The sequence below is a fragment of the Piliocolobus tephrosceles genome, chromosome 13, assembly GCF_002776525.5.
Source record: "Piliocolobus tephrosceles isolate RC106 chromosome 13, ASM277652v3, whole genome shotgun sequence".
Taxonomy (NCBI): Eukaryota; Metazoa; Chordata; class Mammalia; order Primates; family Cercopithecidae; genus Piliocolobus; species Piliocolobus tephrosceles.
The window spans coordinates 118,794,655-118,850,683 of record NC_045446.1 but is presented as its reverse complement, the minus strand read 5'-3'; the positions used below and the strand labels follow the sequence as shown (position 1 = coordinate 118,850,683).

General features: G+C 44.0%; 1 protein-coding gene across 1 annotated transcript; it reads right to left on the bottom strand.

The window, feature by feature from the left end:
- Window positions 1-3,989: 3,989 nt before the first annotated feature.
- On the bottom strand, window positions 3,990-45,942 carry TMEM45B (transmembrane protein 45B). Its single transcript, XM_023208638.2, has 6 exons — window positions 45,896-45,942; window positions 10,762-10,947; window positions 8,621-8,827; window positions 7,551-7,735; window positions 6,007-6,152; window positions 3,990-4,920 (listed from the first exon to the last, which is right to left on the bottom strand). The coding sequence occupies exons 2-6, from the start codon at window positions 10,937-10,939 to the stop codon at window positions 4,809-4,811; spliced, it is 828 nt and encodes a 275-aa protein (XP_023064406.2). The 5' UTR covers window positions 10,940-10,947; window positions 45,896-45,942; the 3' UTR covers window positions 3,990-4,808.
- Between the last annotated feature and the right edge of the window lie 10,087 nt (window positions 45,943-56,029).

Below are 56,029 nucleotides of genomic sequence, written 5' to 3'. Positions count from 1 at the left end.
TGGTGAAACCCTGTCTCTACTAAATTACAAAAAATTAGCCGGTCATGGTGGTGTGTGCATGTAGTTCAGCTACTCGGGAGGCTGAGGCAGGGGAATTGCTTGACCCCAGGAGGCGGGGGTTGCAGTGTGCCGAGATCATGCCACTGCACTCCAGCCTGCGAGACTCTGTCTCAAAAAAAAAAAAAAAAAGTTTTTTGACCCTTGCTCCAGAGTAGAGATGGTGGAGGACAGTGGGGGTACAAGGAACAGGGATCTGCCTCTGTCTGCCTGGCAGTACCAGCCCCAGAAGAAGCCAGTCTAGATTTGCAGGTCGTTTAATCCTGGCTGTTTCATGCTTCTCAGCCTCTGTCAGCTACAAGGAGAGTTCAGGACGATACTTTACAATGTGATTAATTCAAGCACTGGTTGTCAACAATGTATGTGTCTCTTGTTTTGGGGCAGCAGTGAGTGGTAAAGGCTTTCTGAGGTGATAGGGCTTCCATGACTCTCTTGAAAGTGCCCAAATTATTAAAAACGTATCTTTAATTTTTGGAGTGTATTGAAGCTCTTTTGTGGGTTCTGGGTGAAGAGGTGGAGCTGGAGGATGGGGGATGGAAGGAGCCTGGCTTAGCTGTTGGGTGGTTAGGCGGTTGCTGAGAAGTGGAGGAGGATCTGGGAGGCTGGCTGGCTCCACAGCTCTTCCACAGACATTTCGTTTAGAGCAATTCTGTAAAACCAGTGTCGTCATTCCTCTTTTAACCGTTGGAAGACAGGAGTCTGAGTTGAAGTTAAAGAGAAGCTTCTGATTCTAAGTCCAGTCTCTTTCTGTTGCCTTCCTCTGGGCAGGAGGGCTGTGATGTATCCTGGCGAGCCTGGGGGCGATCCAGTCTTAGGAGGTGGGAAGCCTGCATTGCAGAGAGCAGAAGTGAATGGGCCTCCCGGGTTGAGCTTGTGATGAGCAAGTAGACTGGCACGGGATGAGGTTGGCAGTTGGGGAGAGGTAGGAAGTAGTGCGGGGAAATGGGTCTTTCCACTTGAGAAAGGCGAGTGTGTCTGCGTTTGACAGTCCTTTGATATTTGCGTATCTTTGTTATTTTCAAGAATCACATTTCACCTGGAAGGCCATGTGGCAGTTTTTAAACAAGAAAAAAAAAAAAAGAAAGTAGAAATTCCAGAGATCCTGTCTTAGGTATTTACTGCCAGCTACAACAAACCCCTTCTGAATTCACTTAACAAGGAATTTCATAAAAGTAGCTCTGGCATTCAGCCACAGCCCTGCCTGCATTCCTGTTTGCTGAGGTCACCTGACTCTGCTTGTCGTGTTTTGCACATGTAGACGTGTGCATTCTGGAGAGCAGGGAGTGAGCATACAGTTCAGGTTGCTTCAGGATGCTGACTCGTCAGGACGTGTAACTTCGGCACTATCCAGCCTATGGGTGGAATAACAATAGCGTAGAATGGAAACGCCCTACTGGAGCTGTTTACGGTGACAGCCCAGGATTTGTGCCACACTAGCTTCCTTCATACGCTGGCTTCAGGTTTGTGATAGATGAACGGCGCAGCTATGGTGAGTGTTTTGTTTTTGTTTTTGAGATGGAGTCTCACTCTGTAGCCCAGGCTGGAGTGATGCAGCGAAATCTCAGCTCACTGCAACCTCTGCCTCCTGGGCTCAAGCTTTTCTCCTGCCTCAGCCTCCTGAGTAGTTGGGATCAGTCATAGGCATGCACCACCAAGCCCTGCTAATTTTTGTATTTTTGGTAGAGATGGGGTTTCACCATGTTGGCGAGGCTGGTCTCCAACTCCTCACCTTAGGTGATCTGCCTGCCCCAGCCTTCCAAAGTGCTGGGATTACAGGCGTCAGCCACTGCATCCGGCCATGGTGCGTGTTTTGTAGGGAATGATTCCAGAAGGACATCTGGTGGCAACGATTGAGCCTCTGGTTGACAGAGATTGGTAAAATTATTCAGAAAACACATCTAAGACAGGATGTGGAGAATAGTATTGTCATCAGTTTATACTTTAATACCACATCTAATAATGTTTATGATAGGGTTGATTACTTCCATGAAGGCATCACAAGCCTTGCTGTGTGAAGAGCATCTAAATACATTTTAATATATCTGTTCTTTACACCTCAGCCCCTCACTCTGGAGAAAATAGTACATTTTCTTAAAAAACTCATGTGGATCTTTTCTTTTTTTTTTGGAGACAGAGTCTCGCTCTATCGCCCAGGCTGGAGTGCAGTGGCCGGATCTCAGCTCACTGCAAGCTCCGCCTCCCGGGTTTACGCCATTCTCCTGCCGCAGCCTCCCAAGTAGCTGGGACTACAGGCGCCCGCCACCTCGCCTGGCTAATTTTTGGTATTTTTTAGTAGAGACGGGGTTTCACAGTGTTAGCCAGGGTGGTCTCGATCTCCTGACCTCATGATCCACCCGTCTCGGCCTCCCAAAGTGCTGGGATTACAGGCTTGAGCCACCGCGCCCAGCCGGATCTTTTCTTTGAAAGTAAAACTGAATAGGTCCTTCTGCCCACCTCCAGTCCCCAAGGAAAGAAGACATTTTATGTTGATTGCCAATAATAGGTCCTTTAGTATTTGTTGAAATGAAGAATGCTTGTGTTTCTCCACTGGCCAACCAAGGTGGCTCCTGAAAGTGGAATCCAGGGTTCTCTAATAACTAAATTAGTGCTTTTAGTAGCTCATTTTGAATCCCTAAGCAGTGACTTCAGCTCTGAAAGGCTGGCTAACCCCGGGAGGTTACCTTCATTGAGTGAAGTACAGCATTTCTTCCAAAGCGCGTGCAGTGCTGGATGTAAATTCTCTCTCCTGGGTTTGTGTGACGTAGCAGGGTGGAATGGTGAGAGAGGCCTGGTTTTGGAGTCATACTGAAGACTGGCTTTGCCACCTGGCATCTTTGTGGTCTTAGGCCAGCCAACTTTTCTTTCCTTTTTTTTTTTTTTGAGATGGAGTCTTGCTCTGTCGCCAAACTGGAGTGGAGTGGCACAATCTCAGCTCCCTGCAACGTCTGCCTCCCGGGTTCAAGTGATTCTCCTGCCTCAGCCTCCCAAGTAGCTGGGACTACCAGCACCCGCCACCACACCCAACTAATTTTTATATTTTTAGTAGAGACAGGGTTTCACCATGTTGGCCAGGATGGTGTCAATCTCTTGACCTCGTGATCCACCCGCCTCGGCCTCCCAAAGTGCTGGATTACGAGCCACTGTGCCCAGCTAGGACTGCCAGCTTTTCTGAAAGACCTCATGGTCTTACACATTACAAGCGGTTGTGAGAACCAGATGAGATCAGGCGTATCTCAGAATCTGAAAAATACTATGCACATGGAAAGTATTATTTGGTCTCTGAGGCCCATCAACTTGGTCCTAACCCACTTTTATCAGTTTGTAGAACTTAATCTTTTTAAGTTCTCCATATCTGTTATGCTTTCATTTTTTAATGTGCTGCTGTCTCAGCCTGGGATGGGTTCTCTACAGGGCAAGTTCTGTATTTCCCCTCCTCTCCTTTTTCTCATCGTGGCTTGTCCTTGTCTCTCATAGCACCCGTCACACTGGGTGTGACTACTGGCATGTCTCTCCTGTTTGACTATAAACTCCTTGCTGGACACCTGTCTCAGGAGTCCTTACAGCCATCTCAGTGCTGTGGCAAAGTAGATATTTAGTAAATACTTGTTGAAGGAAGTTTTTATTTTTTGAGACAGAGTCTTGCTCTGTCACCTGGGCTGGAGTGCAGTGGCGTGATCTCGGATCACTGCAAGCTCCCCTCCCAGGTTCACGCCATTCTCTTGCCTCAGCCTCCTGAGTAGCTGGGACTACAGGCACCTGCCACCATGACCAGCTAATATTTTGTATTTTCGGTAGAGATGGGGTTTCACCATGTTAGCCAGGATGGTCTCGATCTCCTGACCCTGTGCTCCGCCTGCCTCGGCCTCCCAAAGTGCTGGGATTACAGGTGCAGTGAAGGAAGTTTTTTAAAAAGAACAGATCCAGAAGCAAGATTAGGGTTTCAATACTTTACATTACTAATTCTGAATTCTTTATCCTTTGCTTTCAGCTATATTAAAATTAAAAGCCTTCCATACCTGGTATTTTTCTCTCTACCTCATTATACAGCTTTCCTGTCAGATCTTCTGTTAGGGTGACTTTGAGGAGTCAGAACATCAGGGCCCCAACTTTCAGTAGAGCCATTAACCAGCTTCCTGATTAAAAAAAAAAATCACCTTTGGCCTAATTTTGTCACTTACAAACAGTGGTTTAGTACCCTGGTATGATTAGTTATGATATGTTTAACAGTAGTTTAAAATACCAAAGCTTGTGAATTATTTTACTTTTAAAAATATGTCAGAGTTAGAACTCTAAAGGCACTGTCATTTGCTTACACATTCTAACGTATTTCTAATAAAAAAGTAACTGCTTAAGAGAAAAAGGGCTAAGTTACCAAAAGCAGCAAGTTCTCCTGCTGGGCTCACATCCTGGATTCATCCATGAGGCCACTTGCATTGTAAAGCTTCTAGCATCTCTTGATTTCTCTTTACACTGAGGCACAAAGGCCTGCTGCTTGGAGGCCTTACTTAATTTTTCCTTATGAGGGGTACTATACCAACACAGACTTTAGATCATGTTAAAAATCCCAACTGCAAGATACACAGGATGCTGTAGGCCTGACTTCCTGTTCTAGAACCTCTAGCCTTGTGTTGAATGAGGAGGTGCAAATATATAGACCCTTAAGATCAGACCATGGCAGGCATTCAGGTCGGGGGATGAACTCCATTCATTCCAGCTGTTCGGTGGGACATCTACGCCCTCCACATCTCGGCTCATTCCTCATCTGAGCCATTCAAGAGGGCGGTCTGGTAAGTGTCACCTGAATTCAGTTTCTGAATTCCAATGATTTCTCCCCTTCCGTGTCTCTTCATCCGAGTCAAAAGGCTTTAATAGAGAAACAGTAAGAGCCAATTAGCCAGAGATTCCCTTAATCCATTACCCAAGGATGTGAAGGCATCTACTGGTTCTTAAACTATTTTCTTTATATTTCTATCAAATACTGTGATTACATGTCTATAAACTAGACTTCTTAGGAAATACCAGTAGATAAAGGGGCATTGGTGGAAACTACTGAATGTCATAATTAAGGCCAAGGTCTCCTGCCTGTCTTGGTTTACTGTTTCAGTGGCTGGGCAGCAGAACTAGAAGAAACTGACTTGAGCTCCCTTCTCTTTGGTCCATCTGGAACTGTTTCTGGATGAAATAATGGCGAAAATCACAGTTACTTTTGCACCAACCTAATATTCTACTTGGGATCTAGAGAAATGACTTAGAAAGAAAGGTAGGGGCAGCCAAACAGCAGATAGAACTGGTAATACCATTTGCTAAAAGTCACCCTTGCACTGAGAGGCTCTGCCATTTATTAGTGGGGTGACCTTGGTCACGTTACTCAGCTTTTTGAAGCCTTTAACAGCGCATACTTCATAGAGCAATGAAGATTAAATGGGATAATAGAGTGTAGCTGCTTTCCGCTGGGCCTGGGGCGCAGCAAGTGCCTAGGAGTCCTTAGCTGTCATCTGTCTACCTCTAATGAGTGCTTCGGTGAGGGGTGGAGTGCAGTTTGTCTTAACGTTCTGCTCTGGTTTATTTTTTGATTGTCACGTCGTCTCTGGGAAGCAGGGAGGGCAGGTCCGGAAGTAAGATGATGGGTCCAGAATGAACCGTTACAGCGGGGACTACCCTCCAGTCCTGATTCCCATTTCAGTTTTCCCCACCACACCGCAGGCTTAAAATCTGGGAGGCCTGCATTTGAAACCTGGGTCCCTCAGGTTACTATGACCCAGACAGGTCATTTAATTTTGAAAAGCTTCATTCCCCTTGTTTGTAAATAAGGCTAGTGACACCTTCCCTGCATGAGAGTACCTTGCACAGAATTTGACGTGTAGTCGGCACTCATCAGATGGTGCGAGCTAATCACATCAGTCCTGCTTAGAGCTAGGAGGAAAAGCATCACTGAAGTCTCGGACATACCAGTAAACAAGAGAATAGCTGATGGCCACGATGCTGAGGGCAGCCAGGTAGTGCCAGCAGAAGCACATGGTGATGAACATGAGGTTGGCCTCATCCTTCTGGTCCCATTCGGGTGCTCCAAAAGGTGGGAACAGCACAAACCCAATCTAGGGGATTACACAGAGAAGTTGGTCTTAGGGTTGGTTGTCCTGAGAAGCAATCTAGCCATCCTCCTGTGGCCACCGAAGTGGCCCGTATGTTACCACCACCTCGTAGTTCCCACACTTGGTTAAGCATCGAAAGACCTTTTCACATAGAAAAATGGCTCTCGCCGGGTGCGGTGGCTCACGCCTGTAATACCAGCACTTTGGGAGGCTGAGGCAGGCGGATCATGAGGTTAGGAATTTCGAGACCAGCCTGGCCAACATTGTGAAACCCTGTCTCTACTAAAAATACAAAAAATGAGCTGGGCGTGGTGGTGGGCGCCTGTAATCCTAGCTAATTGGGAGGCTGAGGCAGGAGAACTGCTTGAGCCTGGGAGGTGGAGGTTGCAGTGAGCCGAGATTGTGACACCTACACACCAGCCTGGGCCACAGTGCAAGACTCCGTCTCAAAAAATAAAAAGGCCAGGCGCGGTGGCGCATGCCTGTAATCCCGGCACTTTGGGAGGCTGAGGTGGGCAGATCACGAGGTCAGGAGATTGAGACCATCCTGGCTAACACAATGAAACCGCATCTCTACTAAAAATACAAAAAATAGATGGGCGAGGTGGTGGGTGCCTGTAGTCCCAGCTACTTGGGAGGCTGAGGCAGGAGAATGGCGTGAACCTGGGAGGTGGAGCTTGCAGTGAGCCAAGATGCTACTGCACTCCAGCCTGGGTGACAGAGCAAGACTCCATCTCAAAAAAAAAAAAAAAAAAAATGGCTTCAGGTTAATTTTAAGGCTTGCTTAAAAACACAACAGGGTCAGGTGCAGTGGCTCATACCTATAATCCCAGCTCTTTGGGAGGCCGAGGCAGGCGGATCACGAGGTCAGGAGTTCAAAACCAACCTGGCCAACCTGCTGAAACCCTGTCTCTACTAAAAATACAAAAAAATGAGCCAGATGTGGTGGCAGGCACCTGTAACCTGAGCTACTCGGGATGGTGAGGCACGAGAATTGCTTGAACCTGGGAGATGGAAGTTGCAGTGAGCCAAGATTGCGCTATTGCACTCTAGCCTGGGTGACAGGGCGATTCTCTCAAAAGAAACAACAAAACAGAACTTCAGGGCCCACATTTCCAGTGGACAGTTTAGCAGGCAGAGCCTGTGAAAGGCATGAGCCCATCCTCTGGGGAGGACAGCTGAACCTCACTGTGCATGCTCTAAATTTTGGATTGCTGACGCATCCTCTGGATGTTAATGGATAAAACTAGAAGTCAGAGGGTAGGCATGGGGGCAAAAGGGTCATCTAAACCCCTTTGCATGACATGTTAGTGCTGCATTTTCAAACCCCATATAATCAGGGATACACTCGGTGGGGCTGCTCCATCCATACCAGTGAGGGGCCTGGGTGTGGAAAATCACCTGCCAGAACCAGGTTCCCTGAAGAATGACGAGACTGGTTCGGAAAAGTTCCAGCACGATGTGGTCCCGCAAGATCACTTCTAGGGAGATACTAACACACCCCACGAACAGAGCGTACAGCAGGAGCGAGTGGATGTGTTGGTCCAGCGGAGGCCGGTTGTGGACGTGGTAGTAGAAGAGAAAACCTGCCACAAACCAGATGGCAGCTGTCAGTGCCACGCTTGGCCTTCACCATCACCGGTGTTTCCTCCTACACCTGTCTCAGCTAGACTCTTCAGCATTTAGGAAGTTAGTTGACGTAACGTTACAGGCAGCAAACTGATGCGAGTAAGTGTATTTCGTATGTTAGGAGTATAAAGCAGCAGGGGATTGTATCTTAAAATCTCTCTGGAACCCATGGTGGGTCAGTATAGGGTGGGTCGGCTGAAGCATGTTGCTGACTTGTAACAGACTGTGTGTATACTTGAAATTCAGTTTTGCCCTCAACCTTTTTCGACTTGCCGAGGTACAGAAGTGAGGTTGTTAGATGACAAAATGTATTTTCATACCCCAGTCAGTGTGAGTCATACTGGGAGCACGCCCCTAGCAGCAGGGTGGGTCTCCTGAGACTTATGATGGGGGCAAGACGGTACCTCCCTGGGTGAAGGGTACAGTGTGGTTTCGCTTAACCAAAGGGATGTATCCCCCGCATGGGGGCATTCAACCAGCTGGGGCATGGTGTGTACACGCATGTGTATGTGCACGCATCCATCCACACTGAGGAGCATGCACGTGCGTGAGCAGGGACTGCTGGCGGCAGTGGGATGGCAAGGAGGACTCCTGCAGTGTTAACCAGGGGCTTTGGGAGCTGCCTGCAAGCCTCAACGCCTTCATGGGCTACTTTCAGGAATATGCCCCCTGGCCCATCCAGAGCAGAGCACTGGGTCCTATTCAGGTTTTGGCAGCCCAGAGACGTGGGTTTTCTGGGGAAGGTTATTATATTTGCAACATTTCTGGTCTTTTGTATTCTGATCCTTCATAAATATGGCTTGTCAGGCTATCCTTCCTCTCCATCCATTCCACAGAATTACCTTCCATGAATACTGCCACAGCCATAACCAGTCTGTCCACCCCCAAGGGAACGTGGCTGACCAGATAGGTGAGCATGTCAACAATTCCTGAGACTGCGAAGAATAGGTACATGGTGCTGTGCTGCCAATTCATTAACTTGATCCAGTGGTTCCCATGGTAGAGGTTCAGGTGGGGCCCATCCGGAACAAACTGCTCTGCCAGGATCCCTGCAGGGAAATGAGAATGGCTGTTTTAGAGGGAAGAGTAACTCCAAGACAAATAGCAGCAAGAAACAACCCAAAGGCGAGAATGAAGCAGAGATGGGGTGAGGTGAGGGCGGCCTGCAGGTTAGCAGACCTACTTTGCTGCCTCAGGTGCAGCTGCTTCAGTATAAAATAGGGTGTGTGCTGAGTAACCTGTGTAGACATCTTGCCATTGTTGTTCCTTTTAGGGGTTTGGGGTTGAGGGTAGAAGAATCAGCGAACGCAACCAGATCCCCAGGAGGTTTGTCCAGGAGCGGAGATGAGCAAGAATCATCACTGAGGTTGGAGTGTGGCTGATAGAATAATCCCTGGGCTTCCCTGCCAAGTGAGCAGTGAAAGAAATCCCAGACAGAAACAATTAGGTTGAAAGCAGAATCTGAGCAGAGACACACTGGTGATGAAGATACCTGTACGTGCCAAGGGAGGCAAGCGGCTCCCAGGTGCGTGTCTGCAGAGCTGACTTTGAGTGCGTGTCCTTCCTGGGCACAGAGCCAGCTCTGCAAGCCCTGTGCCCCTCCCAGCTCTGTGTTTTAAAACACTGGGTAAACAAGGCAGAGGCCCCATGATGTGGGCCAGAAAATGACAAAACTGCGCCACAGGATAGCTCTTCGTTCTTACCCCTTCTACTTTTATACCTAATTTACAAGGTAAAAGATTTGTTTTTATGTCTGGAACCCAAAATGTTCTTGGGGAAGCCTAGAAGAAATCCTCCATGATGACATTTTGGACTCTGTTCCCCAGATATTTGTTTCTCAAGCCAGATCCTTTTTGAATTCCCACACAAAGAGTCGAGGAGTTGTGGAAATGACCCAGGAAAAGTCCCAGTGACGCTAGAATGGAAGCCCTGTGACAGCAGAGACTGTGGTTCCCCAGTGTGTCTCCTATGCCTGGAACAGTGACTTCCTGGCATGTGGTAGGCGTGCCAGAGAGCTGTTGAATGAGTACCATTTTCACCCAGTCAAGGGACCAAATACTGTAATTGTCCTAGCTTTATTTAGGCAAAGGTTGACGCTGTCCTGACCCTTTAAGCCGCAGGTCCCTGTCACTTCTCACGGGAAGCCTCTCTGAAGCGTGAATGGTGAGTGGGGAAGTTCGGCAGGATGAGGCCAACAAAGCTCTGTAAAGCTTTGCTTCCTCCAAGAGAAGCCAGCGATGTTGCTTCACTCTCTCCAAGAAACCACAGGCCACTGATGACAAGTGGTGATTGTCAGTTGCAGATTAAGACCCCTCATTGCCCCCAGGTGGGGCTGGTCCTGAGGAAGGACACCTGTTACTGTCATCGCTGCTTGTTCTTGGAGGGCCCCAGTGGAGCGGAGTGGATGCAAAGGAAACAGTGGGAGTGGGTGGATCTTGTTGGAATGGGGCAGAGTGGAGGAAATTCCCTCTCCAACAGCCCTCTGCTGCTTTTTCTCTCCCACTGGCTAATTTATTAATCTGCATAAACTCTCTCTACGCGCTTGAGACTTGAGGATGAGGATGAGCCAATGGGTTGGGTGTCAACTACTGTAAGGATCTGGAGGGAGACGATTGAGGAAAAAGGTGATTTTTCTACTTTGTCACAGCTCAGGTACGTGAGCCCCATCTGTCTTGTGTTTTGCTCTTTGTATTTGCGTCAGATCTTTTTTATACAGTGGGTGTTTTGCTCCGACAACTTTCCATACCTGTGTCCTTGTTGATTTGATAGTTTTTCACAGTGTCCTATGATGTGAGAGCCGTCAACCGTTCGTATTATAAAGCTCTGTACGCAATGGATGTTATAATAAAATAGTGGCCATCTGGAAATTGTTGCCCTATTATCTCCGCCAGTGGAAACATCTATTTCACAGGGCTCAAAACATGAATTAAAGGTTCTGGGTATGAGGAGGAGATTCCCTGGACCAAATGGCCCCTGCTCTTACCGATGACAGAAAACAAAGTCCTGACTGCGGCTTCGATGATCTCCAGACGCCGATAGTAACGCAGTGGGCTGTTCTTCCGTGTGTGGCTAAAGTACTTCAGTGGGTACTTCACTGACCAGCATAGTCCAATGATCAGGAAGAAACTCCCAGGGAGCGCGTGGCCCTGGAAATTTGCCATCAGGACACCTAAAAAATTAGGGGAAGGCTGTTAGGTGGCTAATGAAGAAGGCAAACAAACGTATATTTTGGCAGGAAATACAATACGTGCCTGAGATTGCAAATCATAAGCCACGTTAAGAAGGATCAACACATTCTCATAAAACAAGCCTTTATGTTACGTCACTGAAGTCTCATCTGTAAAGTGAGTTACATGACCAACTGGACTCCACTGTCTGTAATGCTTTAAACATGTGGGCAAAATAAAAGGATGAGGGTGGGGAAAGAGGAGGATAGGTAAATATTTATTCATCTCAGGCAGAGAAACCTTCCAAGGCATAAACATAAAGGGGGGGAACTAGAAAAGAAAAATGTTCAGCTATATAAGCATCTTTTAATATCAGGGACATCAAAAGGTAGACAACAAATCAGAAACATGTTTGTAGCAGCTGTATGGTAAACAGCTATTACGTTAGAGTCTTTACAAATTAATAAGAAAAAGACCGTAGGAGAATAGGCAGAAGACATGAACGGATGATTCACGAAATAATACAAATTATAAATCTCCCGGAAATTAGAGATGTACAAACGAAAGCACAACATCATTTGTCACCTAATTGGAAAATAATTTTTAAAAGTTTTGGTGTGGTGGTCTAGTACAAATGAACATGGTCAATATGATTCACATTTTATAAAAATCAGCATAATGGTGGAAACATCACTTTATTCCAAAAATTTTCGGGCATGGTTTGCTTTTATCCCATTTACAGTAGCATGAGACTATAGCTAGGATTTATTCAGAAGTAGATTGATTATTTTCCTCACTGGCCTGGGTGGTTACCTAAAGAATATGTAGGGTGGGAGAAAAATGCCAGTTGTTGGTGATTGCTATGGTTTGAATGTGTCCCCTCCAAAATCCAGGTGTTGCATTAAGAGAAGGGGACTTTTTCTTTGAGACAGAGTTTCGCTCTGTTGCCCAGGCTGGAGTGCAATGGCGCCATCTCGGCTCACTGCAACCTCTGCCTCCCCAGTTCAAACGATTCTCCTGCTTCAGCCTCCCGAGTAGCTGGCATTACAGGCACCTGCCACCACACCCAGCTAATTTTTGTATTTTTAGTAGAGACAGGGTTTCACCTGTTGGCCAGGCTCTTCTCGAACTCCTGACCTCAGGTGATCTACCCGCCTCGGCCTCCCAAAGTGCTGGGATTATAGGTGTGAGCCACCACACCCCGCCGAGAAGAGGACTTTTAAGAAGGGACTAGGCCATGAAGTCCCCTCCCTCCTGAACTAGGAGTAGATGCCCTCATACAGGGGCTGGCTGGAGGGAGCCGGCACCCTGTTTGTCCTCCTGCATGTGAGGATGCAGCCCTCAGCAGACACCAGATGCTGGTGCCTTGATCTTGGACCTCCCAGCTTTCAGAACAGTGAGAAATAAATTTTTGTTCTTTATGAATTACCCAGTCTGTCATATTCTGTAATATCAGCACAATAGGGACTAAGAAACTGGTACCAGAGACGTTTATAACATTTATAACCAGGTGTTATAACAAATATGTAAAAATGTGGGGGTGGCTTTGGAACTTGATAATGAATAGAAGCTGGAACAGCTTTGAAGTGAGTGCTGAAAAAAAGCCTGGATTGCCATGAATGGAGCATTAAGGATGATTCTGTGAGGGCTCAGAAGAAGAGGAGAGCTGTAGGTGTGGGATATCAGCTGTGGGGAAAGCCTCGTTCTTCTTAGAGATGGCCTAAGTGGTCATGAACAGAATGTTGATAGAGATAACGGATGGTGAAGGGAATTCTGATGAGGTCTCAGACAGAAAGAACAAGGTATTGGAAACTGGAAGAAAGGTTATCCTTGTTATAAAGTGGCAAAGAACTTAGCTGAATTATGTCATGTTCTAGGACTTTATGGAGGGCAGAACTTAAGAATGATGACCTAGGATATTTGGCAGAAGAGACAGAAAGCAGCAAAGTGTTCAGGATGCTGTGTGGCTTCTCTTAACTGCTTATAGAAAAACCTGAGAGGCCGGGCGTGGCGACTCACACCTGTAAATCCCAGCACTTTGGGAGGGCGAGGCAGGCAGATCACCTGAGCTCAGGAGTCCAAAATAAGCCCGACAAACATGGTGAAACACTGTCTCTACCAAAAATACAAAAATTAGCCGGGTGTGGTGGCGAGAGCCTGTAATCCCAGCTACTCGGGAGGCTGAGGCAGGAGAATCACTTGAACCCGGGAAGGGGAGGTTGTAGTGAGCCAAGATCACGCCATTGCACTCCGGCCTGGGTGACAAGAGCAAAACTCCATCTCAAAAAAAAAAAAAAAAGAGAAAAACTTGAGAAAAGAGAAATGATTTGAAGGCAGAATTTATCATCAAAAGGAAAGCTGAACGTCAATATTTGAAAAATTCTCAGCCTAGCCATATACAAGATAAAAACGTATGTGTAGGAGAGAGAACCACGGGTATGGCCACGTGACCGATAAGGAGATTAGTATGTGTAGAAGGGAGCCAGGTGCTAGTTATCAAGACAATGGGAAAATGACCCCAAAGGCGTTTGGGGCTGCCTTGGTCTTTAGAGGCCCAGAGGGTTAGGGCCTTGGGGCAGAACAGTTTCAGGGGAAGGGCCCAGAGATCACTGCCCAGGACCACCTTGGTCTCTGCTTCCCACATTCCGGCAGAGCATTCCTCAGTCACCCTAGCTGTGGCTCAAGCAGGACCAGGTGTAGGCTGGGCCACTACTCCAGAGAGCATAAGTTATAAACCTTGGTGGCATCCTTGTGGTGCTAACTCTGTAGGTACATAAAGAGTATGTTTTCTCTACTGCATGTAAAACTGTATGAGCTGTGGGAGCGTGGCTGCCCCCACCTAGATGGAAAGGATTTCTTTGACCTCAGGGCCCAAGCAGAGATTTGTCACCGGGGTGGAGCCACTGCAGAGAGCCCCCCAGTAGGCCAATACTTAGGGAAGCCTTGGAGGTGGTATCACCTGGAACCCTGGGGGCCCAACACCCACCCCAGTGTGTCCAGAAGGTGAGATGTGGAGTCAGATAACATTATTCTCAAGCCTAAGATCGAATGTGGAGTTTTGGACTCACTTGAGACCTGTTGTTACTCTTTCTTCCTTCCTGTTTCTCCCTTTTGAACCAGAAACATCTGTCCTGTGCCTGCCACACCATTGTATTTGAATCAAGGTAGGCAAGTCATTGGAATTCACAGGCTCACAGCTAGAGAGAAGTTTGCCTCAGGATGAAATTTATCTCAAAGTGAATGAGTCTCTCTCATACCTGATTTAGATAAGATTTTGGACTTAGATTTTAAAGTCCCTGTTGGAATGATTTAAGTCTTTTGGGGGCAATTGTGATGGAATGAATGTATTTTGTATGTGAGAAGTACGTGAATTTTGGGGGACCAGGATTGGAATGCTATGGTTTGAAAGGGTCCCCTCCAAAATTCAGGTGTTGCCAACGTGATAGTATTAGATGTGGGGCCTTTAAGAGATGATAAAGACATAAAGGTTCCTCCCTTGTGGATGGGATGAAGCACCCTTAAAAAGGGCTGGATGGAGGGAGTTGGTTCCCTTTTTGGTCCTTTCTGCCATGTGAGGCTGCAAACTTCAACGATACCACAGGCCAGTGCCTTGATCTTGGACCTCCAAATCTTCAGAACTGCCAGAAATAAATTTGTTCCTTATAAATTACCCGGTCTGTGGTGTTTTGTTACAGCAGCACAAGCAGACTAAGACAGTGATCTAGAAAAGACCATCCTGGAATGTAAAGCATCTCCGGTCTGCACAGCATATTCCAACCTTGGACACAGGCCCGTCTCTCTGGCACCAGCTACATTGTCAGGGCTGTTTCACATCTTACACATTGACAAGAACTTTCACAAGCTTTAAAAAAAAATGTTTACAGTTTTCAAAAACTCAAATCGTATTAAAGGCTTATAGTGAAAAGCAACAGCCTCATGTTCTATTCCTCCTCACCCCCAGCAAAGCCACTTTCAACCCTTTCAGCTGTTTCCTCCAGTATTTACCTGCACCATTGTAGTTGTTGGGTTGGTGCAAACATAATGGCAAAAACCACAATTACTTTTGCACCAACCTAATACTTTGTGCATGCGGCCATTTGTTAATTCATCATTGTCAGGTATTACCTGTCAACTTCCTGGAGCTCTCTCACAGCCTCTCCCTCCTCCCCACCCTGCTATTTTCATAGCAGTTGCATTATACTCACTTATTGAAATCATTAGTTTCATTATCATGGCTCTGTAAATCCAAAGTCCTTACCAGGGCCATCTCTTTGATTTCTCCCGGCACTCATCCCTTGCCACAGTGGATCCTTTCCATTCCCTTAAACGGCTCAGAACACTCCATTCCTGCTTCAGGACATTGCACTGTCTGTGGCTTCTAGAACAGGGTTCCCACAGGGAGCCAACAGTTGTCTCCTTCACTTTACTCAGGTCTCTGTTCAAATGCCACTGTATTCCGTGACTACTGCATGTAAAATACGGGCCGGCCCCACTTTTCAATCTATATCAATTTGTAACTTTTCTGTAAAGTATGAATCACCATGTGATATTGCAGACTGATTTTTTTTTTAAGCCTCTGTCTTCATCCACTAAAATGTGGGCCTCTGGAAAGCAGAGATTTGATCTATTTGCTTACTGTGGTTAGTCCACAGCTTACTGCAGGGCCAGATACAGAGTGAGCACTCAGTAAATACTTGTGGAATGAATGAATGCGGATCCAAGTATTGTATTATGGGTGGTTATGTTTTCTCTAACACTGTTTTTTTTTTTTTTTTTTTTTTAGACAGAGTCTTGCTCTGTCGCCCAGGCTGGAGTGCAATGGCATGATCTTGGCTCACTGCAACCTCTACCTCCTGGGTTCAAGTGATTCTCCTGCCTCAGCCTCCCGAATAGCTGGGATTAAGGATGGTGCCAGCACACTCGGCTAATTTTTGTGTTTTTAGTAGAGATGAGGTTTCACCATGTTGGCCAGGAAGGTCTTGAACTCTTGACTTAAGGTGATCCACCTACCTCGACCTCCCAACATGCTGGGATTACAGGCATGAGCCACCGCGCCTGGCCTAACACTTTTGTTTTATTCTGGGGTTAATAATTGCTTTTTTTTTTTTTTCACATGTTTATCTTCCTGAATATCGATCACTATCTTTTTCCTCAAAAGAGCTAAAAGATCTGTCAAATGTTGACCAAATTAAATTCTAGACATTTTAACCTCAGATAACTTATTTCTGTTTTATTCCTAGAGACCTGTTTTGAGAATCTTCTCTTCGAAATTGAACTGGTTGTCTGTCCTGAAGCATTCTGCACCATCTTACAAATTCCCTTTGCCTTTTGCTTGTTTTCTGCCCACCCTGCCTTTTGCTGCAGCTTCCAAAAAAGCCTTTTCCTTGTTTTGGATCCCCTGTTTCTTGGATGCCATTTATTTTTCTTTCTTGGCTTACGTCCATTAATGTAAGTCTAGCATTCCCAAAACTATGCATAGAAGGGGGATTCCTTGAGAATCTGCATGGTTGACAATTTCTGCCTTTTTATTGGAATGGACTTATTTAGTCCATTCATATCAATGTAATTATTGGTGTGGTTATATTTACAGTTGTCATTTTGCTATTTGTTTTCTGTCACTCATGCATTTTTTTGTTCTTCCGTGCCTCATTTCCTGCTGTCATTTATGTCTAACAAGTAATTTTAGTATACCATTTTAATTACTTTTTTTCATATTTTAAGCTATATATATATTTTTCCTACTGCATGCTCTAGTCTAGGGATTACAGTATGCATCTTTAAGTTACTGTGGTCTATTTTAATAGTATTTTAATTCTGATAAAATATAGTGACTTTGTTCCAATATATAATAGCTCTAATTCCTACCCCTTCATGCATATATAATATATATACATACACTAAATGAGCCATTAATATGAATATATATGGACTAAATAAGTCACTCCAACAAAAAGGCAGAGATGTATGTGTGTGTGTGTGTGTGTGTGTATGTACACATATATGTACATATCATATTTATGTTTGGGCTTGTTATAAAGTTTTTAAGTTTAAGATTTAAGAATATATAAAGTCTAGGTTATAAACTAACAGTGTGGCAATTATTTCTTGAAGCAATTTTACGTTTTTCAAAGAATGAATATATATATTCTTTGATATTTAATCACATATTTACCATTTCCAGTGTTCATTTATTTCTGTCATTTTAATAACTCTAAAATCTCATTCTCTTTCAACATGAAGGATGGCCTTTAATATTTTTTCAGCTTTATTGAGGTATAATTGACAAATAAAAATTGTATATACTCAGGGTATATAGCATGATGATTTGATATATGTATACATTGTGAAATGACCGCTATGATCAAGCTAATTAACATAGTTATCACCTTACCTGGTTACCTTTTCCTTTCCTTTGTAATGAGAATCCTTCAGATCTACTCTCAGCAAATTTCAAGTATACAGTTTATTATCATTACTATTATTTTTAGAGACAGGGTCTCGCCCTGTCACCCAGGGTGGAGTGCAATGGCATAATCATAGTTCACTGCAGCCCTGAACTTCCTGGGCTCAAGTGATCCTCCGCCTCAGCCTCCTAAGTAGTTAGGACGACAGGTGTGGGCCACCACCCCTGGCCAATTAAACAATTTTTTTTGTAGAGAGTCTGACTATGTTGTCCAGGCTGGTCTTGAATTTTTGGGCTCAGGCTATTCTCTTGCCTCAATCTCCCAAAGTGCTGCGATTACAGACCTAAGACATTGTGCCTGGCCAGTATATTATTATTAATGATAGTCACCCTCCTGTCCATTAGGTGTCCTAAATTTACTCATAACTACAAGTTTGTACCCTTTGACCAACATCTCCCCATTTCCCCCCGCCGCTCCAGCCCCTGGTAACAGGCATTCTATTCTGTTTATGTCCAGTTTGTTATTTTAGATTCCACATATAAGTGAGATCACACAGTATTTGTCTTTCTGTGTCTGGCTTATTTTACTTAGTATAAGGTCTTCAAGGTTTATCCATGTTGTTGCAAACAGCAGGATTTTCTTCTTTTTTAAGGCTAAATAATATCCTATTCTATATATACACCACATTTTTTTTTTTTTTTTTTTTTTTGTCCATTCACCAATCAATGAACACTTAGATTGTTTCCATATCTTGGCTGTTGTGAACAAAGCTGCAGTGACCATGGGAGGGCAGATATCTTTTCAAGATAGGGAGTTTATTTCCTTTGGATATATACACAGAAGTGAAATTGCTGGATCATAGGGTAGTTCTATTTTTAATTTTCTGAGGAACCTCCACACTGTTTTCTATAATAGATGTACCAGTTCACATTCCCACCAACAGTATGTAAAGGTTACCTTTTTCCACATCCACACCAATCTTGTTTTGTTTTTTGTTTTGACTTTTTGGCAATAGCCATCCCGACAGGTGTAAGGTGATATCTGATTGTGACTTTGATTTGTATTTCCCTGATGATTAGTGATGTTGAGCATCTTTTCATAAACCAGTTGGCCATTGTGTGTCTTCTTTAGAGCAACATCTATTCGGGTCCTTTGCCCACTTTTTTTTTTTTTTTTTCTCAAAGCAGAAATTTATTGCCCACATTCTTTGACTACAATGCTGTAATAACAGAAATATTTTCTTTTACAAAAATCTCAATCACCTTAAAAATTTTTAAAGTCACTAAATAACTTTGCGTCAAAGAAGAAATCAAAACTGCAAATAAATAAAAGCAAATATTGGCAATGTATACAGTAGAACATATGAAATGGATTACAGTAAAAAATTCTTAAAACACAAAGAATCCAGGACGTGGAAAGCTGGGATGAGTATTACACCCTAACAGCAATGATAGCAGATAAACTAAAAAATCATAACTTTTCCTAAACTCATTAGATAACTGAGATCATAGGGCAATCAACAAGTCTAAAATGGGCTGGGCACCATGGCTCATGCCTGTAGTCCCAGCACTTTGGGAGGCCGAGGCGGGTGGATCACCTGAGGTCAGGAGTTCAAGACCAGCCTGGCCAACATGGCAAAACCCCGTCTACTAAAAACACAAAAAATCAGCCAGGTGTGGGTGGTGCATGCCTGTAGTCCCAGTCACTCGGGAGGCTGAGGCAGAAGAATCACTTGAACCTGAGAGGTGGAGGTTACAGTGAGCTGAGATTGCGCCACTGCACTCAGCCTGTTGCCTACTTTTTAATAGGGTTATTTGTTTTTTACTATTGAGTAGTAAGACTTTCTTGTATAGTTTGGATATGAGCTCCTTATCACATATATGGTTTGCAAATATTTTCTCCCAGTCTATGGGTATCTTTACTCTGTTGATGGTTTTCTTTGCTATGCAAAAGCTTTTTAGTTTGATGCAATCCTACTCCTTTATTTTTGCTTTTGTTGTCATATCAAAAAAGAAATCAACGCTAACACCAATGTCATGTACCTTTCCCTGCATGTTTTCTTCTAGGAGTTTTACCATTTTAAGTCTTACATTTAAATCTTTCATCCACTTTTAGTTGATTTTTGCATATGATGGAAGATAAAGATCCAATTTCTTTTTTATTTTTTTGCATGTGGATATCCACTTTTTTCAGCACCATTTATTGAAGATACTATTCTTTCCTCATTCTTGTTCTTGACACCTCTGTAGAAGATTAGTTAACCTTATATGAGTGGGTTTATTTCTGTGCTTTCAATTCTGTTCCATTGCTCTAAGTGTGTTTTTATGCCAGTACTGTACTGTTTTGATTGCTATAGCTTTATAATATAATTTGAACATAGGAAGTGTGATGTTTCTGGCTTTGTCTTTCCTGTGTGGTTCTCTTTGTGTTTTTTAAAAGTCAGTGTTGGTTGAACTTTTATTTTTTTTTTTTTAAATCTGCAATTCAATATTTTTCATCAAACCTGGGAAGCTTTCAGCCATTACTTCCTTATTTTTTTCTCTCTCCCTTTTTGGGGTTCCCATTACATGTATGTGGGGACATTTAACATCATCCCATGTGTGTCTGAAGGTCTGTTCATTTGTCTTCATTTTTTTCTCTCTGTTTTTCAAATTGGATCATTTCTGTTGGTCTATTTCATGTTCACTGGTTCTTCCACTATCTCACAATCTGCTGTTGAGCCCATCTAGGGAATTCTTAATTTTGGTAATTGTACCTTCCAACTCCAGAATTTCCATTTAATTCTTTTTATAGTTTGTATTTCTCTATTTAGATTCTCTATTTGTCGAGTCATTTAAATCATATTTTCTTTTAATTCCTTGAACAGTTTTCTTTAATTCTCTGAGGCCAGGCACAGTGGCTTTTGCCTGTAATCCCAGCACTTTGGGAGGTTGAGGCGGGCAGATCACTTGAGGTCAGGAGTTCAAGACTAGCCTGGCAAACATGGTGAAACCCTGTCTCTACTAAAAATACAAAAAATTAGCCGGGCATGGTAGTGGATGCCTGTAATCTCAGCAACTTGGGAGGCTGAGGCAGGAGAATCACTTGAACCGGGGAGGTGGAAGTTGCAGTAAGCTGAGATCGCTCCACTGCACTCCAGCCTGGGTGACAGAGGGAGACTCTGTTTCCAAAAAAAAAAAAAAAAATTCAAGCCCATTACACTTCCAGCCCCTGTCAGTGGATCTGGGTGGGGGCTGGAGAAGGCCAGTTTTCAAGTCTCCCTTGCCGTTCACTTTTTGCTGGGCTCTCTCAGGTCTTCTCCATATATGCGTAGTTTTTTCAGTCAGTCAGGGATGCGTGAAGAGCTCGCTTCAATACTTCTGTGATTCTCATTTCCAGAACCTCCCTGTTAAATTCCTGGTTGGCCTGCTGCTTGCCCCAACTGGGGCCGCAACCTCAAGCTAGCAAAGCTGTGGATTTTCCCTGCTCATTTCCAGGTGTTCATTCCCATGTGAAGCCAGCAAAGCCAAGGATTTTCAGCCCCCCAGCCACTGTTCTGAATTGAATGTTTGTGTGGCAGCAAAGCTACTAGTTTTCATGGCCAGCCCCAGCTTACTTAAAAGTCATTGGCTGAGCTTGGGGGTGACGGGAGCAGCCACAGGCAAAGAAAAGCCACAATCTCCTACTTGCCTGAAGATCTATAGTGTTTCAAGAATAAATGCTGCTCAATTTTTTGCCTGCATTTTGTCAATTTCCAGTTCTCTCTTGGTTTTGATAAACAATTTTGACTAGTTTTATGTATTTTTTGGTTGGTTGTTGCTTTTTTTTTTTATATACAGAAAGGAATTGCCTGTCTCTTTGTGCTGCCATAACTGGAAGGCCTTCTCCTCGTTATTATTATTATTATTATTATTATTATTATTTTTTTTTTTTTTTTTTTGAGAGACGGAGTCTTGCTCTGCCGCCCAGGCTGGAGTGCAGTGGCCGGATCTCAGCTCACTGCAAGCTCCGCCTCCCGGGTTCATGCCATTCTCCTGTCTCAGCCTCCCGAGTAGCTGGGACTACAGGCGCCCACCTCGTCGCCAGGCTAGTTTTTTGTATTTTCTATTAGAGACGGGGTTTCACCGTATTAGCCAGGATGGTCTCGATCTCCTGACCTCGTGATCCGCCCGTCTCGGCCTCCCAAAGTGCTGGGATTACAGGCTTGAGCCACCGCGCCCGGCTATTATTATTTTTTGAGATGGAGTTTCGCTCTTGTTGCCCAGGCTGGAGTGCAATGGTGCAATCTCGGCTCACTGCAACCTCTGCCTCCCAGATTCAAGCGATTCTCCTGCCTCAGCCTCCCAAGTAGCTGGGATTACAGGCATGTGCCACCACGCCCAGCTAATTTTTTTGTATTTTTAGTAGAGACAGGGTTTCACCATATTGGTCAGGCTGATCTCAAACTCCTGACCTCAAATGATCCACCTGCCTTGGCCTCCCAAAGTGCTGGGATTACAGGCATGAGCCACTGTGCCCGGCCTGCTTCCTTTTTAAACCCTCCTTTGAACATAAAAAATTTACATTTTTGTTTAATGTTTAACACAAGTCCCTTTCAATATCAAGTTTGTTATACTTCATTTTCCTAGGCAAAGGTGCAGAAAAACCAGCTTTGCAAATGTATGTCAAAACTGCCCACTGACTAACCGGCTTCCCTCCTTCCTGCCCTTCCTCATTTTTCTCAAAAGCAGTACCTGAAATAAGGCAGAGTCCTTGTCTGCCTCTATGTACTTGATACCGGCTTGTCAAGACCCACCCAGCATGTCTGTAGAAATTTCTTTAAACTTATGTATGATTCATAGAAGACTGAGTACTTTGATTTGATGGGGATGAGCTATATTTCTTCCATTAACAAATTAATGGATTAGTTCATTAGATTAGCTACATTATGGAACACGTGGAGGAGATGGAGGATGAGTCAGTTTTAGTTACAGGAGGAATAAGGTAAACTAACTTCAAGTAGAACAATAAAAATTTTGACTTCTATATAATTTAGATAACCCATTATCTAAATATAGGCTAAGCCCCTGCTGTGGTTTAGCATTAAAAAAATTTAAATAAAATAAATATTAAATTAAAAAAATTTAAGGAATGTGTTTTCTAATATACACAACTGGTGTGGGCAATATACAACAAAACCTTTCAATCTAAGGACTAACTTACAAATAGGAAAACAAATATCAGATAGTGCTTTTAGGCCAGGTGCAGTGGCTCACACCTGTAATCCCAGCACTTTGGAAGGCTGAGGCGGGAAGACTGCTTGAGCCCAGGAGTTCAAGATCAGCCTGGGCAACATAGTGAGACCCCTGTCTCTACTAAAAATAAATTAGCTGGGCATGGAGGAGCATGCCTGGAGTCCCAGCTACTTGGGAGGTGGGGGTAGGAGGATTGCTTGAGCCTGTGAGGTTGAGGCTGCCGTGAGCCGTGACCACACTGCTGTACTCCAGCCTGGGTGACAGAGTGAGACCCTGTCTCCAAGGGAAAAAAATAAGTGCTTTCACAAAGGCAAATTCCCCAACTTTCTTATTTCAATGTATTTCCTCTTTTTTTTTTTTTTTTTTTATTTCACATGAGATATGATGGGAGTGTGAGGGGAGGACTGAATGTTTTGGACAGGTAGTAACTTTGCCTTTCACTTTCTGCTGGGCTGTCTCAGGTCTTCCCCATAGATGCGTAGCTTTTTCAGTCGGCCAGGGATGTGTGAAGACCTCATCTCAACACTTCCATGACTCTATTTCCAGACTCTCCCTATTAAATCCCTGGCTGATCTGCTGCTATGGCCTAGCATTAAAAACAGCAACCAAGCTGGCAACCAAGAAGACTGGAGGTTTGGGCAACTATTCCTTTTTATTTCATATCTAGTGAGATCACTGGAAAAATAACACAATTTAAGTAAGAGATTTGACCTTATTTTCCTTGTACTTCTTGTGTTTAGACGATTTCCCCCTGTCTACATTCTATCCCCCTTTCTTCCCTCCCTCCCTCTCCTTCCTGGCAACAAGAGCGAACCTCTATCATAATACCACAACAGCAGGATCATCCGCGGATCTTATCAGACTTCCCGTTTCACTGCTACTCACATGAGTGTTAAGTTCCATCTATGTCATCGCTAGCGTAGTCCCGTCTCTAGCATCACAATCAACATTTTGAACAGCTCCAACACGAGGATGCCCAGGGCCTTCTGTAACCACAGCCACCTCCCTCCTGTCCCCCACCCCTTCAGCTCCACAATTGCTAATCCATCCTCTACTACTCACATGGTGTCATTTCAAAAATTATGTTATATAGGCCAAGTGTGGTGGCTCATGCCCGTAATCCCAGCACTTTGGGAGGCCAAGGTAGACAGATCACCTGAGGTCAGGAGGTCAAGACCAGCCTGACCAACATGGTGAAACCCTGTCTCTACTAAAAATACAAAAATTAGCTGGGTGTGGTGGCACATGCCTGTAATCTCAGCTACTCAGGAGGCTGAGGCAGGAGAATCGCTTGAACCTGGAAGGTGGAGGTTGCAGTGAGAGGAGATTGTGCTATTGTACTCCAGCCTGGGCAACAAGAGCGAAACTCTGTCTCAAAAAAAAAAAAAAAAAAAAAAATTCAAATAAAATAAAATTAGTGTAATTAAAATTCTTTGTATAATTAAAATTCAGGTAACTCGGGCTCTGTCACAGTACAAGGTTAAGCCTTTAGGTCATTCTCGAGTCCAGTGGCTCACAACGGGGACTGGTGGTGGCACTCTGGCTTCTCTGGGTCAAGACCAGGGACACTGCTGAACATCCTCCAAACCACAGGACAGCCCCACAGCCAAGACCCTTGTGGCCCAGAGTATCAGCAGTGTAGAGGCTGTGAGATTCTGCTCTTGCCTAGGCCTGCTTCCCAAAGCCCTTTAAGTCCTGAAGGGAGAAGACAGCAGGCTGCCTTCTTTCTGTTATTTAAATCCCACTTAACTCCCTCTTAGAGTCTGTTCTCCCTTTAAGACTAGCCTGGGGGCTGTGCGCGGTGGTTTATGCCTGTAATCCCAGCACTTTGGGAGGCTGAGCTGGGTGGATCACCCAAGGTCAGGAATTCAAGACCAGGCTGGCCAACATAGTGAAACCCCATCTCTACTAAAAATGCAAAAATTAGCTGGGCGTAGTGGCGGGCACCTGTAGTCCCAGCTAATGGGGAAGCTGAGGCATGAGAATAGCTTGAACCCAGGAGGTAGAGATTACAGTGAGCTGAGATTGAGCCACTGCACTCTGGCCTGGGCGATAAAGCAAGACTTTGTCTCAAAAAAAAAAAAAAACAAAAAAAAACCCACAAAAAACTTGCCTGGGTAACATGGTGAAACTCCGTTTCTACCACCAAAAAAAAAAAAACAAAAAACAAAAAGAAAAAAAATTAGCTGGGTATGGTGGTGCGTGCCTGTAGTCCCAGCTACTCGGGAGGTTGAGGCTGCAGTGAGCCATGATTATTTCACTGCATTCCAGCCTGGGCAACAGAGGTGACCCTGTCTAAAAAAAAAAAAAAAAACAGCCCAGCACAGTGGCTCATGCCTGTAATCCCAGCACTTTGGGAGGCCAAGGTGGGCAGATTGCCTGAGGTCAGGAGTTCAAGACCAACCTGGCCAACATAGTGAAACCCTGTCTCTTACTAAAAATACAAAAATTAGCCAGGCATGGTGGTGGGCACCTGTAATCCCAGTTACTCAGGAGGCTGAGGCAGGAGAATCTCTTGAACCCAGGAGGCAGAGGTTGCAGTGAGCTGAGATTGCGCCACTGCACTCCAACCTAGGAGACAGAACAAGACTCCGTCTCAAAAAAAAAAAAAAAAAAACCCTTACTCTCACCAATCTTCTCCTTCCCCAGCCCTAAAGGGAGAAGAGCATGCTCTAAGAGGGAGTCAGTGGGATTTCAATAACAAAGAAAGAAGGCAGCCTGTTCTCTTCTCCCTTCAGGAGTAAAGGGCTTTGGGAAGCAGGCCTGGGCAAGAGCAGGATCTCACAGCCTCAGCATTGCTGATACTCGGGGCCACAGGGGTCTTGGTTGTGGGGCTGTCCTGTGCATTGCAGGGTGTCCAGCAGGCAGTCACCAGTCAATTTTATATTTCTACAGGTTTGTCTTTCAATTCATAAATTGAATTATATAATACGTGGCCTTTTGTGACTGGCCCTTTCTGTTGGCACGATGTTTCCCAGGTTCCTCCATGTTGCAGCATGGATCACCGCTGACTCTTTTTGATGGCTGAATGGTATTTCATTGTGTGGGTAGACCACATATACTGGTTGCTAGGGCTGGTAACGCAGTACCACAGACTGGGCAGATTAAACAACCATTTAAATCTCAGTTCTGGAGGCCTGTCTCCTTGGCTTGGAGATGGCCATCTTCTGTCAGTGTCCTCACATGGTCATCCTCTTGTGTGCATCTGTGTTCTTATAAGGACATTACTCATATTGCATTTGGGCCCCACCCTAATGATCTCATTTTAATTTAATTACTTCTTTAAAGATCTTGTCTTGAAAGAGTCACATCCTGAGGTACTGGGAGATAAGACTTCAACATTTGAATTTGGAGAGAGCAAGGTTCAGTCCATAATACCCTGCCCTCTGCTCCCTGAAAATCCATGTCCTTCTCATGGGCAAAATACACTCACCCTCATCCCAACAGTGCCAAAAGTCTTAACCCAGACCAGCATCCACTGTAAGTCCAAAATCTCATGTAAGTATCATCTAAACCAGGTGTGGGTGCGATTTGAGGTATGGTTTATCATGAGGCAAAATTCATCTCCAGCTGTGAACCTTTACGACCAGACAAGAAAGTATATGCTCCCAAACAGGCGGAGCATAGACATTTGTAGTTTAAAAGGGAGACATCGGAAAGAAGAAAGTGGTCATGGATCTCCTGTCCTGGAACCTGGTAGGGCAAATTCCATTCAATTTTTTTTTTTTTTTTTTGAGATGGAGTTTCACCCTTGTCACCCAGGCTGGAGTGCAATGGCGCCATCTTGGCTCACTCCAACCTCTGCCTCTTGGGTTCAAGTGATTCTCCTGCCTCAGCCTCCCAAGTAGCTGGAATTATAGGCATGTGCCACCATGCACAGCTAATTTTTGTATTTTTAGTAGAGACAGGATTTCACCATGTTGTCCAGGCTGGTCTCCAACTCCTGATCTCAGGTGGTCCACCTGCCTCAGCCTCCCAAAGTGCTGGGATTACAGGTGTGAGCTGCCGCACCCAGCCCAATTCCAAGGCTTGAGAATAATCCTCTTTGGCTCAATGTTCTGTTGTCTGGGTCCACAGGGTGGCCCTGCCTTCCAGGGCCATCACCCTGATTCCTCTACCTTAAATGGTGGCCCCACCCCTTGGTCCTGGGCTGGGGCATCCTGGCCTGCTGAAACCAAGGAAATGACCCCAGTCCTGACCCTGAATCTGTGTGCCCTGGGCCCAAGGTGGCAGTGGCAGCCTGGCAGATCTTTGAACTGCCTTCAGGGTCATTCTTCCCTTTCCTTTAAGGATAACTCATGATCACAGTCATATCGCTGTACTGGCTGGTCCCACAGAATTCCAAAAGTCTGACAATCTTCCTTCATTTCTTCCTATTTCTGTCTCATTTGGTCCAAACTGGCAATGTCTGCTGGTATAAATTCTCAAAAACCTTGTTGGCCTCCTATGCAATCCACAGGGGGCGAGGCCATTTGACAAGAGGGCCCCCACAGATGTTCCTGGGCAAACCACATCTCCGTTCCCAGCTTGCTGAGTTGGTTGACTGTATCCATGCATCACATTGGCCATCTTTTCGGATGGGGGTTCAGCCACATCCTTGGTCTTTTCTCCAGAAAGTGCTTTCTCATTTTTTGTAGAATGGATAGACTGAGAATTTTCCAAATCTTCAAGTTTTGGTTCCTTTTTTTCTTAAAAATTCCTTTTTTAGTTTATCTCTAATATTTTACTATGAGCAGCAAGAAGAAACCAGGCCACCTTCAGTACTTTGCTTAGGAATCTCCTCAGCTAACTATCCAAGTTCATCATTTATAAGTTCTGCTTTCCATGAAACATGAGAATCCAATTCAACAAATTTCTTTGCCACTTTATAACAAGGTCCATCTTTCTTCTAGTTTCTAATACCATGTTCCTCATTTCTGTCCAAGATCTCACCAGAAGTACCTTTAACATTCATATTTCAACCAACGTGCTCTTCCTGATGATATATGTCTTCTCTAAGATGACAGATGCTTTCTCTCTCTCTCTCTCTTTTCTTTCTTTCTTTCTTTTTTTTTTTTTTTTTTTTTTTGTAGAGATGGAGTCTCTTTCTGTCACCCACACTGGAGTGCAGAGGCATGATCTTGGCTTACTGCAACCTCTGCCTTCCAGGCTCAAGCAATTTATCCTGCCTCAGCTCCCCGAGTAGCCAGGATTAGAGGTGCGTGCCACCACACCTGCCTAATTTTTGTATTTTAGTAGAGATGGGGTTTCACCATGTTGGCCAGGCTGGTCTTGAACTCCTGACCTCAGGTGATCCACCTGTCTCGGCCTCCCAAAGTGCTGGGATTACAGGCGTAAGCCACGGTGCCTGGCTGATAGATGCTTTCTCTACAACTCTCTTCTTTTATTTCCCAGTCCTCACTGGAATCACCTTCAATGTTCACATTTCTGTTTTGTTTTTTTCCTTTGAGACTGAGTCTCGCTCTGTTGCCCACGCTGGAGTGCGGTAGCGCAATCCCAGCTCACTGCAACCCCTGCCTCCCAGGTTCAAGCAATTCTCCTGCCTCAGCCTCCCCTGGGATTACAGGTGCCCACCACCACACCCGGCTAATTTTTGTATTTTTAGTAGAGACGGGATTTCACCATGTTGGCCAGGCTGGTCTCGAACTCCTGACCTCAAGTGATCTGCCCACCTCAGCCTCCCAAAGTGCTGGGATTACAGGCATGAACCACCTCGCCCGGCTAACGTCCACATTTCTTTTTTCTTTTTTTTTTTTTTTTTTGAGATGGAGTCTCGCTGTCGCCCAGGCTGGAGTGCAGTGGCCAGATCTCAGCTCACTGCAAGTTCCGCCTCCCGGGTTTAAGCCATTCTCCTGCCTCAGCCTCCCAAGTAGCTGGGACTACAGGCGCCGCCACCTCGCCCGGCTAGATTTTTTTGTATTTTTTAGTAGAGGCGGTTTCACCCTGTTAGCCAGGATGGTCTCGATCTGCTGACCTCATGATCCACCCGTCTTGGCCTCCCAAAGTGCTGGGATTACAGGCTTGAGCCACCGCGCCCGGCCACGTCCACATTTCTATCAACAATCTCTTTAAGGCAATTTAGGCTTTTTCCAACATGCACCTCCAAACTCTTCCAGCCCTTACTCACTGTTTAGTTCCAAAGCCACGTCTGCTCCCCAGCACCCTATTTCTTGGTATCAAAATCTGTACTCGTTGCCAGGTCTGCTGTAACAAAGTCAAGTTTTGATTCCTTTTTTTCTTAAAAAAAAGGACTAGGGGACTTAACAGCCATTTGTCTTCTAACAGTTCTGGAAGCTGGAAGTCTGAGACCAATGCATTGGCAGAATGGGTTTCTTCTGAGGCCTCTCTCCTGGGCTTGTAGATGACCACCTTCGCCCTGTGCCTTCAGATGGTCTTTTAGGTGTCTGTGTCTAAAGTTCCTTTCTTTTTTTTTTTTTTCAGAGAGGTTCGCTCTTGTTGCCCAGGCTGGAGTGCAGTAGCACAATCTCAGCTCACTGCAACCTCAGCCTCCTGGGCTCCAGTGATTTTCCCACCTCAGTCTCCTGAGTAGCTGGGATTACGGTGTTCGCCACCATGCCCAGCTAATTGTCTGTATTTTTAGTAGAGACGGGGTTTCACCATGTTGGCCAGGCTGGTCTGGAACTCCTGACCTCAGGTGATCCACCCGCCTCGGCCTCCCAAAGTGCTGGGATTACGGGTGTGGGTCACCGCACCCGGCCCTAAAGTGCCTCTTATAAGGATACCAGTCATATTGGATTACTGTCCTAATGACCTCATTTTAGCTTGATTACTTCTTTAAAGACCCTGGCTCCAAACACAGGCATATTCTGAGGCACTGGAGGTGAGGACTTCAACATATACACTTGGAGGTTGGGGGGGACACAATTCTGCCCAGAACGCCATGTTATTTATCCATTCATCAATTCACACTTACATTTCCTTTTATTTTTTATTTTTCTGTTAATTTTTGAGACAGAGTCTCCCTCTGTCTCCCAGGCTGGGGTGCAGTGGCGCAACCTCAACTCACCACAGTCTCCGCTTCTTGGGTTCAAGCAACTCTCCTGCCTCAGCCTCCCAAGATGCTGGGACTAAAGGTGCGCCACCACACCCGGGTCATTTTTGTATGTTTAGTAGAGATGGGGTTTCACCATGTTGGCCAGGCTGGTCTGGAACTCCTGACCTCAGGTGATCCACCTGCCTCGGCCTCCCAAAGTGCTGGGATTATGGGTGTGAGCCACCACCCCCGGCCAATTAACGCTTACATTTCCTTTTATAGATTTAATTACTAAATCACTATGAAAAATAACTCTCAGCTGTATAACAAAGAAGCTACAAAGATTTCAACAACCTTACTAAGTTTTTTAACTTTTTATTTCTGTGACAGTTTTTCCTGATGGCTCTGAAAGTCACCCTAAGATGGTTCTCTGTACTTTCTTGCCATTACTCTTCTACTTAAAAAAAATCCCACTCTTACTGACATGTAATTTACATACCATAAAATTCATCCTTTTAAGGTGTTCAATTTCATATTTTTTGGTTTACTAACAGTTATGCAACCACTATTGCTATCTAGTTTTAGATAAAATTACAACTATTCAATTTTAAAATGCTTTTACCAATCCCCAAAGAATTCCCATACACATTGGTAGTCATTCCCATTTCCTGCCAGTCCCCAAGTCCCTGGCAGTCACTAATATGCTTTCCGTCTCTGTGGATTTGCCTAATTTAGACAGTTTATATAAATTAAATCATACAAGATGCGGCCTCTTTCCCTCAGCATAATGTTTTCAAGATTCATCCATGATATAGCATGTATCAGCACTTCATTTATTCATTCATTTATTTATTTATCTGAGATGGAGTTTTGCTCTGTCGCCCAGGCTGGGCTGGAGTGCGGTGGCGCGATCTCTGCTCACTGCAAGCTCCGCCTCCCAGGTTTAGGCCATTCTCCTGCCTCAGCCTCCCGAGTAGCTGGGACTACAGGTGCCCGCCTCCACGCCTGGCTAATTTTTTGTATTTTTAGTAGAGATGGGGTTTCACTGTGTTAGCCAGGATGGTCTTGATCTCCTGACCTCATGATCTGCCCACCTCAGCCTCCCAAAGTGCCAGGTGTGAGCCACTGCGCCCGGCTTTTTTTTTCTTTTTCTTTTTCTTTTTTTTTTTTTGAGACAGATCGCTCTGTTGCCCAGGCTGGAGTGCAATGGCATGGTCTTGGCTCACTGCAACCTCCACCTCCTGGGTTCAAACAATTCTCCTACCTCAGCCTCTGGAGTAGCTGGGATTACAGGTGCCCACCACTAGGCCTTGCTAATTTTTGTATTTTTAGTAGAGATGGGATTTTACCATATTGTTCAGGCTGATCTCGAACTGGTGACCTCATGATCTGCCAGCCTCAGCCTCCCAAAGTGCTGGGATTACAGGCATGAGCCACCACGCCTGGCCACTTCATTCCTTTTTATGGTCAAATACTATTCCATTGTATGGATGTGTCACATTTTGTTTATTCACTTGTTAGTAGATGGATGTTTGAATTGTTATGAATAATGATGCTGTGAACAATCGCATGTTTCTGTGCGCATAGATGTTTTCATTTCTCTTGGATATGCACTAGTCTCCCCTTATCCATGGATCTGCTTTCTGCAGTCTCAGTTACCTGCAGTCAATTATGGTCCAAAGCCATTACATCGAAACTTTAAGAAACAAATAATTTAGAAATTTTAAATTGCAGACCATTCTGAGTAGCACAAGGAAATTTCATGCCTTCCCACCCTGGATATGAATCATCGCTTTCTCCAGCATAACCACACTGTACACACAGTCTGCCCATTAGTCACTTAGTAAGCTGTCTGGATTATCAGGTTGACTTTCATGGTATCGTAGTGCTTGTGTTCACGTAACCCTTATTTTACCTAATGGCTCCAAAATGAAAAAGGAGTGATGCTGGCAGTTCGAATATGCCAAAGAGAAGTTGTCAAGTGTTTTATTTAAGTGGAAAAATGAAAGTTCTTAATAAGGAAAGAAAAAAATAGTATGTTGAGGTTGCTAAGATCAACAGTAAAAATAAATCTTCATCCATGAAATTGTAAGCAGTATATTGTAATTGTTCTAGTACACATATAGTTCTAATATAGTCCTATTATTGTTAATCTCTCACTATACCTAATTTATATAAGCTTTATCATAAGTATATACATCTAGGAAAAAAAATAGTGTATGAAAGGTTTGGAACTATCTATCCATGGTTTTAGCATCCACTGGGGGTCTTGGAACATATCCCCTGCAGATAAAGGGTGATGACTGTATACCTAGGAGTGGAATACTTGGTCAGATGGTAGCTCTATGTTTAACATTTTGAGAAACTGTCAGACTTTTCAAAAGTGGCTAGAGCCTTTCACAATCTCACCAGCAATTTCTTCACATCTTTGCCAACACTTGTTATGTCTTTTTTCATTTAGCCATTCTAGTGGGTATGAAGTGGTATTTTGTTGTTTTGTTTCCTTAATGATTAGTGATGTTAAGCATCTTTTCATGTGCTTATTGGGCATTTGTAAATCTATGGAGAAATGCCTACTCAAATACATTGCCCATTTTAATTGGATTATTTGTCTATTATTGAGTTGTAATAGTTCTTTATTCTAGATACAGATTTCTTATCAGATATATTATTTGCAAATATTTTCTCCCATTCTGTGAGTTGTCTTTTCTTGATGCTGTCCTTGAAGCACAGAAGCTTGTAATTTTGGTGAAGTCCAATTTATCTTTTTTTTTCTTTTGTTTGTGCTTTTGATGTCATATCCAAGAAACCACTACTTAACCAAAGGTCAGAAAACTCACTTCTACGTTTTCTTCTAAGAACTGTATAGTTGTAGCTCTGTATTTATGTTTCTGATCTATTTATTTATTTTTTGAGACTGAATTTTGCTCTTGTCTCCCAGGCTGGAGTGCAATGGCACGATCTCGGCTCACTGCAACCTTCGCCTCCCAGGTTTAAGTGATTCTCCTGCCTCAGCCTCCTGAGTAGCTGGGATTACAGTCATGTGCCACCACACCTGGCTAATTTTGTATTTTTAATAGAGACAGGGTTTCACCATGTTGGCCAGGCTGGTCTAGAACTGCTGACCTCAGATGATCCAGCCTTGGCCTCCCAAAGTGCTGGGATTACAGGTGTGAATCACTGCACCTGACCTCTGATCTATTTTTACTTAATTTTTGTATATGGTGTGAGGTAGGGATCCAACTTTATTCTTTCACATGTGAATATCCAAGTGTCCTAGCCATTTGTTAGTAAGACTATTCTTTTCCCCTACTGAATTGTCTTGGCATTTTGTCTATCCTTCTACTCTTAAAAGCAAATTTCATCAACTCTTTACAGAAGGACCTTGCCTATAACCAGCTCAAACTGTGAATCAGAAAACTGATTAATTGAACTATTACGATTAATATAAAAATACTTTACTAGAGTATACAGAGAATAGTCATAACAATGAAAACAAAGGGAGGATTCCTATTCAGCCTGGAGGAGATAGGAGAAAGATTATAGAGGGTAGTGTCATGAAAGCTTCCTGGAAAAACACACAGGCATTAGTCAGGTAGTGTGGGTGGAGTTCTAGTCAGAGCAAATAACACATGCAAAGGCTGAGAGGCAGTTGCAGCCAATTGTCTATATGGTGGGAGTGAACTAGATAATGTCACTTACTCTCTTTACCCTATATCATTTCCACCTTTTTTAACAAGCAAAACCACATGTAATTATCTTGCATGGATAGAATGCATTAAATCTTAAAATTTTGTTATATTGGGACTGACCAAAAGAATATACTTAAAAGTAAAATCAAACAGACATTATGGTCCTATGTTCCCAACAGTCTCAGGGAAAGGATAGAAACTGACTCACACATGGGCCTGAGGGAGGCTGAGTTAGAAAAGACTTAAGTCACCTGTTATCTTAGTTTCAGTACATTCTATTTCCTACATCTTCCTAAAGGAAACTGAATTCCTAAATTTTCCTTTAAGGAGGAATATAGTCATATAATAGAATATGAACTATGTAGTGTCAGACCTAAGTTCAATCCTTGTTTTGCCACTTTTACTGGTAAGACCTTGGACAAGTTCCCTAATGTCTCTGAGTCTCAGTACTCCTCCTTCCAAAACAGGGACATTAATACCACCTTGGAGGGATCCTGTGAGGCTTACCAGAAAATGTCTAGCAGCTGACTAGAATACATGTTTAATAAGTGCTAGCTTCCTCTCTAGTCTGGTGCTTGTACACTATCCTGCAATAATGGGGGAGAGACTTGGGCTTCTCTCCTAGGAGAACATACTTTTGACCTAAAGTTGCTGTTCTTTGCTTTTGAGTAGCTGACCCTAAATGGGCAAAAGTACTGTCTAACATCACATAATCCTAGAGAGGGTAGTGGCTGACTGTAACTTTTTAATGGGAATGAGACGTGTGTTTGGTCAGTAAGGAAGTAGGTTATAGGGTGATCATAGAATATTATTTTCATCGTTTTTATACATTCTGAATCTGTCTTTGCCGGCAGGAACTCTCAGGTGGCTTCTGGTCTGGGTTTGCTTTGGAATACAGCCAAACCTACCTGACTCAGCTTTTTGTAACTCTGCAAATAACAAGGTTAATACCTCTTCGCATTCTATGAGCTGCTTAGTAACAGAATGCAGGGGAAGCAGAGGGTTCCGTGTTGAAAGTCCTCCATGGCTCACAGGTGGATGTGACTGTGGCCGTAGTCCTGAACTTCAGTTAAGTCACGTCCCTGCTCTGCAGTGGCCTCAGGGGTCTGAGGAAGTCCAGAGTCTGTCCCCATCTTTAGAATTTGACAGCTACTGCCATCATTGTTGTATCCTGTATGGGAGGTTCTTTGGAACAGCACGGTCAGAAGGAGTAAGACCAGAAAGAGTCTGAAGCTTGTGCTGGCACGATTTCACCATGATATGGAATATAATTATTATGAAAAAGAACTCTGTTATCTCCCAGCTCGTTTTGGTTCCTGAGCAGAAGATAGTCTCAGCCCTGCTGTCGCTCTCTTTCTAAAATTTTCCATATGAGCCAATTAAATACAGGATTCTTCTGGGTGCTAAGGAAATAATATAATGGATAATGATAAAATGAGTAGTTTTATCTGCATGGAGTTTATAATCTAGTAGACAGCTGTATACAGTCAGGTGCCACACAATGACATTTTGGTCAATGACAGCATGTATGATGGTGGCCCCATAAAATTATAATGCCTTTTTTTTTTTGACATAAGGTCTCACTTTGTAGCCCAGGTTGGAGTGCAGTGGCACGATCTCAACTCACTGCAACCTCTGCCCCCAGGGTTCAAGTGATTCTCCTACCTCAGCTTCCTGAATAGCTGGGAGCACAGGTGTGCACCACCATGCTCAGCTAATTATTTTATTTTATTTTATTTTTGAGGTGGAGTTTCGCTCTTGTTGCCCAGGCTAGAGTGCAATGGCACGATCTTGGCTCATGGCAACCTCCGCCTCCTTAGTTCAAGCTATTCTCCTGTCTCAGCCTCCCGAGTAGCTGGGATTACAGGCTTGCACCACCACGCCTGGCTAATTTTGTATTTTTAGTAGAGGCGGGGTTTCTCCATGTTGGTCAGGCTGGTCTTGAACTTCCCAACCTCAGGTGATCTGCCTGCCTCTGCCTCCTGAACTGCTGGGATTACAGGTGTGAGCCACTGAGCCTGGCCATAATACTGTATTTTGAATGCATGCCTTCCATGTTTAGATACACACATACTTACCACTGTGCTGTAACTGTCTACAGTGTGTGGTACAGTAACGTGCTGTACAGGTTTGAAGTCAATTCTTGGAAAAAGTGCTCACGCCTACAGACTCCTTTCAGCATCTGCTAACAGGGCGTATGCTCAGTACTGACAGTATACACCGCGTAGCCTAGATGTGTAGCAGGCTATGCCATCCGGGTTTGTGTAAGTACACTCTAGCATGTCTGCACAACAAAATCGCCTAACGACACCTTTCTCAGAACGTATCCCTGTCGTTAAGAGCCACATGATAATACTTGTGAAAGACTGATTGTCCTGGGACGTACTGGTAGCAGTCCTAGCACATAGCACACAAAGTGGGTAACTCTCACCTGAGAAACCGGGCGGGCCTCACAGAGGAGGTGGCATTTGATCTGGGCCTTTCTTCAAACTGTCATGAAAATTAGGCAGTTTTGCTGGATCCTGAATTCGAGATTGAAAAACAAATTGGACTAAATTCTATTTTCTCACTATGTAACAAGAACACTGGCCACTGAGTCAGAATACCTGGGTCCTAGCCTGAATGCTGCTAGGAATTCACTCTGCGACCTTGAGCAAGACACATAGCCTCTGAGGGTCGTCATTTCTTTATTTGTTAAATAGGGAGTTTGGAAGAGGGACTCTGCATGGCTCTTCCGAATTCTGAAGTCCCTTTACATCTTTGCTCCTTATTAATACATCACAAAAACAAAATGTAGAAGTTGGAGCAAGTTTCAGTCATGGAGAAGAGAGGATGAAACTAAGGCCATGGATATTACCTACAAAGAAGCAGTTACCAGTTGTCACCTCAGCATACATTAGAGTGAAAGAACATCTCTGGACTTCAAAGGTGGGCTTAGTTTTCAAACAACCAAAAAAAAAAAAAAAAAAAAAAACCCTTACATATATTTCAGTAATTAACACTATTCTTAGCCGTGTGAAAGAATACATTTCGTTCATAATTTTCTTTCTGGGTGCTCAAGGAAAATGATAATGGAAAGATCTCTCCAAAGTCATGGAGTCACATTTCCGAGATGCCAGGCCACTAAGGAACATTTCTTCAAGGCTTGAGCTCTCCGCCTTCTCCACCTCTTAGAAAAAGTGTTCAAGTTTACAGATAGTTTCCTTTCTTCCTTCCCTCAGCATCCACTGCTAGTGAGCTTGTTCAGCATTGACATTAGTGAAGAGGCAGAGGCTGGGATCTTCCACTTTACTCAACAGTCCTCCTTGCACAAGCCCTTCCACTTCCTCTTTCCCTTGCAAGAACTCTCACACACACCCATGGATTAATCACCACTTGTACACTGGTGACTCCCACAGCTTCATCTCCAGCTCTGACCTTGTCTCAGTCTCAGACTCCTAGATCCAACAACCTGCTGAATGGACAGACATGCACAGAAGCATATAGATGTTTCTTAGACATCTCAAATCAGTATGTCCAACACTGCATTCACCACCTTCTTTCCCCACCGAATCGGCTTCTCTTCTCATATCCCAAACTTGGGCAATGGCTTAAGGTCCAGTCATCCAGAAAGCCAGAATCCTGGGAGTCATTCCAGACTCTCTTCTCCCCTCATCGTTGCCACCAAAGACACCAAAATTCTGCTAAATTCACTTCCCCAAGTATCTTGGTATTTTCTCTTTCCCTTCTGTGCCTGCAGCAATGATCTCATTGGGGCTCTCATTGTCTTTTTCCTAAAGGACTGCGAGGCCTCTAGTCCTGCTGTCCATGAATCCTTCCACCCCGCAGCCAGTCTTCCACCTTCCGTGTACATGTGACTACACTACTAGAGAATGGAAAATGTTCCACTGGCTAACCAGCAGCCTGTGGAGGGGTCCACGTTCCCGTGCATTAGGTATACCTGGATGTGGCTCCTCTCCAGCATCACCTTCCAATTCTCCCTGCCGTGAACCTGACAGTGTCCCCTTTGCTCATGTTGTCTCTCTAAATTGCACATCCTTTTCATTCCTCTTACTTGTTTCTGTATTTAGGCCTTATCTCCTCCAGGAAGCCTCTGTAAATCTCCAGGCTGGGCTAAGTGCCCCACCTCTGTGTTTTCAAAGGACCTTATACATACCATGATTTTTATCACTTATCATGTTATATTAAAATTATATAGTGACATATGTCTTGGCCATTAGTCTACAGAATCTTCAAGAGCAGAGACCTTATTATCTCCATCATAAACTAGCACAAGCTTGATATTATATAATAATAGTTCTTGAACTGAACTGAACTGATGCAGCTTAGCCTTAATGTTGAATCAAGAGAACACTGTCTCCTAAATCTAGCCATTGGTAAAGTTGTTGGTACCATCACTATTTTCATGCAATTCTTAGCGCTAGATAAGTCCTTTGATTTCTACTACTGTGTCTCACAGACGGGCATATATGTGAATCCTCTCCCCCAAGATGATATCTGAAATCACGGGATGAACATAATACTTGAGTATCAATTTCACCTAAAGATTCTGGAAAAATGATTTTCATTTTAAAACAGATACAGACATATTTTGGGGTAGCATACATTTTTTAGTATTAAGAGAGACTGCACTTATGCCAGGCTGTTCTCAGCCAAGTCTCCAGGTCCTTGGGAGTTTAGATTCTGTCGTTAGCGCTGATGATTGAGAAACACTAATCTACAGACCACTGTTTTGCACTGTAGTTTAGTTACTGTTCTAGAACCTCCCATAGAGAAATAAACAGCCCCAGTGAGACCAAAGCAGGAGCTATCTCAGTAATGGCCAGAAGAGAGAGACTCTCATCGTGGGTCTGAGTTCGGTTTGAAAGATGTCTGTTTGATTGACAGGTAGGTATTCTGAAACTGGTGCAAAAATGTGCTTTGTATAATGTATAAAATATGCCAGATGGTAGATCGATGTAGGGGAGGAGGCAGAAAAATGACCATTAGAACAGATCAAAGAGAAGCTCTGGATCAAAGTGGAGGCCAATCAAAGACACTGGAAGGAAGGGAAGGGCACTACAGTCAAGGGATGGAACATGAGGAAAAAATAATCCAAACTGAACTGTGGCTCAGGAGGGACTCAATGCAGGTTGGTTGGTGATAACCTAAGAAATAATTAGATATTTAATAAGGTGATATGGGGAGTTTTCAATCCTGGAAATTCTACTTAGAGTCCTAGTAATTAGAGATCTTCCAAGTTTGTTTTCTTATAGCTATTCCATACCATCAGATTTGAGAATGAGGTAGCATCATCCAAGAGGTGGTGACATAAAAAGATGTAAGAGAAACAGAGGAAATAGCAAGGGGACAGGTAGGAAGGGCTAGTTTAAAACAGATAATAGGGTCAATTGAAGTCAACTAACATTTATCAAGTGCCTATTATGCATAAGGCACTGTTCTGGGCGATGGAGTTACAAAGGTGACAAGCCTGGGCCCCTGCTGTCAGGGAGTCTGCAGTCTTTTTTGAAGGCATCTAAGAAGGAAAAGCTAACAGCAAAAAATCCAGGGTCTAATGGGCAGGCTTTCCAAGAGAGAGGCCTAAGGAAGCTAAAGCAGGAACTATTCCTATCATACGTAGTACCTGTTCCCTTCACCTGATCTAAACCTTTCCCAGAAAAAAAAAAATAAAGATGAATCTGCTCCAAGTTTTGATGATCACTGTTGGGCTGCACAAGGGAAAAACTGCATGGATTTGGAGGGTAATCTTCAAGGACAGAAATGCTGTCCCAAATTCTAGAGGTTAGAAAAGTGTTTTCCCAACATAATCCAGCAAAGAAAAACACTGTGCCAACTGTGCCTTTCCATCGTAGCTAAGCCTTCCACCGACCCAACCCGGAAAGAAAAACACTGGCAAGACACGAGCATCTCCAGAGGCCCTAATTTGTTCTGGATTAGTGACTGTTTCCTTGTAGGTGGGTAATGAATATTTTGCAAATAGTTATCAAAAAGTAATTAGTTGTACATGTATTCAAAGAGTTTTCATTCCCGAATATCTCGGAGTTTTTTATTTTTATCTTTCAATAGAAAAGAAAACGTGGAGAACATCAGGAACTTCAAAGTGGAGGCAGAGTCAAGGACACGTTTCCCATTTTGAATCATAGACTTCCACGTATCCACCTTACAACAAGAACCTCTGCTATTAAGCAGATGACATAATAAATACATCTAAGTTATTATCTGACTTTTTTCAAACAGGAATAAATGCCTAGAAATGAGATCTTTCTACAGAGAAACCCATTATATGTACTAGAAAGCACTAGAGACAGACAATGATAAGCCATCACAAAGGCCTTCTCTGTCTAACCACCCTACAATGAAGCCCGCCAAACTACAAGCCACGCTCACAGACGACGCTGCCAGACTACAAGCCACGCTCACAGACGACGCACACCATCCCTAAACACGTACACGTGAATAAAGCTTCCAACGTGAAAGGCAGGCCAAAAGCAACATTAAAAGTCACTTTGAAAATAGACACAGACATTGTAGGTAGCTGAAGAAAACTTTTAAAATGTAGAAAAAGTACTGAATGAATATTCTCAGAGAAATAATAGAAGATACTGCATTCATGAAATGAGAACAGGATACTGTAAAAACCATTTAGAAGACCACACCTCTCACCAATAAAAGCTTCTGAGAATTAAAAATATAATGGTAGAATGTAAACATTTAATAGCAGTGTTGGAAGATTTATTAGAACTAAAAAACATGGGATTTTTTTTTTTTTTAATAAAAAAGGTGAACTTACAGGACGGATCCAAGAGATCCCATTTTCAGATTCAGTCTAAGTAATTGAAGCTTCAGAAAGAAAGAACAAGAAAATTATGTAACAGAAGAAAACCACTCAGAACTGAAGAATGTAATCTTTGGATTGAAAAGGCCTATAAAATACCTAAGACAGTGACCAATACGTCCCTGTTTCCCCTCCGCCAAAAAACCCCACCCCAACATTAAAGAACAACATCATGAAATATCAGAATATGAGCAATAAAGAAAACCCTACAAATGCCCAGAGATTAAAACGAAATACAAGGGATGAGGAATTAGAATGGCATCAGCTTCTCAACAGCACCATAAGAAAGTAGAGCGATGTTTTCAAAATTGGGACAGGAAATGATTTCTAATTAATGTCCCATACCCAGCCAAACCAGCAATCAAGTGTGAAGGAAGAAAAGTGACATCTTAAATGGGCACAAGCTCAAAAAGCAACCGCATCTTATGGGGCCTGAATCTTAGACACTTTTGGGAGCCTTCTTCAAGAAAAAGGCGTAAAATTACAAAAACTGTACATAATTGGGTATGAAAGTACATATGTATTCCACAAGAGATGGCCTAGATAGAAAAAAAAAAGTGTATATGTATTTAGAATGAGAAAATAAATCACAACAGACAGGGACCGTGGAGGTTCTAGACTCTTGCTTTTCAGATGTGCTTAGAAAATTTACCCCAAATGCTTCTTGATGGTGGCCTGGTTTTTCTTCCCCACTCAACAGCTCCATGCAATTAGCAGCACTCAGAGGGCCCCCATGAGTTTCCTTGGCTCCAGAAAATGTCTTCTTGGTGATGAGTTCTCAAACAACTAAACAACTAAAGAAAATGTAGCAATTCCTACACCCCGTTCCAGGGGGTGGGGGAAAAGACTGGTCAAGAACGGAAATGTAAAGATCATGGAGTATCACATGCCTTAGTTGGGAAAAATATATACATGGTCATGATAATGTAAACGCCAAACACTGACATATCAGAAATTTAGGATATAACCATATTGGGAACTTAAAAGAAAGGGATATAAAGGTGAGAGGGAGGGTGGGGGTGTAAAGGAGCTAAACCCTCATCCTTCCAGGTAGGATGTCAATAGATGTCATCCAGAACTGGAAAAGAGAAGAAGAAATGGCCAGTATTTGCATGCTATTTAGGATATGTCAATATCAGAAAAACACAACCCAAAGCATTGGAAGTAATTGCCGCTAGGGTTATATATTCGGTATAAACTCAATAAAAACCTTCTACAACGAGTGACTTCTAAGATTATACATTGATTTATGTTGACCAAAGTAGAAAATTAAAAAATAAAGTAATACTCCTCAAGAGGAGTGAGGCAAAAAGCTAACAGAAATAAAATGAAGGTGCTTCTGCTGAACCACCCGACATTCGGTGTTTCTCAAAATGTATTCCCGCAACCACCTGCCCTCAGATGACCTGGCGTGCCAGTCCGTAACGGAGATTTATAGACCCAGCCCAGACCTACATAATTAGCAGTTCTCAGAGTGGTCCTTGCACTCTACCATTTAAAAAAGTTCCCCTAGACCCACTGCAAAACAAACTGTAGTAAAACAAACAAAAAACCAAAACAAATAACAATCTATTTAGAGACAGGATCTATGACTCATAAAACACACTATGGCAGACACTGCTAGCTGCCTACCCAATGTTCATTCTCTCCCCTGCCTTATTAACAAAATTCCTATTTTGTTATTATTATTATTTTTTGAGACGGAGTTTTGCTCTTGTTGCCCAGGCTGGAGTGCAAGTGGCATGATCTCGGCTCACTGCAATCTCTGCCTCCTGGGTTCAAGCGATTCTCCTGCCTCAGCCTCCCGAGTAGCTGAGACTATAGGTGCCTGCCAGCACACCCGGCTGATTTTTTGTATTTTTAGTAGAGATGGGGTTTCACCAGGTTGGCCAGGCTGGTCTTGAACTCTTGACCTCAGGTGATCTACCTGCCTTGACCTCCCAAAGTGCTGGAATTACAGGTGTGAGCCACTGTGCCCGGCCCAAAATTCTTATTTTGATATATTGGCAACTTGTCCATCTAAAACACTAGATTCTCTCAATTTCCCTTACCGTTAACAGTGTGTATGTGACATGGTTCTGACCAATGACATGTAAGAAGTCTTTTGGGGTGGGCTACCAGAAAAGCTGTTATTATTATTATTTATTATAAAGAAGGACAGGCCAGGCGCGGTGGCTCACACCTGTAATCCCAGCACTTTGGCAGGCTGAGGGGGCAGATCACGAGGTCAAGAGTTCAAGACCAGCCTGACCAACATGGTGAAACCCCATCTCTACTAAAAATACAAAACTTAGCTGGGCATGGTGGCGCGCCCCTGTAATCCCAGCTACTCGGATGTTGAGGCAGAAGAATCACTTGAACCCGGGAAGCGGAGGTTTTAGTGAGCCGAGATCGTGCCATTGAGCGAGACTCCGTCTTGAAAGAAAGAGACAGAGACAGAGAGAGAGAGAGAGAGAGAGAGAGAGAGAAAGAGAGGCAGAAAGAAAAGAAAAGAAAACAGAACAGACAAGACAAGACAAGACAAGACAAGACTCTACTGGCACATGCCTCTGCCCATCTTTGTGCTGCAACTTGGGGAAGTGGAGGTGAAAGCCCCATGCTAAGGAGGGTGGTGCGGGAAGACAGAAGGAACCTGTCTCAGATGACGTTCACATCGGAACCCCTTTCCCCGCCCCAGCCTTCTCACCTCCAGACTTCTCGCTCTCGGAGAAAAACAAACTCCTTACTTGTTTAAGCCGCTGTAGCAGGATTTTCTGTTCTTGTAGCTGAATGAACTTCTAATAACATCTCACACTTTTTCAGATGTTTATCTGACATATTGACCACATTTTATGTGTGCCTGCTAAGGGCACCGTGCTAGGAATAAGACAAGTAAAGCTCTGTTTGTCATGGAACCAGGAGCACAGTTAGAACAGAAGTTAGAACTTCAGCCACTATAATAACGGCTACAGTTAGAAGGTCCACAGGCATTTGAGGGAGGCTATGTTTGCTGTCACAGACCTCAAACCAAAAAAGAACATCAAAGTCACTGGATTTATATATTTGGCAAATTCTCAAGGGACCGCATGACAGAAGGAGCAATAATCTGAACATTGTTTGTCGCTCCAGTTCTTCAATGAAGTAGATTTGGGGAAGCAACATGAGGTACTTGCTTTATTTTTCTTGAATCCAGTTTTCTTCTTTGAAAAACCACAAGATTGGACTTGACAATCTTTAAGATTATACCCAGCTCTAAGATATTTTTGTAATTATATGGAATAAAGCTGGGCATGAGATATAACAAACGGGAGAGTTTCTAAGTTTAGATTCTAACAGTTCAAGTCAGAAAACATATTAAGTGTTCAAGAAAAACAAATCACAATCTTCCATCACAAAATTCAACAAGAACAACAAAAACCACTCCAGAGGCAGCTGTGGTATTCTGGAAGGAATGCTGGTTTAAGTTCTGGCTCTGCCATTTAATTACCGACGAACCCTGGACCACATACACAATATCTCTGTTTCCATCTCCTTATTTTCAAAATACGGATTCTTATCTTCCCTGAACAGTGCTGTTTACAAACATCACCTTGTGCTCTGTAAAGCCCTATTATGATTTCAACAACCAGCAAGATAATGGCTTAGGATATCTAAGTCCTGGCGAGGAGAACGTGGGTGTGTACCGTGCTATATTCAGTTGAACTCTGCATCACATACAGGAGGCTGATACACCTTTTGACTTTCCTTTTTCCTCCAGTGATGTAGCTTGTGGCCATTTAATTTTTACACAAGAGAACAGAAAAGAGAGACAAAATTTGCTAAAATTCGAATAGACTCTTTGTGTTTGTTTCTAGCCTCAATGAAGGTTTCGAGGAGAGGGCTGGCTGGTTAAAAGGGTAGAAGCTTAAGGGTTCAAAGAAAGTGTGAGGAGCACAGCACTCACCTGTGGCCTCTAATTGTTCATATTCACTGTGGTCTCATACTGGGAATAATCTAGTGTTTGTCTTATGACCTGTCTATAGAAACAAATATGGAATGTGTCTATAAGTACCGATTAGTTGATGACACACTAGTGACTTCAATTTTATTACAATAAAAAGTTTTGCCATAGCAAGGACTTTGACTAGGGGAGTGACTCTATGTGTGGTGAAACTGTCCTCACCCATTTTACATTTGAGGAAAAGAGATAATCTTTCGATTACACCCAACACAGGTGACATCTGTACTTTGAACAGTTAAGTATGGCAGCCGATGTTTAACTGAAGGTAGGGGGGAGATGAGAAACAGAAATAACTGGTGCCAAATGTGAGATTCAATAGCTTCGCCTCGGCCATCACAACCTGTTAACACGGATCAGAAGGGTGCGGGAGGAACTCACGGACTCAATGGGAACAGGTGTGGCCTGAGGCTTAAGTAAGTTGAGACACTGTTTCCATCTTCATGAAGATGTGAGAGGAAATCAAAGCTCTCTAAAAAGGAGGAAATGGAATGCTTGGCTCCTGTAATATCATAACAAATAATGCACAGCCAGAGGTCAGGCCTCACCTTCTGCTTATCTCAGGCAGCTCCGCTTGTAAAATCAGTGGGCCATATGCAATAAAACCTTCCTATCAGTTCCATATCTTTTCCCTGAAACCCCAGGAACAGAGGGAGCCAATATCCTTACTAAATCAAGAAGCTCACAGTCACGGAGAGCTAAGTGTGACGCTACTGGGCCCCCACCTAACCATGTGTCCCGATTCTTTCCGTAACTTTCCACTGCACAACATCCAGGTTATACTGAAGATATTACACATCTGGTTAAAAACAGTACACGTTTCTCATGAACAATAAGCCATCCTTCCTATTAAAATGAGTGTAAAATTGCAGGTAAAATGCTGTTGGCAGGTCTGTTCGGAAGGCTATACGACCCTAGGAGACAAAAAGGCGCGGGAGGAGGAAAACGGCAGACACCGCAGAAAGCGGTCGAAGAGAACGTGAAAGAAGTGGCCATTTCTGCAACTTTCAGGAGAGCTACCTGCCCTCAAATTTTGAAGGGGTTTCTATTTCTTAAAGTGCTAGGTTTCCCTGGCTGAAACTCACATCTTTCTTCCCTCTAGGACTGGATCAAAGTTTCCGAAGTTGTTTCTCTGGCCCTAGACAGGGCCACCCCAGCAAATTTCTCCCCCACGGCGCCTGACATCCGCTTCTATCCATGGTTCCATTAGCGGAAGCTAAGCACTGGCTCGAGGGACTCTAGCCACCGCCGTGCTATTAGATTCCAGGCTTCCTGGCCTCAGGAAAGGATCTGGCTCGTGTATTTGCGTATCGCAGCTAACAGGGAAAGGCAGTCGGGGTATGAGTGCCCAGAACTGTGTGAGCTGTGACTGGACACAGCCCAGGGGCCAGATGGCATCCGCAGGGGCGCGCGTCCCCGGACGCACGGGGCGCACGGAGGTCGGGGGCTTCACAGCTTCCCTTCACCCGGCAACGCAGCAGACCTGACTCACGGGGGACTGAGGAATATTCATTCCAGCGCCGCGGCCAGGCGGACAGAGGCACCTGGGGGCGGTGGGAGCAGTGTGCGCACCGGTTCCCAAGCCCGGAGGGGGCCCCAGGTGGGCTTCCGCGACACCAGGGCCCTCCAACCCCTCCCTTCCTCCCCTAGCGGAGCCTCCAACCCTGTCCCAGAGCCCCTCCCAGTCCGTAGCCCCTCCCTGTCCGCGTCCCCTCCCCCGCAGGTCCCCTGCGAGTCGGAACCCCCTCTCCATCACAGCCCCGCTCCTTGGCGGGGCCCTCTCTCGCTTCGAGCCCTCCTCCAGGTTCGAGCCCCCTGCGGGTACGGACGTCTGACCTGTGCCCAGCGCCTCGCAGCCGTCTGCAGCCCGCGCCGCACGCCAAGTGCGTCCGCCCAGAAGCAGGTGCAGCTCCAGGCCCGCCCCGCCCCGCTGCGCCCCGCCCCGCTCCACTATGCCAGGCCTGGCAGCAGCCAGCCCCTTTCTACCCTTGACCGCCCTTCCCGGTCCCGGCCAGCGTGCGGGGCCTCTGTCGTCAGGTCCGCACTTCCTCCAGGTCCTTGACTTTCTCTTGGAGATGTCTCTGGCCCCGGGAACTCCCTAAGCTGTGTGCTTCAGGAGGGGCTGGTTCCTGAGTCACCCAGGAGGACTGCAACCACCCGTGACCTCCTGGGATGCAAAGAGATCGCAGGACCTGGGAGGCGGCGAGGTTCCCGAGCAGAAGCTGTGTCTCCGAAGAGTGTTTGTTACCAAGCCAGGCAACTACTACAAACACACCGGAGAAACAGCCACAGATCACCATCCAGCAAAGGAAGAAGGCGCCAACCGTCCATCAGGGTCCACAACCCAATTTTTCTAGTTTAAGTTTGGTGGCTAACTTTGAGTGTCACTTCATTCATTCATTCATTCTTTCATTCGTTCAGCAAATCCGCCATGTTCCCATCTGATAACAGATCTGACAGGTGGGCACAGTTCTAGGTACTAAGAAGGATGCAAAGTCCCTGTCCCAGAGAACGGGGCTTCCTGCTGAGGAGGCATGACTTTCTTTGTGGTATTGTTCTGTCGCAGCAGCATCCTCTTCTATAAGCTACTGAGAGGTGAAGCTGGCTGGGCTTCTGGGTGGGATGGGGACTTGGAGGACTTTTCTGTTTAGCTAAAGGATTGTAAACACACCAATCAGCACTCTGTATCTAGCTAAAGGTTTGTAAACACACCAATCAGCACGCTGTAAAAATGCACTAATCAGTGCTCTGTATCTAGCTAGAGGTTTGTAAACACACCAATGAGCACTCTGTAAAAATGGACCAATCAGCACTCTGTAAAATGGACCAATCAGTGCTCTGTAAAATAGACCACCAGGATGTGGGCGGGGCCAAATAAGGAAATAAAAGCCGGGCGCCCACGGCAGCAGCTGCAAGCCGGTTGGGTCTTGTTCCGTGCAGTGGCGGCGTTGTTTTTTTGCTTTTCGCAATAAACCTTATTGCTGCTAACTTTTTGGGTTTGCACTACCTTTATGAGCTGTAAAACTCACCACAAAGGTTTGCAGCGTCACTCCTGAAGTCAGCGCCAGCGAGACCACGAACCCGCCGGGAAGAACAAACAACTCTGGAGGCGCCGTTTTTGAGAGCTGTAACACTCACTGCGAAGGTCTGCGGCTTCACTCCTGAAGTCAGCGAGACCGTGAACCCACGGGGAAGAACAAACAGCTTCGGACACACCATCTTTAAGAGCTGTAAGACTCACTGCAAAGGTCTGTGACTTCAACCCTGCAGTCAGCGAGGCCATGAACGCACTGGGAGGAACGAACAACTCCGGATGCCGCCTTTAAGAGCTGTAACACTAGCTGCGAAGGTTTGCGGCTTCACTCCTGAAGTCATGCAAGACCACGAACCCACCAGAAGGAAGAAACTCCGGACCCATCTGAACATCTGAAGGAACAAACTCCGGACACACCATTGTTGAGAACGCTAACACTCATCGCGAGGGTCCGCAGCTTCATTCTTGAAGTCAGCCAGACCAAGAACCCACCGGAAGGAACCAATTCCGGACACACTAGGAGGCTGGTCTCGTGGAATGGTTCTGCACCCTGTGTGTGTGTTGCCCATCAACCCTGTGCACAATATTAAAAGAACGCAAGCGGTAAGTCTCTCTCTCAGACCTACTGTTAAGAATCCAGGGCTGATGCACCTATTAAAAACTGCTCAGGAGGCCTGGGGAAGTCGGGATTGAGAACCACGAGTCTAGATCTGTAAGATGCCGGGCAGGTTATTCCACTGTTGAGGGCACTGGCAATCAGGAACGGCTTCATGGCAGAGGTGTTTTGTATTTGGGTTTTAAAGCAGGGCCACAGATACACACACATTAGCAGTGCAGAAGGACACAGGATCTAACGGGCAAGCCTCTTGACCAAGTGGCTCTCCCTTCCTATAAAGTCAAAGAAAATCACTGTGAAGGAGAAGGCATTAAGTGGAGCAGGTCTTTCCCCGGGGAGGTGGTAATGGCCAAGAGGTGGTGCCATCAGTTAAAAGGATAATGGAGTCATGCACCTTGGAGGATGTGTGGCACGCAGGCAGGAGCTGGGAGGGCATCTTTTAAATTTGCTGTCAGCTCAGGAACTTAATCACACGTCTCATCGTAGCACTTGTTCACACCCATTTTTTAGAAATCATTGATAGAGTGGAGTCCTGGATGCCTGTTAGTTACCCTGGGAGAGGCTGTCCTCTGTCACCACATCCCTTTTATGGACAGGCATATTCTTGAGTAATATTTACCTTGCCTATGATGATGAAACAAAGGTGTGACCTCTTAATTGTGTAGTTACTGGTGGGTAGAGATGCTTTTTTTTTTCTTTCTTTCTTTTTTTTTTTTTTTGAGACGGAGTTTTGCCCTTGTTGCCCAGGCTGGAGTGCAATGGTGTGATCGCGGCTCACCACAACCTCGGCCTCCTGGGTTCAAGCAATTTTTCGGCCTCAGCCTCCTGAGTAGCTGGCATGACAGGCATGCACCACCACACCCTGCTAATTTTGTATTTTTAGTAGAGTCGGGGTTTCTTCATGTTTGTCAGACTGGTCTTGAACTCCCGACCTCAGGCGATCTGCCCACCTCAGCCTCCTAAAGTGCTGGGATTACAGGTGTGAGCCACCTCGCCCGGCTGAGATGCTTCTTAATATTAAAAAATCTAAACAAAAAAATTATTTCTGCCTCAAATTATAATAACCAGGTGCCAGGACAAAAACCAATTTTTTATTTTGTGTGTGTGTGTTTGAGACAGGGTCTCACCTTGTTGCCCAGGATGAAGTTCAGTGGTGCAATCATAGGTCACTGCAGCCTTGACCTCCCAAGCTCAAGAGATACTCCTGCTACAGCTTACTAAGTAGCTGGGACTATAGGTGTGCATCAACACTCGTGGCTAATGTTTACATTTTTAAAAATTTCAATAGTTTTTGGGGAACAGGTCATTTTTTGTTACATGGATAAGTTCTTCAGTGGTGATTTCTGAGATTTTTGTGTACTCATCACTTGAGCAGTGTACACTGTACCCAATGTATAGTGTTTTATCCCTCACCCTCCTCCCTCTTTCCCCTGAGTCCCCAAAGTCCATTTTATCTTTTTCTTTCTTTCTTTCTTTCTTTTTTTTTGAGATGGAGTCTTGCTCTGTTGCCCTGGCTGGAGTTCAGTGGTGCAATCTCGGCTTACTGCAACTTCCGTCTCCCAGGTTCAAGCCATTCTCCTGCCTCAGCCTCCCGAGTAGCTGGGACTACAGGTGCGTGCCACAACGGCTAATTTTTTGTATTTTTAGTGGAGATGGAGTTTCATTATGTTAACCAGGATGGTCTCAATCTTCTGATTTCGTGATCTGCCTGCCTCAGCCTCCCAAAGTGCTGGGATTACAGGTGTGGGCCACTATGCCTGGCCCATTATATCATTCTTATGCCTTTGCATCCTCATAGCTTAGCTCCCCCTTATAAGTGACAACATACAATATTTGGTTTTCCATTCCTGAGTTACTTCACTTGGAATAATGGTTTCCAATTTCGTACAAATTGCTGCAAATGCCATTACTTCATTCCTTTTTATGGCTGAGTAATATTGCATGGTGTAAATATATTACATTTTCTTTATCCACTTGTTGGTCGAGGGGCATTTAGGCTAGTTCCATATTTTTGCAATTATGAATTCTGCTGCTATAAACATGCCGATGCAAGTGGCTTTTTCATATAATGACTTCTTTTCCTCTGGGTAGATACTCAATAGTGGGACTACTGGATCAAATGATAGTTTTAGTTCTTTAAGGAGTCTACATAAAGTTTTCCACAGTGGATGTACTAGTTTATATTCCCACCATCAGTGTAAAAGTGCCCTTTTCATCACATCCTTGCAAACATCTATTATTTTTTGACTTTTTAAATTATGGCCAGTCTTGCAGAAGTAAGGTGGTATTTTATTGTGGTTTTAATTTGCATTTCCCTGATAATTAGTGACGTTGAGCATTTTTTTTCCCACGTGTTTGTTAGTCATTTGTATATCTTTTGAGAACTGTCTATTCGTGTTCTTTGCCCACTTTTTGGTGGGATTTTTTTTTCTTGCTGATTTGAGTTCCTTGTAGATTCTGGATATTAGTCCTTTGTAGGATGCATAGTTTGCAAATATTTTCTCCCATTTGGTGAGGTGTCTGTTTACACTGCTGAGTATATATTTTGCTGTGCCAAAGTCTTTAATTAGGTCATTTATATTTATTTTTGTTTTTGTTAGTTTTGCTTTTGGGTTTTTTGGTCTTGAAATCTTTGCCTAAGTCAATGTCTAGAAGAGTTTTTCCAGTGTTATCTTCTAAAGTTTTTATGGTTTCAGGTCTTACGTGTAAGTCTTTGATCCATCTTGAGTTGATGTTTGTATAAGGTGAGAGATGAGGATCCAGTTTCATTATTCTGTATGTGGCTTGCCAGTTATCCCACCACCATTTGTTGAATAGGGTGCCCCTTCCCCACTTAGTGTTTTTGCTTTCTTTGTTGAAGATCAGTTGGTTATAAGTATTTGGCTTTATTTCTGGGTTCTCTATTCTCTTCCATTGGTTTATGTGCCTATTTTTATATTGGTACCATGCTGTTTTGGTACTGGTTTAAATCTTGTAGGATAGTTTGAAGTCAGTTAATGTGATGCCTCCAGATTTTTTTTTTTTTTTTTTTTTTTGCTTAGTCTTGCTTTGGCTATGTGGGGTCTATTTTGGTTCCGTATGAATTTTAGAGTTTTTTTTTTTCTAGTTCTAGAAGAATGATGGTACTTTGATAGGAATTACACTGAATATGTAGATTGCTTTTGACAGTATGGTCATTTTCACAATATTGATTCTACCCATCCATGAGCATGGGATGTGTTTCCATTTGTTTGTCATCAGTGATTTCTTTCAGCAGTGTTTCGTAGTTTTCCTTGTTAGAGGTCTTTCACCTCCTTGGTTTTATATATATATAATATATATGTTATAGATAGTTTTTATTACCTTGAGGTATGTCCCTTCCATGCCAATTTTTCTGAGGGTTTTAATCATAAAGCAATGCTTTATGAATATATATATATATATACAGTTCTCTCTCTCTATATATATTGCAGCTGTTATAAAAGGGATTGAGTTCTTGATTTGGTTTCTTAGCTTGGTCATTGTTGGTATATAGTGGTGTTACTGACTTGTGAACATTGATTTTGTATCCTGAAACTTTACTGAATTCATTTATCCAATCTAGAAGCCTTTTGGATGAGTCTTCAGAGTTTTCTAGGTATACAGTCTTATCATCGGTGAACTGCAACAGTTTGACTTCCTCTATACTGATTTGGATGCCCTTTATTTCTTTCTCATGTCTGATTGCTTTGGCTAGGACTTCCAGTACTATGTTGAATAAAGTGGTGAAAGTGAGCACCCTTGGCTTGTTCCAGTTCTCAGGGGGAATGCTTTCAACTCTTCCCTGTTCACTATAATGTTGGTTGTCGGTTTGTCATAGATAGCATTTATTGCCTTGAGGTATGTCCCTTCCATGCCAATTTTTCTGAGGGTTTTAATCATAAAGCAATGCTGAATTTTGTAAAATGCTTTTTCTGCATTGATTGGGATAATATGATTTTTGTTTTTAATTGTGTTTACTGGATATATCACATTTATTGACTTATATATCCCTGCATCCCTGGTATGAAACCCACTTGGCTACTGCTGTATTATCGTTAAAATTTTTTTTTCATAAGTTATTGGGGTACTGGTGGTATTTGGTTACATGAGTAAGTTGTTTAGTGGTGATTTGTGAGATTTTGGTGCAGTCATCACCTGAGCAGTACACACTGCACCATATTTGTAGTCTTTTATCCCTTGACCCCCTCCTGCTTTTCTCCCCAAGACCCCAAAGTCCATTGTGTATCATTCTATGCCTTTGCATCCTCATAGCTAACTTCCACATATCAGTGAGAACATAAGATGTTTGGTTTTCCATTCCTGAGTTACTTCACTTAGAATATTAATCTCCAGTTTCATCCAGGTCACGGCAAATGCTGTTAATTCATTCCTTTTCATGGCTGTGTAGTATTCCATATATATATGTGTATCACAGTTTGTTTTAATCCACTCATTGATTGATCAGCATTTGGGTTGGTTCCACAATTTTGCAGTTGTAAATTGTGCTGCTATAAACATGCATGTGCAAGTATCTTTTTCAAATAATGACTTCTTTTCCTCTGGGTAGATACCTAGTAGTGGGATTGCCAGATCAAATGATAATTCCACTTTTAGTTCTTTAAGGAATCTCCACACTGTTTCCATAGTAGTTGTAGTATACATTCCCACCAGCAGTGTGGAAGTGTTCTGGTTCACTGCATCCATGCCAACGTCTACTGCTATTTTTTTGATTATGGCCATTCTTGCAGGAGTGAGGTGGTATCTCATTGTGGTTTTGATTTACATTTCCCTCACCATTAGTGGTGTTGAGCATTTTTTAACATGTTTGTTGGACATTTGTATATCTTCTTTTGAGAATTGTCTATTCATGTCCTTAGCCCACTTTTTGATGGGATTGTTTGTTTCTTTGTTTGTTTTTTGAGACAGTCTTGCTCTTGCTGCCCAGGCTGGAGTGCAATGGTGAGATCTCGGCTCACTGCAACCTCTGCCTCCCAGGTTTAAGTGATTCTCCTGCCTCAGCCTCCCAAGTAGCTGGGATTACAGGCACCTGCCACCACGCCTGGCTCATTTTGTATTTTTTTTTTTTTTTTTTTTGAGATGGAGTCTCGCTCTGTCACCCAGGCTGGAGTGCGGTGGCGCGATCTCGGCTCACTGCAAGCTCCACCTGCCAGGGCTCACGCCATTCTGCCTCAGGCTCTCAAGTAGCTGGGACTACAGGCGCCCACCACCATGCCCAGCTAATTTTTAAAAAAATATTTTTAGTAGGGACGGGGTTTCACCACGTTAGCCAGGATGATCTCGATCTCCTGACCTCGTGATCCGCCTGACTTGGCCTCCCAAAGTGCTAGGATTACAAATGTGAGCCACCGTGCCCCACCAAAAGATACTTTTACTGAGTATTGTAGGTTGAATCATGTCCCTGCAAATTCTTATACTTAAGTCCTAATCCTGGGTACCTCAAAATCTGAGCTAATTTGGAAATAGGGTGATTGCAAATGTAATTAGTTACGTTAAGATGAGTTCATTCTGGAATAGAATGGCGCCCTAATCCAGTATGTCTGGTGTCCTTATCAAAAGGAGCATTTTGGACAGAGACACACTGAAGAGTGAGAATGCCAGGTGAAAATGAAGGAGGAAGTTGGTGTGAAGCAGCAGAAGCTAAGGAATTCCAAAGCTTGCCAGCAAACCGCCAGAAGCAACCAAAGGGGCATGGAACCTAGTATTCCTCACAGCCCTCAGAAGGAACCAACCCTGTGGACACCTTGATCTCAAACTTCTAGCCTCTAGAACAGTAAGACAATATATTTCCATTGTTTAAGGCACCCAGTTCGTGGTACTTTGTTAAGGTAGCTCCAGCCAACCATTACACTGGGTATAGAAATTGAAGCTGGCAGTTTCTTTCAGTATTTTAAAGTAGCCTCACTATTGTTCCTTGGCTTGCATTCACCCTAGGAAGTTTGCTGTCATTGCAGTGTGCCTCTGAGTACATTAAAGTTTTTTTATCACTGCTTTCCAGCAGTGTGTTTATGATGTGCCTTGGTGTTTTAAATAAATATTTATCTTACTTGAGGATAGTTTATATTTTCGAATATTTATTTATTTTTATTTTTATTTTTATTTTTGAGACAGGGTATCACTCTGTCTCCCAGGCTGGAGTATTGTGGTGCGAACTTGGCTCACTGCAACCTCTGCCTCCCAGGTTCAAGCCACTCTCCTGTCTCAGTCTCCTGAGTAGCTGGGATTTCAGGCACCCACTACCATGCCTGGCTAATTTTTGTATTTTTAGTAGAGACGGGGTTTCATTATGTTAGCCAGTCTGGTCTTGAACTCCTGACCTCAGGTAATCTGCCCGACTTGGCCTCCCAAAGTGCTGGGATTATAGGCATGAGCCACCATGCACAGCCTGTTTTCGAATATTTAGATTAATAATTGTCATTAAATTTGGAAAAAATGGCCACTTTTTTCAAGTATTTTTTTTCCCCTCCTTTTTCCTGGGAACTTCAATTATACGTGTGTTAGGCTACTTGATGTTGTTCTAATCTTAGTGATCCTTTTTTTAGATTTTTTTCCCTCCAGCATTTTAAATGCTGATTAGACCTGGTGAGTAAGAAGTAACAACCACTCTAGACTTACTGGTAAGACATTTGTGTGACTTGCCTAAAATTCAGGCAAATTTTGCTTGTATGTCAGAAAAATGTCTATTTGTCAAGTGGCGTGGAGCATGGCTAGACAACCCTTTTAAAGTGAAGGGTGTATTGTTGCATCTGGCCCCTCCTACAACCAAGAAAGTGGGTCTCTTAAGATTTTAGAGTCAACATTCCTCATTTGGGAGTGTTACTCTGGCCCATTTACCCAGTAACCCAAAAAGTTGCTGGATTTGAGTGGGGCCCACAACAAGAGAAGGCTCTGCAGCAGGACCAGGCTGCTGTGCAAGCTGCTCTCCTGCTTGAGTCATATGATCCAGTGGGTCCATGGTGCTTGAGGTGTCAGTGGCAGATAGGGATGAATAGAAGAATCACAGTGCAAGCATTTAGAATTTTGGAAAAAAGCCCTGCCGTCCTCCAAAGATGACTATTCTTTTGGGAGACAATTCTTGGTCTGCTACTGGGCCTTAGTAGAGACTGAATGTTTGACCGTGGGCTGCCAAGTTACCATGCAACCTGAGCTACCTATTCATGAACTGGGTGTTATCTGATCCACTAAGTCATAAAATTTGGCATACACAGCACTCCATCATCAAATGGAAGTAGTACATACATGATCCGGTTGGAATAGGCCCTGAAGGCACACGTAAGTTCCATGAAGAAGTGGCCCAAATGCTCATGGTATCTACTCTTGCAGCACTGCCTTCTCTCCCACTGCCTGCACCTATGGTGTTACCAGGAGTTCCCTATGATCAATCAACAGGAGAAGACTCAGGCCTGGTTTGCAGATGGTTCTGCACAATATGCAGACACCACCCAAAAGTGGACAGCTGCAGTACTAGAATCTCTTACTGGGATATCCCTGAAAAACAGTTATGAAGGGAAATCCTCTTACTAGTCAGAGCTTTGAGCAGTGCATCTGATTGTGCACTTTTCTTGGAAGGAGAAATGGCCAGACCTGTGATTATATATCAGTTCAGGCTGTGGCCAGTGGTTTGGCTGGATGTTCAGGGAATTGAGAGGAACATGATTGGAAAATTGGTGACAAATTTAAGGAAGATATATATGGACAGACTTCTCTGAGTGTGCAAAACACCTGGTGATATTTGTGTCCCATGTGAATGTTCACCAAAGGGAATTTTAATAATCAAGTGGACAAGATGACCCATTCTGCGGATACTGCTTGCCCTTTTTTCCCGGGTACCTCTGTCATTGCCTAATGGTCTCATGAACAAAGTGACCGTGATGGCAGTGATGGAGGTTATGCTTGGTAAAGTAACTTGGACTTCAATCAACAAGGCCAACCTGGCTTACAGTCACTGCTGAAGGTCCAGTCTGCCAACAGCCGAGAGCAACATTGAGTCCCTGATATGGTCAACATTGAGTAGAGACCAACATCGAGTCCCTAGGGTGATCACACAGCCACCTCGTGGTAGGTTGATTATGTGGGGACGTTTCATCATAGAAGGGACAGTGTTTGTTCTTAATGTGATAGACACTCACTCTGGATATTGTTTTGTCTTCCTGCACACAGTGCTTCTGCCAAAACTACCATCAATGGGCTTGTAGAATGCTTTATTCATCACGGTAGTATTTCACATTGCGTTGTTTCTGATCAAGGAACTCACTTTACAGCAAAAGAAACGCAGCAGTGGACCCATGCCCGTGGAATTTGC

What these genes read in the sequence shown, in the direction of transcription:
- TMEM45B (XM_023208638.2), bottom strand. Translation starts at nt 10,939, where the DNA reads ATGGCAAATTTCCAGGGCCACGCGCTCCCTGGGAGTTTCTTCCTGATC. An exon ending in TGTGGCAGTATTCATGGAAG is followed by an intron (nt 7,736 to 8,620) that starts GTAATTCTGTGG and finishes GGTTTGTGGCAG; the next exon opens with GTTTTCTCTTCTACTACCAC. An exon ending in AGCTATTCTCTTGTTTACTG is followed by an intron (nt 4,921 to 6,006) that starts GTATGTCCGAGA and finishes TCTCTATTAAAG; the next exon opens with CCTTTTGACTCGGATGAAGA.